This window comes from Hyaena hyaena, unplaced genomic scaffold (assembly GCF_003009895.1).
Source record: "Hyaena hyaena isolate Hyena2069 unplaced genomic scaffold, ASM300989v1 scaffold_4, whole genome shotgun sequence".
Taxonomy (NCBI): domain Eukaryota; kingdom Metazoa; phylum Chordata; class Mammalia; order Carnivora; family Hyaenidae; genus Hyaena; species Hyaena hyaena.
This window is the reverse complement of record NW_024080636.1, coordinates 3,153,804-3,224,059: the sequence shown is the minus strand read 5'-3', so window position 1 is coordinate 3,224,059 and position 70,256 is coordinate 3,153,804. Positions and strand designations below refer to the sequence as shown.

Sequence of the window (70,256 nt, the reverse complement as noted above, 5' to 3'; positions counted from 1 at the left end):
CTTCAGCTCAGGTCACCATCTTGCAGTTTGTGAGTTCGAGCCCTGCATCGGGGCTCAGATCCCAGAGCCTGCTTCAGATTCTGTATCTCCCTCTCTCTCTGACCCTCCCCTGCTCACACTGTGTCTCTCTCTCCTAAAAATAAATAATAAAACATTTCTTAAAAGGATTAAAAAAAAAGAACTAAGCCCTCCAGATGTCCCCACATGACAGGGCTCAGAGGTACATTAGTGACAGACCACCAGAAAGGACCGGGGGCTCAAAGTCAAGAAGTCATGTCCCAGGGGCCCAATGCCCAACAGCTCTCAACAGGGACATGCCGGTGTTGGGACAATTACTGAGAATCGTGGAGTCTCTGAGACCAGAGAAGGCTGCAGCTTGCCCCAAAGCATGATGGCGGGGGGGAGGGGGGAGCAGGGTGGAGAATCAGCCAGGGCACCAGGTGGCCAGGGGCCAAACAGTTGAGAGAGAAATGTCCCCAGGAAACTAGGGACTTTATCGGAGACCCAGGGGCTGCCCAACTCCTAACTTCTCCTGTCAATGAGGCTAGCAGGGAAAAGAGCAAGAGGCAGCCAGCTCTTGTGAGAACAAGCCCGCATTTCAGGGGTGTGGTGGGCGTGGCCCCTGGGCAGCACTGTGGCGGGCACTGAGGCGGCACCGTGGCGGGCACTGAGGTCGGCACTGCAGACTGGCCCTCGCCATCCGAACTCTCAGCCTGAGCTTCTTCCCACGGGACAGGCTTAGCCACGGCCCCAGCCGGGCACCGCCGGCTAGGTCCTCCAGGGTCTGGCAGGTGGAAGACAAATTCAGGGACAGAGAGGGCTTCCCAGAACTGGGAGGAGGGCACGCCGACTCATTCCATTCATTGTGCGAGGCTGGGAACTACAGAAGAGGCCTCACCCCGAGGCCTGCCTTCCGGGAGCCCAGGGAGGGCCCAAGCATCCAGGGCATGGGGTCAAAGACTCCGGTGAGACTGGTCCCAACAGAAACAATTGGCACAGTCCCTAGAGGTTCCCGGGGGACTGGGCTGCCAGGCCGGGCCCCTTCCTGCCACCGGACTTGCCCAGCCAGGCTGGGGGGAAAGCCTGGCCCCAGCTATTGGGGTGGGTCGGGGTGGCGTGGGCTGGGCCTCAGATCAGAGAAGTTTCCAGTTCCCGCAGGAACACTGCACACGATGGAGAGTCCCAAATTCCTGCGGGGTTGGGCATCTGGTGAAGAGAGAAGCCAGGTTCCTGTGGTCACCGTGGGGGGCGCTCAGCCTGACTTCAGTATTTGTGCAGCTGGTTTGCTGCTTACGGATGTGCAAAGAGGAGGGCCCCAGGGCGCCTGCGGGTCTCAGCTGATTGAGTGCCTGTCTCTTAGTTTTGGCTCAGGTCATGATCCCCCAGTAGTGGGATCGAGCCCTATGTCGGGCTCCGCACGACATGGAGCCTGCTTAGTTAGGATCTCTCTTTCTTTGCCCTTCTCCTCCTGTGGTGCACGTTCTCTCTCTCTTTCTCTCTAAGATAAAATTAATTTCATTTTTAAAAAATTTTTTTTAATGTTTTATTTATTTCTAGGAGAGAGAGAGATAGCGTGAGCAGGGGAGGGTCAGAGAGAGAGGGAGTCACAGACTGAAACAGGCTCCAGGCTCTGAGCCGGCAGTCAGCACAGAGCCCGACGCGGGGCTCGAACCCACGAACCGCGAGATCATGACCTAAGCGAAAGTCGGACGCTTAACCGACTAAGCCACCCAGGCGCCCCAAAATTAATTTAATTTTTAAAAGAGGAGGGTCTAGAGGTGGTGGGAGGAGAGCCTGGATATATGGGGGTGGGGGAGAGGGGCATCTGGAACAGACACGAACAGCAAACAGGAGACCCTGCACGGGAAGCATCTCACCTGGTAAAACCATTATTCGGCAAAGCTTGGGGGAGGAAGGTGACAGGTCCCGAGGGTGCCTGTGAGGTGGAGGTACCTGAGAACAGAGGCTGCCACGGGGGTTCTGGCAGACCCGATGGAGGGGCTGGGGAGCGAATGCGACACTGGCAGAAAACGGGATGCGCCGGGCCTCCGAGACGGCGGGAAGCAGGAGCGCCAGCACCGGCCTCGGCCTGGTTCCCTCGCTACAGACTGTCGCCCTCAGTGGCCTGAGCAGCACCAGCAGTCCTTGGACTTGACCTCCGGCCCCGCCTCGGCTGGGAGCCCCACCCACTCCAGGCAGGCTTAAACTCCCAAGAAAGGGCTCTGATTGGCTTTGCTCCAGTCAGGACCCGCCCCCCGACCAATCAGGAGTAGCCTGAGGGTGGTGTCCTATAAGGACCGGGGCACTGTGGAAACCGCGCAGTTGGGTGGGTAGGGGTGCTTTGAGAAGGGGCTGAGTTCGGGGCAGCAGATTGGTGGGTGCCCTTCTGAGGGAGGGGGCACATTTCCTGAGCGGTGGGAGACTTCAACCCCCATAAAATATTCTCACCCTCAACTCATAGGTGTAGAAGCCAAGACTTGCGGAGAGTATGGGGTGGCACAGTTCGTAAAAAGGGGGCTCACGGTCAGAGCCCCGGTCCCTGAGTGCCAAAGCCTGGGGGGCCCCGTGGCGCCCCTGCCTCATCTTTACAAACTCTCTTTTGCAGAGCCCCACGCCTTCTTGCGAGATCCTAAGGCCTTGAAGGCAGAGAGACCACACCAGATCTCTTCTCCCGTCCCCAGAGCAAGGCTTTTCTCCAACTTGAGTGCCCCGGGGAGTTTGCACCGTAGAGAAAAGTACAGCACACATTTCGTGACATAGATTTCACCCATGTGTGATGCAAGGTTGATCATGATGATTCGCAGAAATCTCCCCAGTGCTCTCTCTTTTTTTTAAATGTCTTTATTTTGAGAGACAGAGACAGAAAGGGGAGAGGGGCAGATAGGGGGAGACAGAATCCCAAGCAGGTTCCAGCTGTCAGCACAGAGCCCGGCTCGGCGCTCGAACCCACGGACTGTGAGATCATGACCTGAGCCGAAGTCGGCGCTTAACCGACTGAGCCGCCCAGGCGCCCCTCCCCGGTGCTCTTAATAATCATTGTCCTAAAGGCTGCAGGTGAGCGACAAGGACTGTCCCGGCCTGTTCACCTCAGCCTGATGTATTTGCATATTATTTGCCTGTTAGAGTTTACATGTGTCAAATTTGCATTTTCTTTATTACTATAGTATTGCATTATATCCCTCCAACTCAGAGCTGCAATCCGTGGCTCAAAGCTACTCGCTCCGGCATAAGCGTGGAGGTGCAATCAGACATATAAATTCTAGAACTCCAAATAACGTGATAAACATAAACGCAGGAGCAGAAGCGTGTGGCGCAGACAGTCACCGGTGTGTTCTGAGCAGCAAATCGCAAGTGCGATGTTTCCACAGAGCAGCTGGGAAAGGCAGGGGCTGATAGGTTGACAATGGGGAGTAGACACCGATTTTTTGGGGCCCATGGGTTCTGCCTCCCAGCACAGTGGCTGAAGCTTTGCCAGGAAGGGCAGCAGCTCGTTTTTGAAGAGGGGGCCGTGGCTTCTCCGCACACACCAATAGTGGCATTTCTGGAACAAGCAGAGAAGTCATTCTTTCCACTTCAGAACTGATCACTTTTGATGGCGAAAAGCAGACGAGATGTCCGAAGCATAGAGACGTCATTCAACGTTCCCTTCCTTCTAGCCAAGAAACGGGTCTGAGAAGTAGGGAAACCTTGGGGCTAAATTGTGACCCCCCCACCCAATTCATAAGTTGAAAGCCTCAGGATGTGATTGTATTTGGGGATAGGGTCTTCCAAGAGGTAATCACGTTAAAACAAGGTCATTGGGGGTGCGCCTTAATCCGATCTGACCCGGGATGTTATGAGAAGACGATAGGGCATGGACACTCACAGAGGTCAGGAAGACAGCCATCTATAGGCCAACGCCGTCAGGGGCGCCTGGGGGGCTCAGTCGGTTAGGCGTCCGACTTTCGCTTGGGTCATGATCTCCCAGTTCGTGGGTTCGAGCCCCGCGTCGGGCTCTGTGCTGACTGCCAGCTCAGAGCCTGGAGCCCGTTTCAGTCTGTGACTCCCTCTCTCTCTGACCCTCCCCTGCTCACGCTGTCTCTCTGTCTCTCTCTCCTAGAAATAAAAATATTAAAAAAAAAAATTTCTCTATAAGCCAACGCCGTCAGAAGAAACCTACCTTGAGGTCGGGCTTCCAGCCTCCAGAACTGGGAGAGCATACATTTCTGGTGCGTAAGTGTCCAGCCTGTGGGGTGCTGTGGTGGCCGCCCCAGGACACAAGCACACCACCCAAGACAGACCGTCAGATATTCCATCCAGAAAGTACAGCCTGGGCAGAATGCCTTAATCCAGACACACGGTTGGAGGTCACAGAATATCAATGACATACTGGGTGGAATGACAAAGAAGGCCACGCGAGGGGACTGGGAGACATTTTTGTCATTTGGACAAAACCACTGATGTCTCAACTCTCGGCCTTTCTCCGACAGTCTGTAGATGAGCGAGAAGTGCGTGGTGGCTGCTGTGTGTCCCTGAGAACCCAGGCTCAGGAAAAGAGATGGGGTGTGTGTGTGTGTGTGTGTGTGTGTGTGAACTGCCCCCTTTGTTTCAAAAGAGGAAAAGCCTCATTAACATCAGCTTTGAGGAAGCACCAAGCACATGCGGAATAAGAGGTTGTGCGCAAATGTCTTTCCAAGTTTCCGTTCCTCACAGAGACCTCTGGGGGCTCGACAGCGCCCTCCGGGCCTTGCTTCGGTGGGAGGGAGGTGGGGAAAGACAAAGAGACCGAACAGCGGCGGCAAAGCTGTGTCTTTTTAGCATGATGTGAGCCTCATTCTGGAAACTTGGGATGTGACCCCTTTTCTTCTGTTTTTTCCCAACAGTTAATTCCAATAAAAGCCATTTCCCTGATTGCAACTGATTTGAGAGCATGGTGTTCCTTGACAGTATTTTGTTTTGCATGGATTTGTTTTGTGGCCAAGGATCACAATTTTCATGTCAAGATAAGCAATGGGGACTTCTAGAAGATAGAAGGGTGGTTGGAACAAACGACTCTGTCACTGATGGTTTGGCTCTTGCGCAAATAATCTGTTAGAATCAAAGCAAAATCACGATGATTTTAGCTAGCGTTTCACAGAGACTCAATTTGTATGTGTCGTGCATTATTTTAAGCGCTTTATATTTTCAGACTCATGTGATCTTTAGAACGAGTGTTTGAGGTGGTGTTTTATCCGGGTTCCCAGGGGAGGTTGGTGACTTGCCCACAGTCACGCAGCTGTGAAGTCGGGATCCGGGCAGCACCCGGCCCTCTAGTTCCGCCACATGATGGCTACCCTTCGTTTTGTTTACCAGGCCGAGGATTACATCAACGACGCAAGTTATTAGCTGTATCTAAATACTGCGGCAGAGCTTGAAGAAACCCACCAGAGAGCCTTCGGAGTCTGCTGGCCCGAAACACCCATACGTCGGGACGGTGGCTTGTGGTCAATACAGCATCAGGGCCCCCACCGCAGGCAGTCTCCTGGGGAATCATCCTCAGCTTCTGAGCTCAGATGTGACCCGAGCCCCCAGAGGGCCCCATGTGAGTCAAGGTCTGGAATGCGTAGGGCAGGCCCCCAGGAAGGGCGAGCAGGAGCCCTGGTGGGCTGGTTTCTTCACCTCCAGGAACCTTACTTTGGCTCTTAAGATCTTTCCATTGATAGGATCAAGGGGGCGCCTGGGGGGCTCAGTCAGTTAAGCGTCCGACTTCGGCTCAGGTCATGATCTCACGGTTCGTGGGTTCGAGCCCCGCGTCGGGCTCTGTGCTGACAGCTCAGAGCCTGGAGCCTGTTTCAGATTCTGTGTCTCCCTCTCTCTGACCCTCCCCTGCTCACACTACCTCTCTCTGTCTTTCTCAGAAATAAATAGAACATTAAAAAAAGAATCCCCACGTCATCCAGGATAATCTCCTTTACAATCAGTCAGCTGATTGCTGGCGTTAATCATATCGACAAACTGCCTTCCCAGCAACAGGTACATTCATGTTTAATTGAATAACTGGGACTATGGTCCTGCTCCATTACATAAAACTGACCATCACAGGCCATAAGTCAACCTCAATGGCCTATGGGATTTTCCAAGTTAGTGGGAATGAAGATTTAGGGGATAATATGATCTAAGTAAGACCTAACATGCAGCCTAAGGATAACACAGAGGTGCTTAGGAGAAGACTTTCAACCCCATCAGCTCCCCTCCAACCCCTTCCCCATAGACTTGTTTTCCAAATGATTACTGTGACTTTTTTATCTTATTTATTTATTTTGAGAGAGACACAGAGAGAGTGCAAGTGAGGGAGGGGCAGAGAGAGAAGGGGACAAAGGATCTGAAGTGGGCCCTGTGCTGACGGCGCAGAGCCCGACGCAGGCCTCGAACTCATGAACTGTGAGCTCACGACCTGAGCCAAAGTCGGATGCTTAACTGACTGAGCCGCCCAGGCGTCCCCAGTGTTATGCTTTTGATTCTCATTTCCTCACCGACTAGCCCATTTGGGCACCTCTGCATTTGTTTGAAGACCACTTCCAGATTCTCCTTTGTGAAGTCATTGGCTCATCTCTTTCCTCTGTCATGTTGCTTTATAGGATTGTATATTCTAGATACAGACCTTTGCCATAAATTTCTACTGCAGATCTTTTCCCACTCTGCAGGTGACCTTTTTCTCTCTCTTTATGAACAGAAATTCTCGAATGTAGTGTCACTAATTCATCAGTCCTTTCCTTTACGTTAATGCTTTTTGTGTCCTTTTAACACAACTTTGCATAACCCAATTGATGAAGATAATTCACTATGCTTTCTCTAGAAGGTTTATTGTTTCGCCTTTCTTTTTTTTAATGCTTTTTATTTCTGAGGCAGAGAGAGACAGAGAGCGAGTGGGGGAAGAGCAGAAAGAGAGGGGGACATAGAATCCGAAGCAGGCTCCAGGTTCCGAGCTGTCAGCACAGAGCCAGACGTGGGGCTTGAACCCATGAACTGTAAGATCACGACCTGAGCTGAAGTCAGACCCTTAACCTACTGAGCCACCCAGGTGCCCCCACCTTTCTCATTTTTTTGATTCTCGATTCCCTAGGAATTAATTTCTATGTATGGTGTGGGGACTAGTGTCGAAATTCACTTCTGTTCCTATGGCTATCCTGTTGACTCAACACCGTTTATTAAAGGTATGTGTTATTGTTGTTATTGTTTGTTTTTGAACTCTTGCATTTTACTTCTTCATCTCAATAATTGTGAGTCTTCTTAAAGATGTACTTAAAACTGGGGCGCCTGGGTGACTCTGTCAGTTGAGCGTGCTGCTCTTGATTTTGGCTCAGGTCATGATCCCAGGGTCCTGAGATTGAGCCCAGTGTTGGGCTCCCCGCTGAGTGTGGAGCCTGGCCCTCTCTCCCTCACTGTCCCTCTGCCCCTGACCCCCTCTCCCCTGTGGATACATGTACTCTCTCTCTCTTTCTCTCTCTCTGTCAAAAAAATGTTGCTTACCACTGAAGGGCCACAGTGCCCGGACTGACGAGCAGGGCAGCTGACACGGCTGAGACCAGCCCTCTGCTGAGCCCGTGTGTGTGTGTGTGTGTGTGTGTGTGTGTGTGCACGCGCGCCTTCCTGCTAACAGCTCCCCCTGCCTACTGGCCGTTGCCATCCCCATTCCGCAGGGGGGGAGACTGAGCCTCAGAACTCAGGTGACTTGCTCCAGGCGCACAGCTCGTACTTCTGCGATAGAATGACGGTGATGAGCCTGTGCATTTGTGGGGAGGTTATAGTTCTCGGAGCACTCGGCTTCCAGAAAGGGCCCTGTGACTAATGCGCTGGCCCCAGCTGGCCCGGGGTTAAGAAGATGGGGCTCAGGGCCCAAAGCGGGAGACAGACCCACCAGAGTAGGGGACTTGCTCCCGGTGGTTGAAGCTGTGACATCCCGGGGTGGTTTCCTGGAGGAGGCGTGGACAGGCCTTGTGGGGTGAGTCTTCCTGGAACGCCGTCACCCAGAACACTGAAGGCGTTTTGGAAGTGGCATTTCGTGATCTCACTTAGAAAAACCCCACCTCGGGCCAGGAAAACCCAGACAGGGGTCACGAGGACATAATTGGTATTTAATCTGCTTGTCTCATCCATTTGGAGAGGGCGGAGCAGCAAGGGAATCTGCCAGAACTGACTGGAGCCAGATGCCCAGATAATTTGGTTACAGGGCCGTGCAGACAGACAGCCTGACAGGTGTCCTGCGAGGGCTGGGGGAGGGGACCAGGGGCTATGGAACTACAAGTCCCCATGGCTGACGGGTCACCCTGTCCCCCTCCATGATGCCCCCCTGGACTGGCCCCCGGGTAACCAGGGCTGCACGCTGAGCCTGCGAAGGCAGGATGGACGTCTTTCCTGCCTCTCGGATGAGGAAACGGAGGCTGTGAATGGCCCACTGGGTCCCTGAGGCTGGATGGCCGTGTGGTACCACAGCAGGCACACCCGAGGCGAGGAAGACCATGCGGTGGGGAGTCTGCTGTGCCCTCCAGCCCCTTCCCCCCACTCCTCCAGCCTAGAGGCACTGAAGGGCCCTGGCGCTTCTGCCCTTCCCGTCTCTCCCTGCCCCCCAGGGGGAGACCCAGGGACAGATTCAAGTCCAGGGAGCCGGCCTCTCAATGCAGCGGGACAGCACATGGGAGGCGCCGGCCACCCCCTCCCACGCATGTCCATGACTCAGGGAACAATTTGGTTCCCAAATGATTGATGCACCCTGGGCAGGGTTGTCCTTTGTCCTGCTTTCCTGGGGAGCAGTTTTTAAGTTGATTAGGGGACATTCCTATCTCCTGATTGTTTTGTTTTGTTTCAAATAAAAGGTCAAAGCGGCTTGGACTCGGGCCTGCAGCGCAGCCCTGCGGAGGCCTCCCACGGAGAGACGGTGGGGCTCCCACTCTCCACTCACCCCGTCCTTCGCCATTGTTTTGGGGTGGCCGGGGGGCCTCTTTCCTGGGAGGAATTTCCCAAGGTAGAATGTTGGCCATGGAGGGGAGGGGGGAGGGGGGCCCTTGCTCCTTCCTGCTGGGTCCGGGCCACCTGCACAAACCCAGGGTTGAGAAGAGAAGCCTGGCCCTTGGCTTTCTCACTGAGCCCTGGGGTCCTGGCACCCGGTCCCTCTTTGGCGGCAGCCTGGGTCTCCGTCCCCCATCTGTGAAAGACAAGGTCATCCGCCCCAGCTTGCAAGGCCGTGACAAGGGTCAAAGGGACCTGGATGCCATGGTCCCTCCCCATGTGTGTTCATGGTTCCCCCTCCTGGAGACTCATCCGTCTGATGAGCAGATGCTCAGAAGGCACTGGAGCCAAGCCAGCCCCCCACGGACGCTCCTGGCCCGGAGCCATAAACGAACGGCAAGAGCCCGAGCTCTGGCCGACGGGGGAGCAGCACTCATGACATTAGACTTTATGGTGCTGATGGACGGGCTCTCCGGGCGCCAGGCTGAGGCCATCGGTCATCAGCTGGCTGAATGCTTCCACCCGCAGGAGGCCGGGCTGGGTCTGTGCCCAGCCTTCGACAGAGGCAGCCAGGCACCTGGGGAGACCACCCAGAGTGACAGGACATGCTGGGGGACACATGTCATTCCAAAGAGAGAGGGGAGGCTGGAGGGTGCGCGGGCAGGAGCGGTGGTGCCCAGGACACTGGATGCTCTCGGGCCCTCACCCGCCAGTGACCGGCACCCCCACGCGCTCTACGGCCCTGCACCTGAGCCTTACAAGGAGCTCCCATCTGATCCGAAGAGTGGCCCTCAGAGGCCCAGGAGGCCCTACTGTGGGGAAGCCGGGCGCCGGGCTCACCTGGCACTGAGCCCCTGCCCGGCCCAGAGGCCTCCCGCACACGGAATGTGCGATGTGGCGGCCACTGAATGTATTTCTGCTCCAGAGGTGAAGTGATGGCCGAGGTCCCGCAGCTGAGGGCCGGGCCCCATGGGAAGAGACACGGTTGAACATTCCTCTCCCTGTGCCGCCCCAGCTGACCTGAGCCCCCGGGGCTGGAAGGACTCGTTTTAAACTCCAAGGGAGGGCTCGGGGTCAGCGCTCTGAGCGCCTCCCTCCTCCTCCACCAAAGACTCCGAACCTCCCTCTGGGCTGGGCGGACCCCACAGCTGCCCCAGGTTCATTGTCCCCACAGCCCTCTTCCATCCTCAAGAGGAGAAAGCAAAGGTCCAGAGAGGGTAATGGGCTTGGCCAGGGCCACACAGGATCAGCAGCAGGACTTGGACCCGAGCCCCCTGTGGCTGAGGACAGAGTGGGCCCAGCAGGCCATGGGGCCGGATGGTGATGTAAAGGGGACCCTACCTGGTGCAGCAGGTGGTAAGAGCCAGACACTGGGCTCACGGGGCTGGGAGGTTGCATGGGCAGGTCTCAGGAGAGGGCAGGGCTTGGGGTGACCCCTGCAGGCCCCTGTCCCTGCATGCTGCCAGGCTCTGAAGCCACAGGAGGTGGCCGTGACCAAGCCACAGGAGCTGCATGTGTGCGCACGGGGCCACGGGAGCCCAGAGCAGGGCTCTGCCCCTCACGGCTTTGTGGAAACATACCCAGGTTTAGATCATTCTTAGTTACTCTGCTCAATATATGTTGTGAATCCTGTATTTGTAGATTCATGACTTGCACCATTTCTAGAAAATTCTTAGCCATTATCTCCTCATTTGCCACCCCTCCTCCAACCCCGCCTTCTGGGACTCAGGTTAGCCTCTGCTACACCTTCTTCTCTCGGTGTCTCAGCCTCCTTCCCTCATTCCACCTCCTTGTCCCCATGTTTGTTAGTCTCTGACTTCCAGACCTTTCTTCATCACGTTCCAGTGGCCGCGGAGACCCTCTCCACTGAGAATTTTATTTTTAAAACTATATTTTTAATACCTACCATATCTATTTGGTTTAATTTAATATAATTTTAATTTTTTAATGTTTGTTTTTGAGAGAGAGAGACAGAGCGTGAGTGGGGGAGGAGCAGAGACAGAGGGAGACACAGAATCCAAAGCAGGCTCCAGGCTCTGACCTGTCAGCACAGAGCCCGACGCAGGGCTCGAACCCACAAACCGTGAGATCATGACCTGAGCCTGAGTCAGACGCTTAACCGACTGAGCTACCCAGGCGCTCGTATTTGGTTTAATTTGAAATCACCCTGACCACTGTGGATGGTCCCTTGGTCCCTGATCACTATTTTATTTCATCTTTTGTTTCTAAATATCTGGAACTTGGTTTTATATTCTGTATCTGATGTCGGCTCTCTGCTGTCGTTGGTGGGGGCGGGGAGTTATATCTAAACTCCCAGCGTGTTTTACTTCCACTGACTCATTCGTAATGCCTTACTTCTGTGTGCATGCGTGTGCGTGTGTGTGTGCGTGTGTGCGTGTGTGTGTTTTGTAAACTCTTACATTGCTGAACTTATCTGGGAATCCAGAGGGGCCCAAACCAGGCTTGCTTTCCCCCAGAGGGAGTTTGCTCTTGTTTCCGCCAGGGTCCTTACCAACCTGGGAGTCTAGAGCCCTCCAGAGATCTGAGCTTCCCGTGGGGGATGGGGTCTCCTTGCTTCTTTCACACCCTGTGGTTCAAGGCCCAAGGCTTCTCCAGGGTGTTGTCCAGTCCCCTCGGCACTCACTCCCCACTGTATCCTGTTCCGTGCCTGGCTCTGGCCTTGGCTCCTCTCCTAACTGGAGAATTTCAACCAGCAATTGTTTCCCGCACATACTTTGCTGTTTCCCGCCTCTGGGCCCTTGCTCGGGCTGTGTTTTCAGCCCGTAACACATTTCCCAGCCACTTTTCCTCTTCTTTCTCGCCAGAAAGCCTTCCCCAGCATGCCTTGCTGGATCAGACATCTCCTCTGGTCTCCTGTGTCCCCGGGACACACCACGCCGCCCCTGTCTGTTGACTGGCCTGTCCCCCTCACCAAACAGCGAGCCTCTGATATGCCAGGTCCCCAAGAGGCGGGACGGAGCCTGCTTGGAGGATTTGCTGAATGAATGAGTGAGTCTGCAAATGAGAATCCCTGGGCTGCTGACCGAGAATCCCGCGGCCCCACCCGTCCTCTCGGCAGCTCCTGAGCGTCCGGTCACACTGAGGGAGCCCGGAGCCAGCAGCCAATGCCCGGGAGTGGTGCGGTCATGGCCCACGTGGGGCGCGGCCTGGCTCCGTCCAGTAACCCGTGTGTTCCCATCAGCTGGCACCGCCCTGGGAGAATGGCTCCCACACGTGTCGGTCCCAGGAGGCCTCAGGCCCCAGTCGGTCTCACGTCCCTTCCTTCTGGGCTCTGGGGGCCAGGAGAGGCACCCAGGGGTCTTCGGTGTCTGGCCCACACAGCGGAAGTCCTCAGCCTGCTCTCCCCTGGGGATAGCCGAGGGGGCAGTGTCCGTCTCTGGGGCCCCCTCCCCCCTGGGCCTGGCATCTGACCCTTTCCCTGTGCGCCTCTGCTCTCTGCCCGTCTCTGGGCTTCTTCCCACAACGTCTCTCTCGCACTTTGTCTCTCACGCTGTGCCTCCCCTTGTCCCCTTACTGGCTTCCAGACCCACCCAGCCTCCAGGGATGCTCCCAGAGCACACCCCCCCCCCCGCCCCAGGCGTATGTGGATCCTAGGAAACTGGGGGGCAAACAGAGGCCAAACAATGGAAAGAACAGAGGTCCCAAGAGGAGGAGGCCGAGCAGGCCCCCTGCCAGGGCGTCCCCAGGGCTGAGCCTGAGCCTGGCTCCAAACGCCTGGCCCCCTCCCACCAACGGGGGCTTCCTGCCCCAAGCCCCAGGGAGTAAGTATGTCCATGGGGGCCCAGATGCCCTCTCTGGTCTCCGGGGGCCCCATGAGAGTCAGCCGGGAAGCCCCCGTCCCCCAGTCTGAGTGTCCCTCGCCCCAGACCCTCCCAGATGGCCATCATCCTGCCACACCAGGTGGCCACGCCTGGGCCTGCAGCGCCTTCCCGGCGGGGGAGGAGGAGCTCTGAGCAGCCCCCCGAGAGTGTCCGGGTCAGGGGTGTGCTGGCCCAGGGGTGCTGAAGGGGACCCGGACTCAGGGCCCCGCAAAGCACCCTGGGCCCACAGGGACGCATCTCAGCTGTAGGCCGATGGGAGCCCAGACGCAGGGCCTTGCAGATGGAGGTGGGGACAAGATTTTCGTCTTTCCTGGGGGTGGAAGGTGTCCCAGGCGGAACCTGGAAGCCTCTGGAGGTGTCTTTCTGGCCGCACAGGAGAAGCTGGACCCACGAGAGATAATGTCACCCAGTGAGAAAAGACCTGGAACTTTCTTTTATCCTGACCGGGGTGGCAGTGGGGGGCAGTTGAGGCCCCACACTTGCGGTGTGTCCGCCTGCCCCAGGATTTGGTTTTGAAGGAGTTCAGAAACGCTTGATTCTTCTGAGCTGAAGATGTGGCCGGGGCGGAGTGCCATGAAAGCGCCTGGCTCTGGGGTCCCCAACAGCCCAGGTTCAGCCGCTGTTGCTGACAAAATCCAAACGGTGGGAAAACAAGAAAGGGGTTTTTTTCAGGGAGGCCGCCCGGGGAAGACAGAGGGCTGTCATCCTGAAGCCTGGCTCCAAAGAGCTGAAAATGCTTCCAGGTTTATAGAGGGAGAGTGTGGGACAGAGGCGGGTGGGTGCATGCCGCTGGGCCGTAAAGGTCAGGTCTGTCACTGCCATGGGGTCAGTCACATGCTGGCTCAGGCAGTCCCTCCTGCTTGAGGGGATACTTCCGTTTTGTCACCGGATGCTTTGCCCGCCACTCTTTGCCCGAGTTAAGAGAGATGCACTGGAAAGAACTTAATCAACTAGAAAGTTTGAGGTCAAAACGGAGGTGGGTGAAGCCTTCTTTCTTTCCTCTTTTTTTTTTAGGATTTTTAGATTTTTAAAAAAATTTTAGATAGATAGCATGGGGCGGGGCAGAGGAGGGGCAGAGAGAGAGAGGGAGAGAGAGAGAATCCCAATCAGGCTCCAAGGTATCAGCACAGAGCCCAACGCAGGGCTCGATCCCACGACCCTGAGATCATGACCTGAGCCAAAATCAATACGCTCTGGGACCTAAGGGCCTCTTAGAACCTTCTTTTTCTTCTGAAGACTCCTGTATACACACTGATGTCCAAGTTCACAGGCGCCCCCGCCCCCCGCCCCCTGTCGTCCCTCAGAGAAGTCACACCTCAGATGCAACAGGACAAAACTGAACTCACTGTCTTTCTCAGAGCAGCCACTCCTGCCTCTATGCCTTTGCACAGGCTGTCCCCTCTGCCAGCGACGCCCTTCTACACCGACCTGCTGTGGACAAGAGGCCTTCGGTGCTTCAGGGCTCAACTCCAGAGCAGAGAGGGTCACTGTCCCCCTTGTAGATCAGACTTCAGCATCGCTGACCTCCGTCACCTCCGTCGAGGCCGGAAGTCCAGGTGCCCAGAGGGAGGCCTGAGCGGGTCGCTTCAGCCCCCAGTGCCCGTGTCCTCATTTGTAGAATGGGGACAGCAGCCCCCAGCTCCCCTGCCTCCCCTGGAGGTTGCCATTTCAAGTGGGGGCTGCGATTAGTGTCGTCTTCCCGAGGTACCAGCAAAGGGGTTGAAACCAAACCACTTACAGATAGAAAGGCACATTGAGCTGACTTTTTGGGAAAAGCTTCACTTCATTCATTCATTCATTCATTCAACACTGCCAGGTATCCAGTATCTTCCAGGCCCTGCGCTTGAATGGAGCCCAGGCCCTCCCTCCTGAAGCCCTTGGCCAGCGGGACCGAGAGAGGAGAAAGCAGCCCACGTCTCTGCTGAGTCGCCAGGGCCGGAGTGGGGGCAGGGAGAGGTGAGGCAGGGCCGGCCCGGAGGCTGACCCGTGCTGTCCCCACACCGGGACGCAGAACTGGAACACGGCCCGAGTTTCCTCTCAGACCTGCCACGTCTGGGCAGGGGCTTCCCTGGAATAGCCCGCAGCTGCCACTCCCCTCCCGGGGCCAGGACTGGGTGTTAGGGCAGAATAGGACTTCGTTTCTCAGAGTGGGGTTCCTGGATGAGCAGCAGCAGCCCTTGGAAACTGCTGGAAATGAGGCGGCTCAAAGTCCCTCCCCGGAGACCACTGAATCAGAAACTGCAGGGGTGGGGCCCAGCCGCCTGCGGGCTCTGGGGTGCTCTCCCGGTGCAAAAGCCACGGTGCTAGAGTCCCGATGCCCATCACGGGGACGCTAACAGATGTCGGGTATGGGCTGGGTGCTCCGCCTGTTCTCTCCGACAGGTGTTCCAATGATCGTGCGTCCGGCATTAGCCTCCGAGGAGGGACAGCGTCCCAGACTGTGGGCGGGGCCCAGGAGCATATTCAGCCCTGCTTAGGGCGCAAAGGCCCTTCCTCCTCCTGCTGCTTCTGTTCCGTGTTTCTTCTCCAAGTGCTCCAGGCCAGAAAGCAGCTCTCTGTGCTGCTGGATTGGTTCGACCAGTGAGGCACAGCCAGAGAGGCTGCCGAGGGGACTAGAACAAAGGAGGATGGCAGGGGCGCCTGGGGGGCTCAGTCGGTTAAGCGTCCGACTTCGGCTCAGGTCATGATCTCATGGTTTGTGGGTTCGAGCCCCGCGTCGGGCTCTGTGCTGACAGCTGGGAGCCTGGAGCTGCTTCAGATTCTGTGTCTCCCTCTCTCTCTGACCCTCCCCCACTTGTGCTCTGTCTTTCTGTCTTTCAAAAATAAATAAATATTAAAAAAAAAAAATTCCTTAAAAAGAAAGGAGGAAGGCAGACAGATTTGGGGCCACATCCCACATCTGGCGCAGTGACCTTGGGCGGGTCAGGGGACCCCTCCCGGGTTCGGTTTCTTTATCTGTAAACCGGGATGGTCATTTCCCCCCACAGAAGCTGCCAGTGAGATTGAGATCATAAGTAGAAGAGCCACTTCCACTTTCTTCCAAAACTTACCCAAAGTGACACAAAAACAGTGCTTTTAAAGGCACGACACCTCGGGGTGTGCCTGGGGGGCTCAGCCAGTTAAGCAGCTCACTTCGGCTCGGGTCGTGATCTCACGGTCCGTGGGCTCGGGCCCCGTGACGGGCTTGCAGCAGTCAGCATGGAACCTGCTTCAGGTCCTCTGTCCCCCTCGCTCTCAGCCCCTCCCCTGCTCGTATTCTCTGTCACTGTCTCACTCTCTGTGTCAAAAAATAAACATTAAGCTGAAAAAAGGCACAACACCTCCAGCACAGAACTAACAGGGAAGGAGATGGTGGTTACACTTTGGAAGCTGGAAGGCAGAGAAGAAGACTAACTCATCTAACAGACCCAAAAGCAGTGAACGCCAGGCTGATGTGGGCCAAGCCCAGGAGCTTCAAATCCAGCCAGGCTCTGCTCAGAAAGCAGGGGTGATGGTGCTTGGAAAGAGGGTCGATCAGGACCTCTGCTTCTAACTCTGTTGGAGAAGTTTGCATCGGAGTGATGGCCCGCTGAGATCTGGGAAAGCCAGTGCAGTGTGCAGAAGCCCCAAACCAAAAACACAAAAGCATCTGGTTGCCTGGGCAGGAAGCTGGGGTAGCGGCCCAGGCAGAGGCTGTGTAGAGAAGGCAGCAGAGCTTTTGACCATCTGGGAAGCTCAAAAGCAAAATGTAGAGCCTGGACAGTCAGGATCCCAGAGAGAAGGGAAGTTGAGGACAGAGCCCAATGTCCTCCCTCTTTCCCCCAGAGATTTGCAGATTTCTGAAGCCATACATACGGGACAGTAAGGGAAGAAAGACAGGCAGAAGCCTCTGGGGAGCTGAGCAGGGGTGGGGAAGGCAGGGAAGGGGAGGTTGGGCCTCTACATTGTCCGCCATATTGGGTAACGAAGGAGCTCAGCCCTTTGTCAAAGCAAGGACCCTTGTCCCTCCCGTCCAGCAGGGGCCGGCTAGGGATCCTTGTCCACTCCTCATTCCCTTTCCCTCGGAATGAGGGTCTTCTTCACTTCATACTCGTGTGCACTGGAAGTTCTGAGGTCAGATGCATGTCTCTTAGGCTTTGGACTAATCGCTTCCCGTGGCAGGTCCAGTAGTAAAATAAGAAATAAAAATAATGAGTAACAATATGGAAGACAGGAATGACATAATCAAGAAGGCAGATGTAAATAAGATTATTGAGGGGTGCCTGGCTGGCTCCATCAGAAGAATGTATGACTCTTGGTTCAGGGTGGTGAGTTTGAGCCCCCCACCGGGTGTAGAGATTACCTAAATAAATAAGCTTTAAAAAGATTGAGATGATTAAATCTTGTGCTCTGAAAACAGAACACACTTCCTTTTAGGCACCAGTGGGACAGTTGCAAAAATCTACTATGCACACTAACAGATCACAAAGGAAGACTTGATAAATGCCCTCACTCCAGGCTCTGAGGTGTCAGCACAGAGCCCAGTGTGGGGCTTGAACTCACGAACCGCGAGATCATGACCTGAGCTGAAGCCAGGTACTTAACCGACTGACTGAGCCACCCAGGTGCCCTGTCTCTATCTGTTTATATAAAGACACCTATCAGTTGGATTAGGGCCTGCCCATATGACTCTATAAAGGCCCTGCCCCCAAATACAGTCACATTCGGAGGGCCTGGGGGTTAGGACTTCAACCCATGAATTTTGAGGGGGACACAATTTAGCCCAGACTATAAACAACTCCGCCTCCCAGCAAAGGTCCTACCATCCAGAAAATGTTAAAGCCTCTTAAATAATACTTGGGTGGTAGTGTGTGTGTGTGCGTGTGTGTGTGTGTGTGTGTGTGTGTGTGTGTGGTGGGGGGGGGAATCAAATCCAAACTGCAGAACATTTAGAAAAAGACTGTAATAAAAGCACAGGCCAGAGCCTTTAGGATAAGGAGTAGAGCAGTGCCCTAGATGTATTAAAGGACAGGACCCATTTATGTTAACAAACCAGAAAGAAAGAATGAAAATCCATCATGGCACAGAGAGGTTAGGGAACATGCCCAAGAACAGAGATGTCTAAACTGCAGCGCCGTTTGTAATGGCCACCCCTTTCTTGCAAAAAAAGAAAAGGAGAGGGAGAGAGGGGAAGAAAGAAAGAAAGAAAGAAAGAAAGAAAGAAAGAAAGAAAGAAAGAAAGAAAGAAAGAAAGAAAGAAAGAAAGAAACAAGGAAGGAAAGAAGGAAGGAAGGAAGGAAGGAAGGAAGGAAGGAAGGAAGGAAGGAAGGAAGAAAGGGAGGGAGGGAGGGAGGGAGGAAGAGGGAGGGAGAACGGAGAGTAACAGGAAACCACCTGCATAACCATAAAATAGTAAAAGCAGGAGCCACCTATAGGAGTGAACAGGGAGCCACCTTGCCCAGTTCTAGAGAACTAAAGCCATGAATTAGCTTTTCTCCCATGCACCTAGGAAGGTACCAGCTGTGTCCCCTCACTGGGTCAGTTGAGAAAACAGAGCTCCAGACCCGTTATGTTTTTAGGAGAAAAAGCAAGATGCAGAACCGTGCACCAAAAATAACACACACACACACACAGAATATTATTTTGTGTGTGTATGTTTTAAGGATAGATATGGCTCCATCAGTTAAGCATCCTTTGGCTCCATCATGATCTTACAGTTCACGGTTTCGAGCCCCGCGTCAGGCTCTGTGCTGACAGCTCAGAGCCTGGAGCCTTCTTCGGATTCTGTGTCTCCTTCTCTCTCTGCCCCTCCCCTGTTTGCAGTCCATCTCCCTCTCTCTCAAAAATAAACATTAAAAAAATTTTTTAAAGGATATATATGCTTGTATGTGCGAAGAATATCTCTAAAAGAGTACAGAGAATCTGCTAATAGCAGCTGCCTCTGCAAAGGGAAATTTGGTAGCTGGGGATTGGGGTCAGAGGGGACTCACTTTCTCCTCCACACATTTTGAAGTCTGTTGCATATACAAGTATTACTTACCCTGATAAATCATTATATATATAGAGATAGATCGATAGATAGATAGATAGATGATAGATAGATATCGTTTTTATACTATTTTTTTTAAAGATTCTTAAAAAAATTTAAGTGATCTCTATACTCAGTGTGGGGCCCAAACCAACAACCCCAAGATCAAGAGTCACATGTTCCACCAACTGAGCCAGCCAGGTGTCCCTTGTTTTTTACAGTACTTTTTAAATTAACAGACTTTATGTTTTAGGGCAGTTTAAATTTGCAGAAAGTCTGGGCAGATGGTAGATATTCTTTTTTTTTTAATGTTTTATTTATTTCTAGGAGAGAGAGAGACAGCGTGAGCAGGGGAGGGTCAGAGAGAGAAGGAGTCACAGACTGAAACAGGCTCTGGGCTCTGAGCTGGCAGTCAGCACAGAGCCCGACGCGGGGCTCAAACCCGCGAACCGCGAGATCATGACCTAAGTGAAAGTCGGACGCTTAACCGACTAAGCCACCCAGGCACCCCAGATGGTAGATATTCTTAATCAAGTTGAGGACGTTCCATGCTAGGCTAGTTTGCTGAGGAGGGGTTGGGTTTTGTCAAATGCTTTCTCTGCAACTATTGATATGGGCATATGATTTTTTTCTTTAGCCTATTGATGTAATGGATTACATTAATCGATTCTTGAATGTTGGACCAGCCTTGTATACCTGCTGGTCAATGTATACAATACGTTCCACTCGGTCCTGGTGTATAATTCTTTTCATGCATTGTTGTGTTGAATTTGCCAATATTCTGCTGAGGACTTTTGCATGTATGTTCATGAGAGATATCGATCTGTTGTTTCCCTTTCTTGTAATGTCTTTGTCTGGTTTTGATATTAGGGAAATGCTGGCCTCCTAGAATGTTAGGAAGTCGTTTCCTTTGCTTCGATTCTCTAGAAAGGATTATAGATCATTGGTGTCACTTTTTCAAATGTTTGGTAGAAGTCACCAGTGAAACCATTCGGGCCTGGTGCTTTCTGTTTGGGAAGGTTGTGAGGAGACGTTTCTATAATCTTATAATTAAATCTTCATGAGTTGGGTTGTTTTGGGCAGGTCAGTGTCCTGTCCTTGGGCTATGACTTTCAGAAGAGTTTTTTAGTCTTTCTTTTTCTTTCTTCTCATATATGAGACCGGAAGGTCAGAGGACGTGGAGTTGGCTAATTTCCCTCTTCCAGGTGGGATAAGGTTCTGGTAAAGTCCTATCCTTTAAGGGCGGGCTTTACTACTAAAAGAGTTCAAATCACCCCCCTCCTTCCTACCAAATATACTCCCTTAGCACGTTGATTATGTTGAATTCAAAGCACTTGAAAAACAATGCATATGAACAGGGTACACTGTGACCTTCCCTTTTCCTTTTTTTATTTCCAGGAGATAAAATGCCCGTGTGAAAGATGCCTTCTCTGTACCAGGAGGAAGAAACATTCTTATCGTAAGACAGGAAGTTAAGACCAAGACAAATTTGCACAAAAATACATTGTTAGAATAACTTTTACCTTCCTTTAGTCTCCCCAAATATTTTAGTTACCTTTCCACAGTCACTGCTCCGTCTTCAACCTCGTATCTAAGCCCTTGGGCCTCATCATTCTTGGGGTCTTCATTTGTCTTGTGAGAGTCCCCGAGGACACATAAACACAATATGCTTTTCTGCTGCTAATCTGTTTTACGTCAGTCCCAGCTGGAAACCCTAAGAGAGCAGAGGAAATTTTTTCCTACCCGTGCACTACAGAAAGAACAGAATTCTTGTGATATATTTCAAAATACGGTAAAACCTGGGTTGGTGAGCACAATTTGTTCCGGAAACACGCTCATAATCCAAAGCACTTGTATAGCTAAGTGAATTTCCCCGTAAGAAACAATGGAAACTCCGATGATTCATTCCACAGCCCAAATCTTTTCTATTAAAATGATTACAAAACTGTAATATAATATAGTATTAATAAACTTTTGTCATAGACTACATTTAATATAACTGGCCATAAGACAGAGGGAAGGGTCTAGATCTGCAGGCAGCCTGACCTAGAGTGAAGCAAAGCATTTCTAAGCTGATTCTTGGGTGGAAAAGCAAAGGACTGTCCATAGGTGCTTGGAAGTGACAGTGCCATTTATGGGCACCTTCCAATGTTCTGAAAAAACACTGATTTCTGCCAAATACCACGGCCTGAGACCTAGCATCTGAGCGTGAGAGACCATCACCCAGAGAGAGAAGAGCCAAAGGCTCAGTTGTGACCATGTGACATTTGGCGTCACATACCACTCGTATTGCAAGACGTCACTCGTTTATCAAGTTAAAACTTATCAGAGACGTTTGCTCGTCCTGCGGAACCCTCGCAGAACAAGTTACTCGCAATCCAAGGTTTTACCTTGGGGGGGTTTACCCCTTTCCCTGCCCAAAGCTCTGCATGACAGTGTGGGGTCTCCTGAAGTTTTTATCTCTCGAGCTTGTCTACTCTGAGCTCTGGCAGGCGCCAACCGCGGTGGAGTCTTCCTGCAGCCCCAGCTCCGGCTGCGGGCTTTCGCTCCGAGGCAGCCCTGATCTGTATCTGCCTTTCTCCCCAGTCTTTGGGCCCCGGGTTTGCCCCGTGACCCCAGTCCTCGAACGGATCTGGGAAAGGTTGTTGATTTTCACTTTGCTCACCTTTTTCTTGCTGTGACATTGGAAGTGATGATCTCTATGCTCTATGTGCTGCTCTGGAAATTGAACATTCTCATTTTCTTTAAGAGGGAGAAAAAAAAATCCCAGCGCTCTTAAGGTGGATATTTGGCAACTCTCCTGTGTCCTTGGAACCCTGGGGCCGCTCAAGGCTCTGTCCAGGCATCCATCCCTACACTCCGACTGTGTGTCTCCAGCCCAGAGCTCCGGCTCCAACGTCCATCCGCCTTTGGCTTCCCACCTGGATGTCACCAGTGCCTCAGTGCATCTCAGACACACCCCCTACTTGAGCGTATCCTGAGTCCCCCCCAAAACCAGCCACAGCCCAGACTTCCTATCTCAAATGACAGGCATCCAGGGGCCCAAACGTCCTTCTAGCTGCTTGCCTCCCCTTGCTCCATACCGCCTGTCAGCCCCCCGGGGTCCCGTGGAATCTGCAGCTAGACAGTTCGCCCTCCGCCCCCTGCCCCCCCAGCACCCGGGGGGGGTGCCTTAGAGCCATCTCGGCACCTCTCCTCTGCGTTGCCTCATGGCCTCCTTATCAGCCCGTCAGCACCCCCCATGCTTCCCACTGCTGACAGAGAGAGCTGCCCCCACAACACTCGCCGTGTCCCACCGTCCAGGCCTCCAGGCCCCCAGGTGTGTGCAGGATAAACTCTACACTGTTTCTCCTACGTCACAGCACTAGTTTCGATGGCCTGGTAGATGCCCTGTCTGCCGCCTAGAATCCCCTCCCTGTTCCCAGCATCCACCTCTTCTTTATAAAAAAAAAATTTTTTTTTAGTGTTTGTTTATTTTTGAGAAGAGAGAGTGTGTGCAAGCAGGGGAGGGGCAGAGAGAGAGGGAGACACAGAATCCAAAGCAGCTCCAGGGTCCGAGCTGTCAGCACAGAGCCCGACGCGGGACTCGAACTCCCAAATGTGAGATCATGACCTGAGCCTCAGTCAGACACTCAACCAGCCAAACCCCCAGGCGCCCCAGCATCCTCCTCTTCAGAAGCTGCCTGCTTCCTTTCCTGAGCAGACCGTGTGCCCTTGCTCGCGCCCGTGTCAGACCCCAGCAGGCAGGTGAAGGCAACATCTGCCCATCCGTCTGCCCCCCGCCCATCCTGCCAGGCCCAGCTCCGATCTACTCCCCTCCAGGTGGACTTCCCTGCCCTCCAGACCTGAGTGAGCATCAGTGCCAGCAAACTGACCACTCGCTCCCCTGATTATGGTGTTTGCCAGTATCCAGGGTGCAATTACTCCCGTCAAGGCCAATGTCACGTTACTAGCGTGACCTCCATGAACACGGGTTGGGAACGGAGGCCCCCATTGGCTCCAGCCCACATCTGGTGGACGAGCCTCTCTGGACCTGCATCACACCTCTGTCCCCCTCCGTCCAAGGACTGGTCACAAGGTAATGCTAAAATCAAACCAACTTCGGGTGGCCCGGCAGAAGGACAGAGTAGCTCTGCCCCCGAGCTGATGCTGTCCCGGCTGTGTGACCTGAGCTAAGTGACCCAGCCTCCCTAAGCCTCTGATTGGCCATCTATAATTTTACTTATTAATGAATTAATTAATTGATTCATTAATTTAAAGTGTTAGAGGGAGAGAGAGAGCACATGCAGGGGAGAGATGCAGGGAGAGAAAGAAAGAGAATCTTAAGCAGTCTCCACACTTAGCTTGAAGCCTGACTTGGGGCTTGATCCCACGATCCTGGGATCATGACCTGAGCTGAAATGGAGTCAGACACTCAACGACTGAGCCACCCAGGTGCCCCTGATTTGTCATCTATAAAATGGTGGAAATCACATGTTCTCCCTAAGCTTGCATAGAAATTAAATAGATGTAAACACTGTAAAGTCCTGTTAAGAAGCTCAGGGGTCACACAAGGGTGGGGGAGGCCATTCTAAGGCTGAGGACAAGCAAGGGCAAAGGGAGAAGCGGGAGGGAAAGGAGGAGCCCCTTGGTTGGAGGAGCCTGTAAATCCAGGGCTCGGAGGCAGACGGGAGCGCCAGGAAGGTGGGCTTTGGAGGCCAGTCTAACAGGGCTGAACCTCATCCTCAGTCCCAGGAGCTTTGGGAAGTTCAGAAGGAAAAATTGCACCAGATTTCCTAGAAGCAGGAGACCCGTCAGGGGCTGCTGGGAGTGGGCGCGGAGCTGGCCGGGAAAACCCCTTTCAGAGTCTGGGGCTGGATGAAATGACAGAGGAGGGGGGTGGAGGCAGGAGTGTTTATTTTTTTCCCCAGAGACGGGTTGACAGCCTTGGGTATCTTGGTTATCGAGCTAGGAGGCGAGAGGCTCATTAAGCATCTGGGAGATTTCCTGATGCAGCCAAGAGTGGGGGAGAGCTAACCTGGGGAAGAGGCTTTGATGAAAGAAGCCAAGGTTGGGGCGCCTCGGTGGCTCAGTCGGTTAAGCGTCTGACTTCGGCTCAGGTCATAATCTCACAGTTCATGGGTTCGAGCCCCGCATCAGACCCTATGCTGACAGCTCAGAGCCTGGAGCTGCTTCAGATTCTGTGTCTCCCTCTCTCTCTGCCCCTCCCCTGCTCCTGCTCCGTCTCTCTCTGTCTAAAAAAATAAATAAATAAAAGTAAAAAATAAAAAAAGAAAGAAAGAAGCCAATGTCTATTGCACTTGCCCAGGGGAAAGCCTTAACTTCAGTTTAATCAAAGGACTTCCTCTGAGCCCGCAATCACTGTCTGCTAATCCTTTTTGGCAAGACTCACAACCCTGTGTAATCCGGGGCCTCGATACTCAAAGAGCAGACCTGGGAGCCCCTTAGAAATGCAGACTCATGGGCTCAAGCCCAGACCTGCTGCGTGAGAGTCTTCGTCGTAACCCGTCTCCCGGGCAGGGTCCGCACGGTGGGGCTGGCGCAGCGCTGCCTTAAGTCTCACGTGGCAGCTCCTTGTCCATCTTGTCTTTTCTAGAACCTCAAACACTGTGGGTGCTCAGAAGGGGAGGTTGGGCCTCTGGCTGGCTGAGGGCCGCTGTATGGGGCAGAAGGGGCAAGCGTGTCTGAGAGACAGAGTGGGGGGTGGAGGGGAAGACAGTCCAGACTTGGTGCCCAAGGGGGTGATGGGGGCGGGAGATGGGGGCCCAACTGGTTGGAAAACTGCCGTTTCCAGAGGTTGGACAGATAGATGGTGGCTCTGGGAGCTTCTGCGTGGGCTGGACGGGGGCTCCGCTTTGGAAGGAGGCCGGGGTACCACGGAGGCCAGGCCACGTGCCCAGGAGATGTCTGAGGGGGCCTGGAAAAGGGCCAGGGACCCCAGAACGGATGGGATGGGTGGAGAATGAGAGTCCACCACAGGATGACCAGTCAGAGGTCAGGAGGCTAAGAAGCACAGAGAATTTATGGTTGACAGCCAGATGCCACCAGCAAGTTGGAAAGGCAGCCTGCAAACCGCCCACTGAGTTTTGCTGATGGAACGGACGAGAGACCTGAGTCCCCGGAGGGGACAGCGGACTTCCTTCCCTAAAGTTCTCAGATGTCATAAGCGAGACTCAGAAATCCAAGTCTTCTGGAGTATTCCAACCTCGCTTACAGACTCGATTAAGTAAGTCCTTGTCAGCAATTTGAACGGTAATTACAGATTTCTCAAGGCGAGGTCCAAGAGCAGCTCTGTCATAACGTTTATACTTAAAAACTCTTCTGAAATGTCAAGGCCACAGGCATCATTTCCATCCTTGCTTTTTTGTTTCTTCTTAGGGTTTTTTTTTTTTTAATGTTTTTTTATTTATTTCTAGGAGAGAGAGAGAGACAGCGTGAGCAGGGGAGGGTCAGAGAGAGAGGGAGTCACAGACTGAAACAGGTTCCAGGCTCTGAGCTGGCAGTCAGCACAGAGCCCGACGCGGGGCTCGAACCCACGAACCGCGAGATCATGACCTAAGTGAAAGTTGGACGCTTAACCGACTAAGCCACCCAGGTGCCCCTCTTCTTAGGGGTTTTGCTATACTTGTTTTGCTTTCTCCCTGGGGCTTTGGTGATGACATTGGATACCGTCTCCTGTTTGTGACCATCTCCCAGGACAAGCTGGGGTCACTGGATCTGGATGTTTAACTGCAGTGCTCAGCGGGGACATGGCCTTAGCTGCCCCTCCTGCTATAAGACTTGGCTAAGTGACCACTGTGGACATTCTCTGTGACGCCCCTTCTCTCGGACAAATGATGGTGGCCCCATGCGGTGCAGCTGAAGGAGCCTCTAACAGCCCAGTGGTTCTGTGTGGTTTTGGGACTCCCCAGAGCCAGAAAGTTTATATTTTTTTAAGTTTATTTCTTTATTTTGAGAGAGAGAGAGACAGAGAACACACATGCATGCACACATGAGAAGAGCAGAGAGAGAGGGAGAGAGAGAGTCCCAAGCAGACTCCACGCTGTCAGTGCAGAGCCCGACGTGGCGCCTGCGCTCTTTCAAACTATGAGATCCTGACATGAGCTGAAATCAAGTCGCTTAACCAACTGAGCCACCAAGGCGCCCCGTTTTTCCTTTCCTGATGACACAGATAAAGTCCACACCTCTCTCTAGTTTGTTAACAACAACAATAAAACAAAACAAAACAGAAACAAGACCAACACGTCCCAAGTTACGAAGCTCAATAAAAAATTCAAACAAGTCGCAGGGCAGCCATCTTTCCAATTCTCTTGGAAAGCTTTATCTTGATCTTTCTCTTCTGGGTATCGTTACAGCCCTGACCTTCCACAGAGTGAATGTATTCACGTTGACTAAAATTATTTCAATTAATAATTTTTGAAGGTCATATTATTACAGCTTGGCTCGCATTGGGGGAGACTTAATCCTCTGCTCCCCGAAAACTTCTGCGGGGAGGGACGTTCTTTCCTGGTCACAACAGAGCATCCTGGACCATTCTTGTTTTATTTTCATGTTCCCGAAGTCCTGGTTTCCTTTCGTGGAGAAGGTCTTCGAGGGCCAAGTCTGGGCACTGAGGTGTCCTTGAGATGTGGCGGTGGTAGTCAGAGACTCCTGTGGCTTTCAGGACATCCTGATCAGAAACGGAGTCGGAAATACTTCTCCCTCTCCTCTCTTCTTTTTTTTAATGCTTATTTATTTTTGAGACAGAGAGACAGAGAGCAAGCTGAGGAGGGGCAGAGAGAGAGGGAGACACAGAATCCGAAGCAGGAGCCAGGCTCTGAGCTGTCAGCACAGAGCCCGACGCGGGATTCAAACCCACGAACCGTGAGATCGTGCCCTGAGCTGAAGTCAGATGCTCAACCGACCGAGCCCCCCGGGTGCCCCGATATTTCTGTATTTTTAAGATCGTAAGTTTACAGTAAATTCTTTCAGTCTGTGGTTTTGTTAACAAAAGTTAACAGTACTATTGTTGACCCTGTAGGGACAAGTCACTGTGACACCGGCAAGCGCCCCCCCACCCCCACCCCCACGAAGGGGACAGGAAGCAGGTGAGAACAGGCACGGGAGACCAGCAAGGGAAGGGTCACAACAGGGTGGAGATGAGTCTTTTGAGAAACCAGGCGGAAGGTAGGAGAGAACTGAGGTCACGTGGTAAAGGCAGGGGGTGCTTTGCTTTTTGATTTCTCGTCCTTTCTGTGAAGGTGGGGGCGGCTCCTGATCGCTTACCGGTGGAGCAGAGGTGTCCACAGCGAGAGCTGAACCACCTCGGATCCGTCTGCGTCAAAGGAATAAAGAATCCAGCTGATCTGATTAAACCAAACTGTTAACGGGGAAGCCTGAGGGCCAAGCAGTTCAGGCCAGGGGACCAGAAGCTCCAGTGATTCCCTCGTTCTCCCTGGGGGCTCTGTACAGATGGGTAAACTGAGGCCAGAGCAGGGCTCACATATGGGCTCTTCCATCCCCCCACCCCGACTTCCTCCATGCCCTGGCCTCAGTTTCCCTAACAGCCAGGCTAGGGCAGACGAGAGGGGTTTGACCTCAGAGTCTGCCCAGGGCTTGGGGTGAGGCAAACTCAAGTCCCAACCTCTGTCCACCTTGACGCGCTCTGTGAGCTGGGTGAGTTCCAATTCGGCCTCAGTTTCCTCATCTGTAAAATGGGGCTGGTGACTGCATGATCTCAGAGGGCTGTGAGGTCAAGCCAGCCGCTAGGAGGGGATGGCTCGTCTCTCCTGGGACAGCGAGGAAGAGCTTGTGGGGCTGGGGGCAGCCTGAGAAGGGGCTCCGGTAACAATGGCATTTCCTCTCATCCTTCTGCTCAGGTCCAGAGGCAAGTCTTTTCCAGGTGCTGGCCTGTCTTTGATACCTCTCTACACCTGTGAATCTCACTTTCTAATAAGGGGGGGGGGGCCAGCCCCTAGCCAGGCAGTGGGGTCCTCAGAGCCTTAGAACATTGTTTTATTATCATTTTTACTGTTGCTTTCTAGTCTGGGTTAGAAATAGTGGTGTCCTAACTAGGGCAGTAATACAAAGTTTCCTTTTCAAATACATTTATTGAAAGGGCGCCTGGGTGGCTCAGTCCGTTAAGCGTCTGACTTCTGCTCAGGTCATGATCTCGCAGTTCTTAGGTTTGAGCCTCACAAGGGGCTGGGCTGACAGCTCAGAGCCCGGAGCCTGCTTCAGATTCTGTGTCTCCCTCTCTCACTGCCCTTCCCCCACTCATACTCTGTCTCTCTCTCAAAAATAAATAAAACATTTAATCGTTTTTTTTTTTAATATTTTTATTTATTTCTAGGAGAGAGAGAGACAGCGTGAGCAGGGGAGGGTCAGAGAGAGAGGGAGTCACAGATTCTGAAATAGGCTCCAGGCTCTGAGCTTGCTGTCAGCACAGAGCCTGATGCGGGGCTCTAACCCACGAACCGCGAGATCATGACCTAAGCGAAAGTCGGACGTTTAACCGACTAAGCCACGCAGGGGCCCCTAAATAAAACATTTAAAATAAAAAGATACACTTATTGAAATGAAAAGGGCAATATGAAGAATAAGGACTGTGGGGCGCCTCGGTGGCTTAGTCGGCTGAATGTCTGACTCAATTTTGGCTCAGGTCATGATCTCTAGGTTTGTGGGTTCAAGCCCCACATCGGACTCTGCTAACAGTGCGGAACCTGCTTGGGATTCTCTCTCTCCCTCTCTGTCTGCTCCTCCCCTGCTCGTGCTCTGTCTCTCTCTCTCTCTCTCAAAATAAATAAACAACCATGAAAAAAAAATTAAAAAAGAAAGAAAAAGGACTGTATCACCAGTGGTGAAATCATACAGGTTCATTCATTCTACATGTTTGCTGAGTTACTCTGTTCCAGACACTGTTCGGGGAGGAAGACAGAGCAGTGAACACGTCGGCCGGACCCCCTGCTGTGTGGAACTCGCATTCCAGAGCAGAGGACCGGCATTAAGATAAATGCATAAGTGGGGCGCCTGGGGGGCTCAGTCGGTGAGCGTCTGACTTCTACTCAGGTCATGATCTCTTGGTTCGTGAGTCCAAGCCCCGCGTCAGGCTCACTGCTCTCAGTGCAGAGCCTGCTTCGGACACTCTGTCCCCTTCTTTCTATACCCCCTCTGCTCATCTTCTTTCTCTTTCTCTCTCAAAAATAAATTAAAAACATTTAAAAAAAATTTTTTAATGCAAAAGTGAAACATGAAGCGTGTCACATGGTGGTAAGTGTGGGGGGGGGCGGGAATCAAGGAGGGAAGGGCGTGGGAGTGCAAGATGCTCGGGTCTGGCTTGAGACAGGGAGGTCAGGGAAGCCTCACTGAGAAGCTGACATTGAACCTGAAGCAGGTGGGGGAGAGACAGAGCCTCGGAAACACCTGGGCAAGGCTGCTCCGAGCAGAGTAGCTGTGAGAGCAAAGGCCCTGGAGAGGGTGAGTGCCAGCAAGGAGGCCGGCGGGGCCGGCCAGGGTCCTCGTGGAAGCGGTGAGCCCAAGGTGAGGCAAGGGCAGGGGCTTTTCCTCTGAGTTTTGGGGCCTCTGGAGGGGCTGGGGCCGTGGAGGGATGTGGTGTGACCTCCTTGTACCATCGTCCCTCAGGCTGCTCTGGAGGGGGTGGAGGGGGGGAGAGGGGGAGAGGGGGGGACAGGCCAGCGGAGGAGATCCCTGGGAGAGGCTCATGACTTGGACAGGGTGGGGGTGGGGTGAGAGGTGTCCAGATTCTGGACATATTTTCAAGGCGGATCAGATAGAATTTGCTGTTGGAGTGAGTGTGGGGAAGGTGAGTGGTGGGCACGGAGGAGTCAAGGTTTGGGGCCCAAGTACCCGGGAAAGGGACCTTCCTTAGCTGACGTGGGGAAGTCGGGGGACCGCGTGGGCAGAGATCAGGCCACTGTCCCACTGTCCGGGGCCTTGTGAGGGAGCAGCGAGCAGAGTGTGTTGGGGAGAGCTCTGGGCTGCGGCCTCGTTTGGGCGTCATCAGCAGATAGATGCGACAGCATCAAGGTAAAGAGTGGGGAAAGGAGCAGAAGATCAAGAGCCCGTGGAAACTTCTGGAGGCTGGGGAGAAAGGGGAGCCTGAGAAGGCGGGGACCCAGCCAAGTGCGGGTCTGGGAGGCCAAAGAGGAAAGTGCTGCAGAGGACAGGGAGCTGCTGGGGCAGGACCGGGGACCAGGACCAGCCTCCGTGTGGCTCCAGTAACACACGATGCCCGATGCCCGCGGCGCTGGGGACCCAGAGGGACCGCGTTGGTGGGCTAGTGGGGGACGGGTGTAAGGGATAGAGGAGCGGAGAGGCTGGAGACCGCGAGGAGGGAGAACTTTTTCTAGAAAGGGAAACACAAAGGTGAGGCAGCAGCGGGGGCGGCGGGCTTCGGGGGCCTGGAAGGGGCTCCCATGTTTGGGCTTTAAGACAGACTGATGGACGGATGGGGAGGGTCAGCCCCGGGAGAGACGCAGGGTCGTCAGTGTGCGCTTGAAGCGGGAGCTTGTGGGCAAGGGGGGGGGGGGGGGGGGGGGGGGGGGGGGGGGGGGGGGGGGGGGGGGGGGGGGGGGGGGGGGGGGGGGGGGGGGGCAGTCACTGGCTGAGGGCCAGGCTGGGCCCAGAGGACCCGCGACGACACACCGAGTGGGCGGTGGGTCCCCGGGAGAGTGGGAGGGGCCAGGGCGCAGCGGCGGCGGCAGCATCGGGGACCCGCGGAAGTTGTGAAGGTTCAAGCACGTAACTGAGATTCGGTAAAACGCCGGGCAGGGCCGGCACCGCCTTTAGCTCGGGTCACAGGAGGGAGGTGGGGTGGGGAGGTTAATGCATATATTCTAGGCCCGGTTCCGGTCCTGGCGCTGCCCCTTCTCAGCTGCATGACCTTCAAGTGACAACCGTCTGAGCCTCAGCTTTCTCATCTGTGCAATGGGGCAATCGGATTACAAACCCCTAGGGTAGGCGGCCGGGAGGTCCGCACCTGCGGTCCAGCCACGGCGCCGGGAGCGGCGGGGACGCGAGGGCCGGGGAGCCGGGACCCAGCAGGGGCGGCGGGCGGGGCGGCGCTGACCACGCCCGGGCCGGAGGGGCGGTGCTCCGGCCGCCGGACTCGGGGCTCTGCCTCCCGCCGCCGCCCCGCGGGGCCAGCTCGTCCGCCGCCGCCGCTGCGGGAGCCGGAGGTACCGGGGACCGCGCGCAGGGGCTCCGGGGTGCGGCCCCGGGCGCGGGGGCGCAGGGGGGCCTCGGGGTGGGCCGCGGAGGGGCGGGGAGGGCTCGGCCGCCGCCCGGGCCACCTGTTCGGGAGGGAGAGCAGCGTGCGCACCGACCGGGCGCGGCGGGGTCCCCAGCCAACTGCGCCCCGAAGTTGAGCGCGGCGGCCGGCCCGGGAGCGGGGCCCGCGAGCGGAGGGCGCGCGGCGCCCGGGGGCCCTCGGAGCAGCCCCCTCCCGGGCCCGGCTCCTGCGCCCGCCGAGGGGGCCGAGGGGGCGGGAAGCCAGGGGCCGAGTCCCCCTGCGCGGCGACCTGGGGCTGGGGCGCGGCATCGCCGCGGGAGGCCTCGCCCCTGGCCCCGGAGGGGGTGCGGCTGGGAGAGGGGCGGGAGCGGCGGGCTGGAGGGGATACTGCCGGGAGTGGGGGGACGGGAGGGCGGCGGCGGCGATGGTGGTGCTGAGGCTTCGGAAGCGCCCAGGTGGGGGAAGGGCCCTGCGGGTGGCGCTTCGCCCCCTCCCTCTTCTGATGGGAAACCCTGAGTGGTACTTGCGCTGTGCCGGGGAGAGGCTCTGGCAGGGAGATCCAGGCTCCGAGCCCACTGCCCTTGTCTGCTCGGGGAGCCCCCTTGCCTCGGTTTCCTCATCTGACACCCTGGAATAGAAGTTCCCACCTCCTTGACAGACTCAGCTGAGCCCCCGGCACTGAGAGGGTTAAAAGCCATCTCCCCTCACCCACCCCTTCTCAGGAGGACACCGTTTCTGGGATCCTGAATGATTGCCTGCTCCACGCCGGCCACTTGGGGGGGTCACCCAAAGCGGACCCACATTGGCCAGGGCTGCACCCTCCATACCTAGGCCGCTGGCGTGTTCCTACACCCTAGGGGGTGTCCCCCAGTCAGGCCCAAATACAAAAGGGAAGAAAAGGAGGAGCCAGGTGGAATCTTCTCCGGGTTCATCTTCCTCCCAAACTTGTTCCCAGTGTGTCACGTGCACGTCCCTGCTTGTCTGCCCAGCTCCACAACAGAAATTCTTAAAAATGCGTCTCTTTTCCTTGTACCCATGGAAGCCCTTTTAGCTGCCTAAAGGTCTAGGTTAAAGGGTCCAAATTGGGACGAGGGCAGAGTAAGACGCAGTGGCTGCCAGGGACGTTTGAAAAAAGACAGGAAGATGGGCAGATGAGAAAGGGAAGCTTGAAATGTGGAAACAGCTCTTCCCTTCTCTCTCTCTCTCTCCCTCTCTCCCCCCCCCCCCCACCCACTGGCTGCTGCCCCTCCTGGCTCTCCCTCCTGGCAGGGGGGCAGGGGGGAGGGGTGGGAGCTCACAGCTCCTGCTAAGTGCCCCTCATTGTTCCACTCCTCTTCCAAATTGGAAACTTCTGGAAAGAAGGAACCTTGCCCAGCCCGGCACGTAGTAGGTGCTCACTAAATGCTGCTTGAATGAATGAACTGTAAGAAATAGGGAGAAGATTCCATATTTGCATCACCTAGAGCTACCTACTCTTCACATTCGCCATTTTGCCAAACTTTTAAAAAATACTGTTGAACGTATTTGAATATATCTTGTCTGTATGAAAATTTCAAATTCCTCACCTCTTTCAAACATTTTTTTAAAAAATATTTTTCAACACTTGCATATGTTACATCATATTAGTTAATGGATCGCATTTGAAATTTAGGTGCTTTTCAGTGTTTGGCTCTTTGGGATGATGTTACGTTGAACTTTTGCATTTATACATTGCCGGCTTTTTCCTGGAAAGAGAATTACCTGATAGTCACCTCATCTGATGTATAGGAAGGGCTCTACCTAGGGCCCAGTTGGCTCTGCACAGGGCCTGGACCATTCATACTTTCTCAGGCTGTGAGTTTGCATTTCTTGTTATTTCCTAGAGGTGAAATTACTCCGAGTCAAAGAGTGTGAATGTCCAGAATCTTTGTGTGCTCCCCCCAACCCCAGTTTTTAAAAAAGAAAAATTTTTAATGTCTGTTTATTTCTGAGGGACATGAGAGAGAGAGAAAGTGCAAGCAGGGGAGGGAGAGAGAGACACAGAATCCAAAACAGGCCCCAGGCTCCAAGCTGTCAGCACAGAGCCCGATGCAGGGCTCGAACTCAGGAATGGAGAGATCGTGACTGAGCCAAAGTCTGACGCTCAGCCAGCTGAGCCATCCAGGCACCCCCCACCCCCCAGTTTTATTGAAATATAAATGACACACAGCACTGTGTACGTTGAAGGTGTAGGGCAGGATCTGGCATTCATCAGTTGTGAAATGGTTACCACAGTATGTGTTTCTTATTCATTTGTTTGAGCTCATCAGTGAGGTGTTTGTCCCTTATTTAGTCTCTTAGGGGCAGAGACCTCCTCCCAGGTTATCATTTGGCTTTTATTTTTGCTGTGGCTGGTGTGTGTTCTTGAAGGGCACATTTCTTACTTTTATTTTACTTTATCTGTTTGTGTGCTTTTCGATAAAGGAGACTTGGCTGCACTTATGAGCTGATGGGAAGGAGCCAGAAGTCGGAGTGGCTGAGTCCCGGAGGAGAGGCAGGTCCATACATGGAGGTCTCAGAGGATGCGGGAGGTAGGGGTGTCGAGGGACCTTCTGAGCTGGTGAGGGGAAGGGCTGGACCGACACCTTATGAACTGGCTTTGGTCTTCATGTAGAGCCAGGTGGAAAAGCTCAGGGGAGAGAAAAGATTCTGGTCCTGAGGCCCCCAGCTCCCCAGGCTATTTGCCAGCCTCATCCACCGGAGTCCTCCCTGCTTCTCTGGGAGGAAGCAGGTGTTCTCACCTCACTCCAGTTACAGACTGGGGGGAGGGAAGGTGCCTTGTTCAGGTTCAGTCAGCTGAGGAGTGGCAGGGATGGGTTCAAAGTGGACTCTCCCAGCCTTAACTGCATGCCCTTGAGAATCGCTCTGCCCTTCGCGCCTCCATTCCTGGTAGATATCAGGAAGCTGTACCATCTTGCTCCGGGAGTGAGTGTCCTTTCCTCTCTCGTCTGCCTCTGTGTTCCCTCTGGGCAGATCCCAGGGGAAGCTGCGCTGGCCACGGGACTAGAAGAGCCCCTCCCCTTCTGGTTAGTGCCCGCACACTCTCCCCTGTGCCCACGCTCTCACCCACCGGAGGCCGACTCCAGCAGGACACGTAGCGCGTTCTGGAAATCACACCAGTGAGAAGTCTGAATGGGCCAGTGGGGGCGCTGGGCACCCGAGGCACACGAGAGGGAAGCAGAAGTGACCTGCTTCACATTCGCCCAACAGACTTGATTCGAAAGAACAGAATCCGTTGTCCCAGGTGTAGACACAGAGCCCAGAAAGGCCCCCACCCCGACTCTCCAGTTGTCTGTGGTCTTCATTTGCACCTTCCACTGGGTCTCCAAGGTAACCTCCTGATGCTGGCGGACAGGCGTCCATGGACCGAGCCCTTACTAGGTGCCAGGCACTTTGTTACCTGATCTTTTCTAACCCCCTCAGTCATCCTGTGCTGTTCTTCCCATTTTACAGATGAAGAAACTAAGACTCAGGGTTAAGCGCCTTTCCTTTATTACAGGGAATTTGAGCCTCCAGCGCCAAAGCTCTCCCAGGTGAGCGTGGCTGGGCCACAGGCAGACCCCTTTCACCTGGCGAAGGGGGTTTGAACCCCAGCGATGCCTCAGTTCCCTCAACTCTTAAAACTGTAGTGGATGGTAAAAGCACGAGCCACACAGGTCTATCCGGGGGATTAAATGAGTTACCATATGAAAGTCACTGTGACTTGTGGCTGCGCACAGAGTCCTCAGGAAATGGACACTATTGTTATTACTAACCACATAGCTCACGCCCGTCACAAGAGAGCGGGTCAGAAATGTCAACACAAGGGCGCTCACCCCTCCCTGTGCCGAGGGGCCGGCAAGGTGGGCAAAGCCACGACACCGGAGAGAATGTGGACCTTGTAAAATGTTTCTGGAGACCCGTCAGCGATCTGCATCTGCACCTGTAAATTACATTTCCTTTGACCCCAGAGGCTCGTTTCTAGGAATTCATCCTCCAGAAGTAATTAAGGATGTGCTCAAAGATGGGAGCGCTCAGATATTCTCCACGGTGCTGTCCGCAAAAGCAGAAAGATGGAAACCACGTTCCCAGCAGCCGGGACAGGAAGTCGGTGGAATGAACGATGAAGCCATCATGGGGGTGCAGCCGCATACGTCCTGACCCCGGGAAGTTAGGCTTCCGAGCTGCGTTTATGGGCGTGAGAGGGCAGCATGTGGGCTTTCGAGTGTCTCTCTTCCGGAACCGTTTGCATGCCCTTGCACACACCCAGCTCGATGAGTCTTAGGAGATGTGTCCCGTTGCATATCCGGGTTGAAAATACAGGTATTTTCTCAGTGAGAAACACACCAAAGTGTAGATCTCCTTCTGTGTGTCCGCGGCTCTGTGCAAACACTGCTCTCTGCCTGCGAGGGCCCTGTGGACGGCGGGTCCACGGAAAGAGCGCCCCAGAACGCTGACGTGGGCCCTCGGGGTGCCAAGGTCACTGGAAGGCTGACTATGTCCCGTGCCTTCGCCTCAGGTCTTTGCGGAGGTTGCGCTACTGTCTTCAGGAGAGAGCAGAGCAGGAGGTACCTGGCTGGGTGATGACTGTCCACGTCCCCTTCCCCCCCCCACCCCGGGACACGTAGAGACAGCACCCAGGGGCGTGAAGACACAGCTCAGGTTTAACGTCGCCCATCACCCTTGCAGCCGGCATTTGGGTGGACTCTTAGCAAACAGTGGCTCTTCTTACCTATTGTGGTTCGGAGCTTGCTGGGCAGGGGTGGGGGTGGAGGGACCTTCTGGGAAGCCGGAAGCACATTTTACAGAAACTTGGCATTCCCGGAGCCTGGCGGGTGTGAGCAACAGAGTTGATTTTCCTTTCAGGTTTTTCCCGTCATTGTCCAGGGCTCCTGGAGCATCAGGATGGCTTTCCTTGATCCCTCCGCCATCACACATCCATGGTACACCTGCTATGTGCCAGGCCCGCCCCTCCCTAAGTTACTCACTGTCATCTACAGACTTGGGAAAGCGGGCGGCATCTGGCTCAGCGCCCGCCTGCCCCTGCTCCCCGGATACTCTGAGGCCGAATTCACCCTGGCCATTCCCAGCAGGACTCCCCCGGGGCCCTGAGGGTCTGCCCGCCATCGAGGCTGCGGGCGAGCCCAGGGTTTGGGGTGAGGGCTGCTCACATGAGTGCCCACTGTGCGCCAGCGTGCGCAGCACTGAGACCCCAGCCCACGGCCCACGGTGGGAGTGGTGCCAAAATCCAGGCAGCTTCCTGGAGGCGGCCTGCTCTGCTGGTCTAGGTCCGGAGAGACTCACTGGAGGAAGGGCTGTCTGAGAATTTGGGGCAAACGTAGCTGGGTGCAAATCCTCCCTCCCACGCTTACCAGCCCCCCGGCACTGGGAAGGTCACCTTTCCTCTCTGTCTCTTCATTTTCTCATATGTAAAATGGGGCCGTAGTGGTAGACACGAAGACGCAGGAAAGAGTGAATGGGAGGGGGGCGGGGGGGCCGCCTGGGGGGCTCAGTCGGTTGAGCGTCCAGCTTTGGCTCAGGTCACGATCTCGCAGTTGAGTTCGAGCCCCACGTCGGGCTCTGTGCTGACAGCTCAGAGCCTGGACCTGCTTCCGATTCTGTGTCTCCCTCTCTCTCTGACTCTGCCCCGTGCATGCTCTGTCTCTCTCTGTCTAAAAAATCAATATTAAACATTAAAAAAAAATTTAGAAAACAAGTGATCGGCGCTTGGCAGGATGCCTGACGCGTGGCACGTTCCTGGCAAACGGCAGCTCTTCCCACGTATTACGGTTGAGAGGTTGCCGGACAGGGGAGGGCGGAGGGACGTTTTGGGGAAAGGAAAGAGCATATTGCAGAAGACAGGAATTCCCAGAGCCTGATGGGTTGAGCAATGTGGCAGAGGTCAGCTGGGCTGGGCTGGAAGTTGTGGGTCTGGAGACGGGGCAGGGGCTGCGGAGGGGAAGTGCCCGCAAGGCACGGGCGTGGGGTGGGGAGTGGGGGTCCAAGGTGGAGGACAGAGTCCTGAGCTGGGCTGTGGTCACAGGGCCGACAAGGGCAGGAGAGATGTGTCAGAAAGGCGTCCTAAAATCGGCAATCCCCCTGCGTCCCAGCCGTATGCCTCCCTCGCCTCTGGATTATCCCCAAGAGCCTCGTAATTGCTTTCTTGGTGCCACATGTCTCCCTTGGTTTCATCTCAAAAAGCATCCAGATCCTAAAGATCTCTTTAAGGTGTAAGGCGCTTGGTAGCCCCTTCCTCCTCAAAATCTCCCAATGGCAGCGATCCCAGTCACAGAGACCGATCCTTCCGGTGGCCTTCAAGACCCCCATGACCCCCTCTCCTCATGATCTCTCTGACTTCCTGTCCTTCCTCGCACCTTGCTTACTCTGCTATTCCATCAATACCTCAAGCACACGTGCCCCAGGGCCTTTGCACTCACTTGATTTCCCTCCCTGGACACTCTCCCCTCCCAGATAGCCCTAAGGCTTGCCCCCTCACTTCCTCCAGGTCTCAGCACAAATGTGGGCTTTTCAGAGAGCCCAGACCCCGCTGGTCTGTGTAAAGTAGCACCCCTGCCCCGGTCCTCAGTCCAGTCTTCCTGCTGAATTTTTCAACAGAGCACACGTTATCACTCGATGTATTTCTTTCTCTGTTAATTTTCTCCCACTAGAATTTCAGCTCCATGAAGCCAAAGATCATCTGCTTTGTTCACTGCTGTCTGTATTTCCAGACCCTGGAGTGGGGGCGGGCACATAGTGGGTGTTCAAGCATTTGTTGAATGCAGGATCAGGGTACTGTGTGTGATGCCAAGGGCTGGAAGGGTTTCTTTCCCCGAAGACCTTTCGTATCAACTTGGGCAGGAGCTCTCTTATCTGTGAACTATCCACCCTGTGGCCTTATTATCCGCCCTTGCTCTTGGCCTGACACCAAGGGGCAGGTGGCCCTGGAACGCTGTGTCTAGAGAGGTCAGTGGTGGCTCTGGGCAGGACCGGTGCTGGAGAAACCAGATTTGGAAGGTCTTTCTAGAAGGATCCATAGAGATTGTCTTTTGCAAGCTCTTTTTCTCACAGATGAAGGAATTGAGGCTCAGAAATAGTAGGGGAGGTCATGCTTCCAGAACACAGAGCAAGTGCGGAGAAGATGGAAGCCAGGTCCCTTGCACAGGTAACGTGCTATCAGCACAGACTGTTAAGGATACCCAGTATGGGCAATGCTGTGATGTGCGCACTGCCTGGGGCAGGGCTTGACTGTTCTTCGCTGCCAATTATTTTTCATCTTTAATACAGTAAAAAAGGAAAAAGTGAAGCAATGTGGAAACTTGCTTCCAAGGAGAGTGAACTCTAGACTCTTAATTCAGGACAGCGTTTCTTTCTTTCTTTTTTTTTTCTTTGTAAGTTTACTTATTTACTCTGAGAGACAGTATGTACGAGTAAGAGAGGAGCAGAGAGGGAGGGAGAGAGAATCCCAAGCACACCCTGCGCTGGCAGCACAGAGCCTGATGTGGGGCTCGATCCCACAAACTGTGACGTCGTGACCTGAGCCGACATTGAGAGCCAGATGCTTAACTGACTGAGTGACCCAGGCGTGCCCAGGCCAGAATTTCTAAATGCCTTTTCCGTGGGCATTTCCTTTGCAGGCATGATTTTATTTTTCATGGATTGGAAGATTTGATCTTGTTAAGATAACACTTCTCCCCCAATTGGCGTACGCATTCAGTGCAATCCCGATCCGAATGCCAGCAGCTTTTGGTAGAAATTGATCAGCTGGTTCTAAAATGGACACAGAAGGGCCCCTGGGTGGCTCAGTCGGTTGAGCGTCCGACTTTGGCTCAGGTCATGATCTCGCGGTTCGTGGGCTCAAGCCCTGCGTCGGGCTCTGTACTGACAGCTCAGAGCATGGAGCCTGCTTCGGATTCTGTGTCTCCCTCTCTCTCTCTGACCCTTCCCTGCACACACTGCCTCTCTCTCTCTCTCTCTCAGAAATAAATAAAACATTAAAAACTTTTTTTAATGGACACAGAAATACCAAGGACCTATAGTAGCCAAAACAATTTCAAAAGAGGACAAAGTGTACGAGGAATACGTGATGTCAAGACTTAACGATAAAGCTGCGGTTATGAAGTCCGTGTGGTCCTCGCCTAAGGGTAGACCTGTCGTTCAATTACAGAATACGAAGTCCAGAATCAGACTCGCACTTAAACAGTGGATTGACTTTTGCCAAGAGTGCCAACGTAATTCAGTGTGGGAGCAGACATTTCCAGACGACTAACCGTCCCTACGGAAAACTATGAACTTCGATCTTCCCTGACACCACACACAAAAATTAACAGAATGTATCGTAGACCTCAGTGCTAAAGGCACCAGTTTGGCTCAAAGCCAGGCATGATTTTATCTGCTGAAGAGTTTTCTGCTACTTGTACCTCTGTGATCTCTGGGCATAACAAGTGACCAGTGCAGAGAGCTCATGCACCCCCTGCCCCCGGGCACTGAAGGGGGGGGTCTTTGTAAGTGCGTGTGTGGACATGCCCAGACAGCAAAGGCAAAGGAATCCAGATTCGTGCTGATTTATGCTGCCTTTGAACTGAGCAGAAAGCCCAGGGAGGGTGACTTCACGCTGCTCCGGAGAAGCCAAGCCCAGGCAGCTCAATCTTCAGTCCAGCCTCCAGTGCAGAGCGGAGGTGACCCTGGCAGGGAGGGGTGGCCTCGGGAGGAGAGGAGAGGCCTAAGACTTGGGGGCAGATCTACCTACGTTCACAACCTGTCTCCCAGGCTTCCAAGCCCTGCAGCTTTGGGGAAGGTCACCTTTCCTCTCTTGGGACCCGTGAACACTCAGGTACTTTAATGTTGTGCACTGCACAACTTATTTTTTTTTTTATTTTTTAAATGTTTTTATTTATTTCTGAGAGAGAAAGAGAGAGAGCGTGAGCAGGGGAGGGGCAGAGAGAGAGGGAGACACAGAATCTGAAACAGGCTTCAGGCTCTGAGCTGTCAGCACAGAGCCCAACGCGGGGCTCGAACCCACGAACCGTGAGATCATGACCTGAGCCGAAGTCGGTCACTCAACCGACTGAGCCACTCAGGCGCTCCTCAGGTACTATAAATGAAAAGTCAAAGGCATGCGACCTTAATTTGTAGCCACAGACGGTGAGGCAGGGTGTGTCCAGTAACACTTTCCACCAGCTGTAATCTGCATCCACACATGGCTTACGCTTTGCAAAAGCCATTTCCCTGGATTAGTTTCCATATCTTATCTTGGCTTTGTGGGCAGGTTAGGGATCATTTACTCATTCGTTCAGAACATACCTGTATATTGAGCCCCCCTACTCTGTGCTGGGGTCCGCGCTGGCCACGAGGGATGCAACGATGAGTCAGAGGCCTTGATCCCTGCGCTGTGGGAGGCTGACATTGTTTCACGTGGTATCGATGTGTAATCAGTGCCTTCAAGAAAGACCTTGGGTTGTTTTTCCTCGTTTGCAATCGAAAACAAATCTGTGACCTGAACAAACTGCACTTATCTGCAGATAAATTCACAGACCGGGATTGCGGGGTGAAAGGGTTCTGATAGATTCGGTTGCCCTCCACCACCGGACTGGTACCGTTCCACACGCCTCCCTGGTTCCTCGCAGCCTGGCCAGAGGAACGTGGTGTGGACGTTTTGGATGTTTGCCAATCTGACAGGTGAGAGATGCTATCTGAGTGTTTCGATTTGCATTTCTCTTACTTACAGAAAGATCCTCGCTCTTGCTGACAGATCAGGGGTCATGTTTTGCATGTTCATGAACTGCCCTTGCTCAGCCTCTTTTCTTCTGTGTTGATGGTCGTTTTTCTCCTTGATTTCTGGGAGCTCTTTAGAGGTTAGGAAAATTGGACCTTTGGGATCCGAGGGGCACAAAATTATCCCACATTGTTACTTCTACTTTGACTTTCCTGATGGTATTTTGGGGGAGGACCCGGATCAGTTGGCATTTTCAAGGAGTCAAGTTTATTCATCTTTTCTTTTATGGCTTCCGGATGGATTTCCTACAGAATTAAGAAAACTTTCCCAACTCTGAAGTTATAAAGGAATTCACCCATGTTTTGTTCTCCATGTTTATGGCGTTTATTATTTTACGTTTGGAGTTTATCCTGAGGCATGTTGTGAGATGTGAAACGGGCTTCCACCTGCCCAGCACCTTAGAAGACCCATTTTGCTTTACTGATGGAAGCTACTGCCTTTACTGGATGTGGGGACACTTCATTATTGCTGTGATAGATTTTGTTTCATTGCCCTGTTTGTTCGTATGCTAAGACTGCATTGTTTTTGTTTTCTGGTGTGCGTGTGTGTGTGTGTGTGTGTGTGTGTTCAAGACTGCATTGTTTTAGGGATGCCTGGATGGCTCAGTCTGTTGAGCATCTGACCCTTAGTTTCGGCTCAGGTCATGATCTCATGTTCGTGAGTTCGAGCCCCGCAAAGGGCTCTGTGCTGACGGTGTGGTGTCTGCTTGGGATTCTCTCTCTCTCTCTCTCTCTCTCTCAAAATAAATAAGTAAACTTAAAAAATGTTTTTAAAAGACTGCATTGTTTTAATTACTGAAACTTTATAGGAGCATGTGGGTGGCTCAGTCACATCTGACTCTTGATTCGGCTCAGGTCATGATCTCATGGTTCATGAAATCAGCACAGAGCCTGCTTAGGACTCTCTCTTCCTCTCTCTCTGCCCCTCCCCAGTTCGCACATGCACACTTGCACTCGCTCTCTCGCTCTCTCTCTCTCTCTGTCTCAAAATAACATGGGGGAAAAAAGAAACTTTATAGTATGTTTTAATAATCTAAAGAACTTCCAGTCCTTCCTCATTTTTCCCTCCTTCTCAGAGTTTTCCTCTAGGTCTTTGCTTGTTTATTTTGGTATATGAACTTCAGACTCAATTGTAAATTCCAGAATCACATATGCATCTTTGTTTTTCTTTCCGTTGCTTGAGGAGACGTATCCAGAGAAAGGTTTCAACAGCTGAGGTCAAAGAAATTACTGCCTGTGCTCTCTTCTAGGAAGTTTACGGTCTTCCCTCTCGGTCTTTCCTACATTTCAAGTTTATTTGTGTGTTTGAAGAAAGCGATCCAGGGGCGCCTGGGTGGCTTAGTCAGTTAAGTGTCTGACTTTCGCTTAGGTCATGATCTCGCGGTTCGTGGGTTCGAGCCCCGCGTCGGGCTCTGTGCTGACTGCCAGCTCAGAGCCTGGAGCCTGTTTCAGTCTGTGACTCCCTCTCTCTCTGACCCTCCCCTGCTCACGCTGTCTCTCTCTCTCTCCTAGAAATAAATAAAACATTAAAAAAAAATTAAAAAAAAAAAAGAAAGTGGTTCAGTTTCATTCTTTTGCATGTGGCTGTCCAGTTTTCTCAACATCGTTTATTGAAGAGACCGTCTCTTCCCCATTCTTTCTTCCTTTGTCGAAGATTCATTGGACATAGAAGCACGAGTTTATTTCTGGGCTCACTGTTCTGTTGCATTGATGTGTGCGTCTGTTTTCTGTGCCGGAGCGCGATACTGTTTTGATGACGACAGCTTTGTAGTATATCTTGAAATCTGGGATTGGGATCCTGCCACCTTCGTTCTTCTTTCTCACGATCGCTTTGGCCACTCAGGGTCTTTGGTGGTTCCATATGAATCTTAGCATTATTTGTTCTAGTTCTGTGAAAAATGCTGTTGGTATTTTGATAAGAATTGCATTAAATATATAAAGTGCCGTGGGTAGTACAGACATTTAACAATATTGGTTCTTTTGATCCACAAGCATACAATACTTTTCCATTTGTTTGTGTCATCTTTCTTTTTTTTCATCAGTACTTTATAGTTCTCAGAGTACCAGTCTTTCACCTCCTTGGTCAAGTTTATTGCTAGGTATTTTATTACTTCTTTAAAAAAATTTTTTTTATGTTTATTTTATTTTTGTGCGAGAGAGAGAGACACAGCATGAGCAGGGGAGGAGAAGAGGGAGAGACAGACGCACCAAATGTGAAACAGGCTCCAGGCTCTGAGCTGTCAGCACAGAGCCCAATGCGGGGCTTGAACTCATGAACCGTGAGATCATGCCCTGAGCTGAAGTCAGACGCTTACCCGACTGAGCCACCCAGGCGCCCCCCTTTGGTACAATTGTAAATGGGATTGATTTCTTAACTTCACCACTTGCCGCTACTCCATTATTTGTACATAGAAATGCAACAGAGATTTCTGTATATTAATTTCTGTGTGTCTTATCGCTTTACTGAATTCATTTATCAGTTCTCATAGTTATTTGTGGGTTTTTTTTTTTTTTGAAATCTTTAGGTTTTCTCTATATAGTATCGTGTCATCTGCAAATACTGAGAGTGTTTCTTCCTCCTTACCAATTTGGGTGCCTTTTATATTTTTTTCTTGTCTGGTTGCTGTGGCCGGAACTTCCAGTCCCATGTTGAATAAAAGTGGTGAGAGTGGACATTCTTGTTACTGATCTGAGGAGAAAAGCTGTCAGGTTTCCACCGCTGACTATGATGTTAGCTGTGGGTTTTTCATAGATGGCCTTTATTATGTTGAAATATGTTCCCTCCAAACCTACTTTATTGAAGGTTTTTTTTTTTTTTTATCATGAATGGATGTTGTACTTTGTCAAGTGCTTTTTCTGCATTTGTTGAAATGATCCTATAGGTTTCATGGTTTCCTTTGTTAATACGATGTATCGTATTGATTGATTTTTTAATATTGAACCACCCTTGCATCCTGGGAACAAATTCCACTTGATTGTGCTGAATGCTTTCCCCCCTACCCCTCCCAAAGATTTTTTTAAATATATTGTTGGATTCAGTTCGGTAATATTTTGTGGAGAATTTTTGCATCTATGTTCATCAGAAATATTGCCTATAGTTTTCTTTTTTCATAGCATCTTTATCTGATTTTGGTATGAGGGTAAGGCTGGCCTCATAAAATGAATTTGGAAACTTTCCTTCCTCTTCTGTTTTTTGGAATAGTTTAAGAAGAATAGGTATTAGAGGCGCCTGGGTGGCTTAGTCGGTTAAGCGTCCAACTTTCGCTTAGGTCATGATCTCGCGGTTTGTGGGTTCGGGCCCCGCGTCGGGCTCTGTGCTGACTGCCAGCTCAGAGCCTGGAGCCTGTTTCAGAGTCTGTGACTCCCTCTCTCTCTGACCCTCCTCTGCTCACTCTGTCTCTCTCTCCTAGAAATAAATAAAAAACATTAAAAAAAAAAAAGAAGAATAGGTATTAACTCTTTCTTAGACGTTTGGTAGACTTCACCTGTGAAGCCATCCTGTCCTAGACTTGTGTTTGTTGGGGGTTTTCTTGGTTGCTGATTCCATTTCATTGCTGGTAATCGAGTCTTTTCAGATTTTCTCTTCCTGATTCAGTTTTGGAAGGTGATACGTTTTTAGGAATTCATCCACTTCTTCCAGGTTGTCCAATGTTGGCATATCATTTTCCATAGTACTCTCGCATAATCCTCTGTATTTAGTGGTGTTGGTTGTTATTTCTTCTCTTTCATTTCTGATTTTATTTGAGTCCTCTCTCTTTTTTTCTTGATGAATCTAGTTAAAGGTTTGTTCATTTTGTTTTCAGATTTTATGAACGCTTCATCAGCTCTAGAAAAGAGAGTATGCTATTATTAAGATAGAGAGTTTGATATCATGTAGAACCTTGCTGATTATTTTATTTACATCTTCTGAATTCTTATTTGTATTTGATCTTTTTATTACTTGGGTTAAGAGTGGCAAGTTAAAATCTCTTATTTGCGGGGCACCTGGGTGGCTCAGTCAGTTAAGCACCCAACTTCAGCTCAGGTCATGATCTCACAGTTTGTGAGTTCAAGTCCCATGTCAGGCTCTGTGCTGACAGCTCAGAGCCTGGAGCCTGCTTCGGATTCTGGGTCTCCCTCTCTCTGCCCCTCCCCTGCTTGCTCTCTCACTCTCTCTCTCTCTCTCCCCCTCCCTCAAAAATAATAAACATTTAAAAAAATTTCAATCTCCTATTAGTGTGTTTCAGTCTATTTATCATAGCATTCTATAATTTCTAATTCCTGAAAACTGCTGCAGTGTTATTTGGTATGTTGTGAATTAGACCTTTTAGCATTATAAATGATCCTTCTTTGGCTCACTTAGTAATGGCTGGCTTGAATTCTCAGTCTGATATTAAGATTATGGCCCCAGCTTTCTTTTTGTTTATATTTGTTTTTATACTTTTGCTCTTTCTTTTACTTTAAACCATTTTATTTTTTTAATGTTTTATTTTATATTTGAGGGAGACAGCATGAGCAGAAGAGGGGCAGAGAGAGAGGGAGACCCAGAATCCAAAGCAGGCTCCAGGCTCTGAGCTGTCAGCACAGAGCCTGACGCGGGGCTCGAACTCACAAACCACAAGATCATGACCTGAGCCGAAGTCAGACGCTCAACTGACTGAGCCACCCAGGCGCCCCTACTTGAAACCATTTTAAAGTGTCTATCTCTTAAATACAGGATGGAGTTGGGTTTTGCTTGGGATCTAAATAAAAACTATTTTTCCTGCTAAAGATAAGTGAGGTAAACTTATTTATATATACTGATGTGACAGGTGGTTTCTTTTCTTTCTGTGTATTATGTGTATATCTTTGTCATGTGGGAGGTCTATATTCTTTATTCTTTCACTGTGTTTAAAAAAAAAAATCCTTCTAGGGACGCCTGGGTGGCTTAGTCGGTTAAGCGTCCGACTTTCGCTTAGGTCATGATCTCGCGGTTTGTGGGTTCGGGCCCCGCGTCGGGCTCTGTGCTGACTGCCAGCTCAGAGCCTGGAGCCTGTTTCAGTCTGTGACTCCCTCTCTCTTGACCCTCCCCTGCTCACGCTGTCTCTCTCTCTCTCTCCTAGAAATAAATAAAACATTAAAAAAAATCCTTCTATATTCAGGAAAGCTTGTATTTTTGTTCCAGTGGCTACATTTATATTGACACCTTTATATAACACTCTTAGTTTCTTTTTTTGTTAAATAGTATCTATTGTTTCTCTTCTATGAACAACAATAAACTTAACTCGTTTCCTCTTTCTTGTTCCCCTTTCTCTTGTTACTGTGCCATTTCAGCTGATACTGTACTGAGTGATTAAGGCATATCTTCTCTCAGTTCTAAAGCCTCTGGAGGGGCGCCTGGGTGGGTCAGTCAGCTAAGCGTCCAACTCTTGATCCCAGCTCAGGTCATGATCCCAAGTTTCATGGGTTCGAGCCCTGTGTCCGGCTCTGTACTGATCGCACGGAGCCTGCTTGGGATTCTGTCTCTCCCTCTCTCTCTGCCCCTCCCCTGCTCGCGCGCTCTCTCTCAAAATTAGGTAGATAAACTTAAAAATAATAATAAATAAATAAAGCCTCTGGAAACTCTTGGTCCGGTGGTGGTCATGACAGGGTCATTGCCTAGTCAGGCAAGGACATAAAAACCCAAACTTGGACGAAAATTCTGGAGACAGCAGGGAAGTGCTCTTAAGAAATGCTGCATGGCCCCCTTGATGACACAAGAGATGGGACTGTGGGGGAGGGGGGAACATGGGCACCGGTGTCTCTGACTTGCGGTCATTCACAAGAATCAGGTTTTAACTGCAATGAAGTTTCAGGGGCACCTTACCCAAGTTATGTCACTTATTTTCCTTCTTATGTATGCACGGGGCGTGATGGGTGATTTTAAAACCTGACTGAACCATTTTTTCAAGATAAAATTCTACATGATTAAAAAGGCAAAGTGACATTGTTTCATTGGCAACAGTTTAATGTTTTTAGCCGTACGTAACATAATGATGCATCTTATTAGATGCGATAAAATAGGGTAATGTCATCGTTATTTTCACCTTTGTACTTTAAATGGCTTAAAGTTTTACGGTTTGATTTTTTAGCTCTCACCCCCTAAACATGAGGCAACCCCAGGGCCTCTTCCACTTTCGACCCTCTCTCCCCCTTGCCTACCAGGGTTTTGGTAGTTGTATCGTTTCTACGTTGTCACGCTGGATAACACTTCCATTTAATCTGTCCTCTCTATCTCTACCCTTTCCTAGGGGAGAAGGGGTTCTGCAGTTAAATATGTCCAGTCTTCTTCTTTCTTTTTTAATTTTTTTTAATGTTTATTTCTTTTTGAAAGAGAAAGAGAAACAGAGAGAGACAGAGCATGAGTGGGGGAGGGGCAGAGAGAGAGGGAGACACAGAATCCGAAGCAGCTCCAGGCCCCGAGCTGTCAGCACAGAGCCCGATGCGGGGCTCGAACCCACGAACCTTCAGATCATGACCTGAGCCAAAGGCGGATGCTTAAGCGATGGAGCCCCCCAGGTGCCTCCAGGCCTCTCACTTCTGTTCTTCCAATCACCATTTGGTAGGCTGAAGTTTGTTCCTGGGTTTTCCACAGAGGAAAAATATCGCCCAAGTCCTTATGCTTCAAAACTATGGGTATGTAATCTTTCTATTTAAAGAACAGCGTGGCTCTGTGTTCATCGTTGGCTCCAACATTCTTTCCTGGCTGATGCCATAGGCGCCGCTCCACTCTATTCCGTCATTCAGTATCGCTGCAGAGCAGCCTGATGCCAGCCCGGGGCTCTTCTCTTCTAGATGGCTTGATCTCTGTGTGCAGCTACCCACAGATTGATCTCTGTATCTTTATTATTTTTTCTTTTAGTGTTTTAATGTTTATTTATTTTTGGCAGGGGATGGAGGGGGGACAGACAGAGCATGAGCAGGGAAGGGGCAGAGACAGAAGGAGACACAGAATCCACAGCGGGCTCTAGGCTCTGAGCTGTCAGCACAGAGCCCAACGCGGGGCTTGAACTCATGAACTGTGAGATCATGACCTGAGCTGGAGTCGGACATTTAGCCGACTGAGCCACCCAGGTACCCCGTTCTCTGTACCTTTAAAGTCCAGAGATTTTACTGCTATATGTCTCCGGATTCACCATTTGGGGTCACTGCTGTCTAATGCACGGTGTGCCTTTTCCATTCATGGGATCAAGTCTCCCCCTATTTCGGGTAAGTTTTCCTGAATTATAGTTGCAAATATTTTTTCTGTTTCTCCCGCAGGAGCCCTGGTCACACATTTGCTGGCTTTCCTCTACCGTCCGTTCCATCTTGTTTCTTCAGTTCTTCCATCTCCTTGACAATTTCTGTTGGATTTGGTTGACTTTTTCTCATTTTACTCTTCGTATCTCTTAGATACTTTGTATGGAGTCCACGTTCCCGTGTATCTCTTGCCGTTTGGTTTTCATTTCCGAAATGTTTTTGTATTGCCTTCTAATTCTTTCCTGACTCTGTAGTCCTCGCACGTCATCCTAATGTCTTGCTGTCACTTTGCCTAATCATTTCTTCTCCAATTCTTGTACTTTCTGCTCTTTGGTCTGTCTTCATGGCTGGAATTACTACTTAAAGTTGTTGTTGTTGTTGTTTTAAATTCATGCTGTAATTTTGTACTGGAATTTTTATTTGTTTGTGGTGATTTTTTAAAAATGTTTCTTTATTTTCAAGGGAGAGCAAGCAGGGGAGAGGCAGAGAGAGAGAGAGGGAGACACAGAATCCAAAGCAGGCTCCAGGCTCTGAGCTGTCAGTACAGAGCCTAACGGAGGGCTCGAACTCACAAACTGTGAGATCATGACCTGAGCAGAAGTTCGACACTTAACCGATGGAGCCATCTGGGCGCCCCTACTATACTGAATTTTGTTTTTTATTTTATTTTAAAAATTTTAATGTTTTATTTGTTTCTGAGAGAGAGAGAGAGAGAGAGAGAGAGAGAGAGAGAGAGCATGAGTGAGGGAGAGTCAGAGAGAGAGGGAGACACAGAATCCGAAACAGGCTCCAGGCTCTGAGCTGTCAGCACAGAGCCCGACACAGGGCTCGAACCCATGAACCGCGAGATCATGACCTGAGCCGAAGTCAGATGCCCAACCGACTGAGTCACCCAGGCGGCCCTATAGTGTATTTTTAAACTATAGTGAATAGTTTCTCTACATAAGAGAACATTAGTGTTCCTTTCCCCTTTCATTCTTGTAGAATCCTTATATGGACACCGTGTTTATTCCTTTAGCCGTTGTTTTTTATATTTAAATTGGTTGAATTTTCCTGGATCAGCATTTAACAGGAGGTTTTGGTAGAAATTGGGAGAGAGGCCAGACTAGTTCTCTAAGTTTCTCTGTTCAAAGTCTCCCTCCTCTGTTTTGATGGAAATGGATTGTTCCTGTAAAATGCAACCCTTCTCTGGATCCACCACTCTTTCGCCTCACAGAACCCAACCGGGTTCAAGGGGACACCTGCCTCCAACCTTGAACTCTCCTGCTTCATTCAGGCTACAGCTTCTCTCTTCTAACTTATTTGTCCTCCTTTTAGAAGTGGCGATTTCTACGATCTTCCACTCCTGGGCCCCCCTACGCCCCGTTCCTCCCCACCCCACTGCTGTATCTGCCCAACTCAGTTCCAGCTTTGTGAGTTGGAGTTCATGGGTTTTTCATGCCCTGGTTTTGCTAACACTATAGCTTGTGGTTTATTTTCTCTTTTCCCTGTTGCTCTGTATGACATCAGCAAAGGGGGAAAGAATCTGCCTTATTCCTATTGGAAAAAGAAGTCTCTACCTCCCTAATTTTTATGTCTAATATTCCCCAAAGAGCAAGCCATTACTCACTTGATTTCTGGCTTTAGAACATCTTATAGGCTCTGAAGGAGGAACATTTTATAACCTCCACTCTGAAAACAGCCATTTTTACAAGGATCACTTTCTAATAACTGTAACTCCTACTTCTTCAGTAGAAATACTTATTTATTGGGGCGCCTGGGCTGCTCAGTTGGTTAAGCATCTGGCTTCGGCTCAGGTCATGATCTCATGGTTCGTGGGTTCAAGCCCCATGTCAGGCCCTATGCTGACAGCTTAGAGCCTAGAGCCTGTTTCAGATTCTGTGTCTCCCTCTCTCTGCCCCTCCCCTGCTCGTGCTCTATCTCTCTCAAAACTAAACATTAAAAAAAATTTTTTAAGAGAAATATTTATGCCCTGAAAGATGGGGGCAGGGAGGCGGAGGTGCAGGGACAGGATAGGGGACCCTTCAAGCAGGGTTTCTGAGCTGTAGGTATTGATTTTTCCCACCAAAGAGGGTCTGAGTTCCTGATCCTGTCCCTTCTCCAGAAGTGTCCCTGCTTTCAGTTTGGCAGGCTCTTCCCTCACCCCCCTCCCTCCCTCCCTCTCCCTTCCTCTGTGTCCATGTGTGTGTATATATATTGGTCGGCATGACTAAGAAGTGCAGGATGTACCAGCTTCAAAAGCAGGATCCGATGTAAAGATGACCTCATCATTCAACTCTCACTCTCCATCGCTTGGCTCCGCTTGCCTCTGGGCCAGCTTCATCCTGACACCGACTCTCCCTCCAGCTCCTCCCTCCCATCTCAGAGACCCCATTGGAAGGCTCCTGGGTTAGGTTACATGCCCTGCCCCCCAGCTACTCACTGTGGCCGGGAGACCATGACAGTCCTTAGATCTGAATCGTGTGCCAGCCCCCAAGAGCTCGAGAGCTGGGGGGGGGGGGGGGCTGTCTGTGGGTGAGAGGTGGTCCCTCAAAGGAAATCAGGGTACCGTTATCAGAAGAGGGGTGATGGGTGCTGGGCAGGCAAAGCCAGCAGACGGCTGCCTCATCTCCACTGGGACTCCCCGGGGCAGGTGACATCTAACGCCTTTGCCCTGTCATGCAGGGAGGCCCTCCTAGGCACACTCTCGGGCTGCCATTTCAATGACATGCCAGGCAGTGTGTGACCTGAGAGTGGCTCTGAGACTCCAGGACAGAGAGACATGGAAAGGGGGCAGCGAGATGAATAGTGGCCTCGAAGAAGGTACGTCACGTCCTAACCCTGCAACGTGTGAATGTGACCTCCTTTGGAAGAAGGGTTTTTGCAGGTGTTACTAAGTTAAAGATCTTGAGATGAGGAGGTGATCCTGGATTAGCGAGGTGGGCCATACATACAATGACAGGTGTCCTTACAAGAGACAGAGCAGAAGACACACATATAGGAGAAGACGTGTGAGGACAGAAGCAGAGGTAGGAGGAAGTGGCCGAAGCCCAGGAATGCCTGGAGCCGCCAGGAACTGGAATGTGCAAGGAACGGTTCTCCCCCAGAGCCCGCGAGGGGGCGTGGTCCCCCTGACACCATGGACTTGGACTTCCACTCTGCAGAACTGTGAGAAAATACGTGTCTGCGCTAGGGCCCAAAGTTGTGGTCGTCGGTTTCAGCAGTCACTGACACGAGATGCTGATCAGGGTCTGGTTCCTCGTATGTCTCCTTGGTTTTGTGGTTTGAGGCTCCTGCTGGGCTGTCAGCCTCCTGAAGCATCTCGAGGAAGGCGAGGGGAGGGGATGTTTCTTGCAGAGGGATAGGAAGAGCTCGCTAAGGGTTCCGGTTCCAACCTCTGATGCCGTGAGACCCTAGCCGAATCCCTTTCCCTCTCTGGGCCTCTGTGTCCCACTTGGGATATCAGAATCTCCAGGGGCCTCGCTCCGGAGCCCCGGGGGCAGTGAGCACCCATCCCGACAGGTCCAGTGAGGACTGTGTCTGACCATCACTGTGACCCTGTTCTGCCTGGGTCATGGTCAGCCACCCCTGGGCTGAGCTAGGCTGGACATGGGAGCCGAGGGAAGGTCAGAGGGGAGATGTCCCTATTGTAGGCCACGAAAGAATGACAATCTTCAGGTAGCAGAACCATTCCTAGGCACTTGGGTCTGGTCCCTGATGCCGATGCTCTTGATGTGGGGCCCCGGAAACTAAGGCCAAGGGCCAATGCAGAGGGTGGTCAGGCCTTTGGCCCTCTGGCCCACCAGCTGTGTGCTTCTCATCCCCACATCCTGCCTGAGATGGATCATGGCGGGGTGGGGGGGTCCCTAATGATGGAGAACCATGGAAAGGCCCAGGGCAGGGAAGTGGCCACAGTTAACAAGCTAACTGGAAGCCTGTCCCTGGTGCAGGGCTGGAGGCGGGAGGAGGCAGCAGCTGTGTGTCAGGCTTTCCTGACAGGGTCAGGACTTGAGCCAGAGCTGCGAGGCCTAGCTGGGGGGTGGGGGGGTTGGGGGGGAGCATGCCTCGGGCCTGAGGTCACACGGGTATTTGGCTGTGGCCAACCTGGCCCATGCATGGTTTCTATTCCTGGGTCTTGGGCTCCAGGACCAAATACGGCTCTGCTCGGCGTTGGTACTGCCCTCTGTGGTAGGCGCGGGCTCCGCTGGCAAATCCTGCCTCCCCAGCAGGCCCAGACCCCCCCCGCCAAGCCCATGGAAGATCCACGTCACCCCAGCACCTCTGGGCCCCTGGGCAGCCAGGACCTTGCTCGATCCAACTGTCTGTCCACTCCTCGGTGTGGTTCACACTGGGTTAAAAATACTCAGGACCAAAATAGCCTCTCCCCACAGGGGAAAACCGGGCAGGGGGCGGGAGGGGGGGCAAGGTTCTTGATTTGTATGGGCCCTGCCACTCCTGACCAAGCAGGGGGGCGGGGGGGGGGTGTCCCAGGCTGCTCATCTGACCGCAGACCAGTTTCCTCACACACACGCTCACTGCTTCATCGGGTCACGTGCTGATTTGCTGACTCACTGACTTGCCCACTCATTCATTCATGCATTCATTCATTCACTTGCTGACCATTCATGGATCTGCTCCTTTGTTCACTCACTTGCACCTCCATTTATTCACCCACCCGCTGAGTCGCGGTGGTGTGATATTTAGGAACTTGATATTTAGGAACTACGTACCAAGGGCCATTTATTCTAGATGCTGAACAAGCAGCAAAAAATACCTGTCTTTGTGTTGTGCCTCAAGTAAATAACCCAAGGGGCGCCTGGGTGGATCAGTTGGTTAAGCGTCCGACTTCAGCTCAGGTCATGATCTCACGGTTTGTGGGTTCGAGCCCCACGTCAGGCTCTGTGCTGACAGCTCAGAGCCTGGAGCCTATCTTCAGATTCTGTGTCTCCCTTTCTCTCTGACCCTCCCCTGCTCATGCCGTCTCTCCCTCTCTCTCTCAGAAATAAGTAAAAACATTTTTTTAAAAAATAAATAAATAAATAACCCAAACAGTGAGTACAAAATATTCAGGATGCTCGATCACAGGGGACCATGAAAACGACAAGGGAGTTGGACATAAGGGCTGGAGAGGTGTGAATTTTGAGGACGAGAGGGAGGTGAGGGAAGGAGCCAGGTGAACACCTACGGGAAGAGCATTCCAAGCCGAGGGAACAGCAAGGGCTCAGGCCCTGAGATGGCGGCACGTGGGTGGGGGTGGGGTTGAAAAAGAGTGAGGAGGCCAGGTGTGGCTGGGGCATGGCAGGTGGGGTGAGAGGTCAGGGATGGGGGTACCTGGTTGAGGGGGCCTGCTCTGTCACCGAGGTTCTGTACAGAGGAATGACGTGGTCTGGCTTGTGTTTTTGAAGCGTCCCTCTAGCTACCAGGGGAGAGAGTCAGTGAGTGAGCAGATTGATGAAAGGGTGAATCAATTTTTATGTCCCTACTATGTGCCAAGGACTGAGCTGGGCTCCGGGGAGGGAAGGTGTGGGCCCCCGGTGCTACGGAGGCCCGTCCGGCTGCGGCCCCTCCATCAGGGTCACCTCTCCGGAAGCCACTTTCCCTGGCCCTGCCAGACCCTTTGCCCCTTTCAACTGTCACTCGCGCATTGTTCTCGCTTCCAGATGATCTCCCCACTCCCGAGAGCTTCTCCAGGGCACAGCCACACCCCAGCTCCTCCTTTCCCTCTGGGGCGAAGACAGTCCACACATCAATGAACATCCCCCTGCGCGGCTGGGGGCCGACTCTGCCGCCCTCCTCACTCCGTGTCTCTCTGTGTCTTACAGATGGATTTGTGGACGCGCAGAGCTTGTGGAAGGGCCGAGTTCCTGTTGGCAGAGAAGGGTCGCAACTGAGCCAGGCCGTGTCTCCGGGGGGGCTGCCAGGCTGCCCGGGTCCCCGCCTCGCCGCCATGGGCCGCCCAGGCTGGTCAGTTACCAGCCAGTGACGTCATCGCGGTTCCTGGCCCCCCACCAGGAGGGCTGGCCAGTTGCTCAGTCTCACTCTCAGGCCGAGAGATCGTCTGTCCTGGGGAAGGGTGGACTCCGGCTCCCCTTAGCCTGCAGCCTCCACCCCTCTGTGTCCAAGTTTCCTGGCCTCTAAAGGAGAAGGGATACATCTACCCCTGGGGTTACGGAGAGCCAAAGTGGGTGTGCTTGGGGCACCAGGAATTTAGAAGGCACTGACTAAATGGTGGCCAGCATCCTGTGAATAGTGAGAACAGCCCAGGTGAATGTGCAGTCTCCAAAGTGCCAAGCACACTCCCACATCCCCTTGGCCGGTTTTCTCCCAGGCAGGAATGGACAGGAGAGGACAACCCCCCTATGCCCTTATCCCTCCAGACCTGCATCTATAAGCACAGCCCAGGGAAGGGGCTGGGGAAGCCAGGTGCCCAGGAGCCCCACAGTGTCTGAGGCAAGGGCTTTAGGACCCAGCACGCATCCCCATGTGCCTGGAGCCCACCTGTCCTGCAAACTTGCAAGCCAGCCCCTTAGCAGCCAGCGCCCAGGCCCCTGAGCCCCGGGCTTTTCTGCTGAAAGTCCCCAAGGCTGCTTGGCCATCTGCCTCCTTGGAGCAGTTCCAGCCGGTCTGTGCAACTGAATGGGGCTGAGGGGTAAAGCGTGAGGCTTTGAATCACAGGCTGCCGGCAACCCGAGGGGGACCGGCCTCACCAGGCAGAGGCCTGTGTGTCACACCTCTGACAACCCCTGCCTGAGCCCGTGGTGGCCACGTGTCGTAGGTAGCACTGGCTCAGTCCTTGGGAAGCTCACAGGCGTGTCACAGAGAGCAAAAGGGGCTCTGCCCAGACCTCGGCCCATGGCCCACGGTGCCAGCCTCCCAGGTGAGGAAGGAGATGGCGCTCTGAGACCAGCGGGCCCCCCACGGGCCCCCTAGCTGGGCTTTGGAAGCTCCGGCTGGTGGTGGAGGGAGGTAGTTTTCCGAGCTAGGGACGTGGCAGCGTGCCCTGATGCGATGCGCATCTCTTGCAGACCGGCCACTTCCTGCTGGAGTCTCCTGGTGTCATCTGGGGAGAACATGTCCAGGGCCCCTGACCGCCTGCTGCGGCTGCTCCGGGGAGCCCCAAGGCAGCGGGTCTGCACCCTGTTTATCATCAGCTTCAAGTTCACGTTTTTCGTCTCCGTCATGATCTACTGGCACATTGCAGGAGAGCCTGGCGGCCAAAGGGAATTCTCTAACCTGCCTGCCGACGTCCCCTGCCCCCACTTGGTGGCCCCTACGCTGATCCCCAGCGCCCCGCCTCTGGGCAACATCTTCTTCCTGGAGACCTCGGACCGGACCAACCCCAACTTCCTATTCATGTGCTCAGTGGAGTCGGCGGCCAGGGCGCACCCCGAGTCCCGGGTGGCGGTCCTGATGAAGGGGCTGCCTGGCGGGAACGCCTCCCTGCCCCGGCACCTGGGGCTCTCGCTCCTGGGCTGCTTCCCCAACGTCCACATGCTCCCGCTGGACCTGGAGGAGCTGTTCCGGAACACGCCGCTGGAGGCCTGGTACGTGGCCCGGCGGCGCCGCTGGGAGCCCTACCTGCTGCCCGTGCTCTCCGACGCCTCCAGGATCGCGCTCATGTGGAAGTTCGGGGGCATCTACCTGGACACGGACTTCATCGTCCTCAGGAACCTGCGGAATCTGACCAACACGCTGGGCGCTCAGTCCCGCTACGTCCTCAATGGGGCCTTCCTGGCCTTTGAGCGTCACCACGAGTTCATGGCGCTGTGCATGCGTGACTTCGTGGCCCACTACAACGGCTGGATCTGGGGCCACCAGGGCCCGCAGCTGCTCACGCGGGTCTTCAAGAAGTGGTGCTCCATCCGCAGCCTGGGCGACAGCCGCGCCTGCCGCGGGGTCACCACGCTGCCCCCTGAGGCCTTCTACCCCATCCCCTGGCAGAACTGGAAGAAGTACTTCGAGGACATCAGCCCCCAGGAGCTGCGCCGGCTGCTCAGTGGCACCTACGCTGTGCACGTGTGGAACAAGAAGAGCCAGGGCACGCGCTTCGAGGCCACGTCCAGGGCGCTGCTGGCCCAGCTCCACGCCCGCTACTGCCCCACGACACACGAGGCCATGAAGATGTACTTGTGAGCGCCCTGTCGGGCCGCCCCCACCCCCTGCACCCCAAAGGGTATCCTGATGGAGAAGGGTCATCTTTCCCGGGGAGGCTAGACAGGAATGCCTGGGAGACAGGGGCTCATGTTGCTGCAGCCCCAGATTCGGATTCAGGGCGGGCTGGGGGGAGGGCGGAGAGCTGTTGGCTGGAGAGGTGTTCTTGGAGGACACGCCACAGGCCCCCGGATACACTCCCTTTAGTGCGAGGCTGGTGGGACACCCCCAGGCCAGGGTGCTAGCTCAGGCTGAAGGCAGCCAGCGCAGGGCGGGGAGGGGCCCAGCCAGAATCAGCTGGAGCGGGCTGGGTGAGCACCCCCCCACCCCCGGGTCTTCTAGACAACACACCAGAGCCGTTGTGAACACCAGAGCATCTTCCGGGGCACCACAGGGAAGCCAGGCTGGCGGGGCCAAGATAAACCCAAGCAAAGGGGACAGGAAGGCGAGGAGCGCCCCTGAGGAGCCGGGGGCGGGGGGGGGCGGGCAGCCTGTAGGAGAGCAGGGGGCGCGAACCCTCGTGAACCCAGGTAGGTGCCTTGCTCTTTTCTGCTTTTGGTTTCTTTTTCAGAGGCTCTGAGACCAGCAGAGCTGGCCCAGGAGGCCTTTGGGGGAGGCCTGCGTGCCCACCCCACTCTTTCTTCCTTCCGGAGATGTTGCAAGGGTGACATGTGCCAGTGGCCACTCCAGGGCATGGGGGCGTGGAGTTCTTTGGGCTCAGGAAAAGCATTTTAAGGAAAACACCCCCCAACCCTGCCCACGATCAACACATGATAATAATAAATATAATAAAAGTGATGCCCTGACACCCAGCGTTTGGTGGTTGGTAAAACAAATCTGCTCACACAGCCCACATTAACCCCATTCTGCAGATGGGGGAGCCTCTGGGGCTGGAGAGGGTCGTGACATGCTTGAGGTCACTCAGCCAGCTGCCCAGAGAGCAGAGTCCAGGGACCCAGCACCCAGGAAGCTGACAGCTGGGGATGGGGGTGGGGTGGGGAGCCTGTGTTCCCATCCCTGCCGGGCAGGGCATAACCTAAATGGGGCAGATGAGACACCCCAGGAGCCCATGACCAGAGCAGGGCCATGCTGCCCCTGGGCCTGGGGGTCCCTCCTGCCTCCCCTTGGATGCCTGGCCAAGATCCCCAGAGAGACCAGAGGTACCCTGCTGGCAGCCCCAGGGCTGGGTCGGAGGAAAATGCTCTCTGCCAGGCGAGGCCCCAGCTGGTTGGTGTTGAGGAAGCATCTCAGAGCTGGGCATTCTGGCCAGGCTGGAGAAGCACTCCCCCCACGGGACCACGACACTGCCAGGGACTCTGGGGCTCAGTAGGCTGCACGCTGGCAGCCAAGGGGGAGGTGTCTAGAAACCCCTGGATTCTGCCTGCAGAGCCTCTTGGGCAGCCTTGTTAAGAAGTGAGCTCCCTGGCTCTAGGGGTATTCAAGAACAAGTGATATTTTGATGAGAACAATGGATTATACGTAAGTTATTTCTCGAACCACAACATCATTCTCCTATCTTTTAAATTTTTTCTGGAACAAGCAGTTTTTACTTCAATCGTATAAATATTCTATGTAGCTCTACTTAGGCAGGTAAGATGCCCTCCTAGGATCAAGCATCGGTTAATCAGTCATTTAGCTGTCGTGAGTGCTAGGTCCCAGCACACAGAGGTGAACAGAGGACGTCACTTGCTCACCCTAAGCGTTGTCTGTGGAACGAAGCCTAACTCAGGCCCAGCATTGCCCATCGCCACTGTCCTGCCTCCCTCTGCAGCCTGGAGCAAGGCCCCTCCACTCCGGCTACACTGCAAATGCTTGACTCCCCTCCCTCTGTCATGGCTACTCTATGCCTGTAATGCCCTTCCCAACCGTCTTCACCAACAGACTCTTCGTGTTCCTTCCCATAAGGCTGATGTCCCCTCCAGGAAGCCTTCCCTGACTGCCCTTCCTGCCCCACAGCTTCCAGGCACCTTTGACTACTATTGGATTCTTGGCCCGTCCCCAAAGATCTTGAAGGGCAGAGGTGCGTCCGAGCCCCCTCAGGGCTATTGCTGGGTTTGGGCTCAGGCTCCCAGTGAGGCACATCCATGTAACTTTGGGATGGGGAGCGGGGGTGGGGAAGCCTCAAGAAGTTCCCAGAAGTCCACGCAGAGCTGAGGGAGCAGCTCTGGATCCCGTCTCCCCGGGCAGGGAGCATCAGTAAGATCGCGGGGCCTTGGGCACCCGTGCCACCTTCGAACCCAGAGGTCAGGCCAGGCCGGAGCAGCGAGCGGAAGCCCGTTTTGCAGGAGCGCAGCCTGGCCAAATGTTTACAGACCTAAGAGCACCCCATTCTGGAAATGGGGCCCAGGAGGCAGCCTTGGCTTCCGGACTCTCTTCACATCATGCCAGGCGGGGCCGAGAACGGGAGAAGTCTCAGATGCTCCTGGCATCCTTCCTCCGAGAAAGTGGGCAGGGGGAGGCGGAGGGGGGCACTGAGGTGAGTTCTCCTCTTCCACGTTCCGCAAAGGACCCTCCCTCCCTCAACCCGACAGTTGGGGGACTGTACCTCGCTGAGCCCCACGCCCAGCCTCTTGATGCAGCAGATACAAACCGGGTCAGGATCCAGCTGGCCAGAAATAACAGCCGCGGCCTGGAGAAAAGAGGCCGAGAGGATGGGTGTGTGCAGGCAGAGAAGGGGAAGCGGCTGATTCATCCCCTGGCTGTGAGGCCGGAAGGTGCCACCCTCACCACCCAGTCTGGAGGACCCCAGCCTCCCCCACCCACCTCGTGCTCCATTCTTGCACGGTTGTGACCTTCAAATGGGCCAGCGGGGCTCCTGGCATGGGGTACATTTATATGTTACATTTATATGTTAAATGCTCCCTGGGGAAACTGAGGCTTAGCAAGTAGGCAGCAATACCGAGATTTGAACCCAGCCCCAGGCTGGCCTGAAGCCTGAGCTCTGAGCAGGCAGGAGGCAGGCTGGGGGAGCTAGAGAGGGCCTTTCCTTTTTCTTTTTTTGTTTTGGAGAGGGCTCTTCCTGACCTCCCTGTGCAACTCTCACGGAACAGAGCACCCACCCCCTCCTGGCTCCTCTGCCTCCACCTGATTTCCCCCAGAGACCCTGTGCCCCATCCCAAGCTCGCAGCCTTGGGCGGCCCCTCCCCTCCCTTCCCCCCACTTCGTAGTAGCAGCTGGAACATTTGCCGGGCAACCGAGTTCTCCAGTTCTCGGAAAGGGGAAGGGAGGGGCGGGCTCCCAGGGAAGCCTGCCCTGGGGACCGTAATCAGATGCTTGGAGCGCTGCGGTTTGTTTGGTTTGTTTCTGGCTGTGTGTTTGCAGATGTTTTTCTTGTTGGGGAAGGAGATGGGGACCCAGCCCTTTACTGGGGGTGTGGGGGTTGACGGGGGGCCCAGCAGGGTCTGAGGCAGGTGTCTGGTCAATAATTTAATGAACCCTCCCGGCTGGCCAAGGCCAGGCCAGAGAGACAGGAGCTTTCCCAGCAGCGCGGGGCTACGGGAACATTCCCCCTGGCCTCGGTATCAATATTCAACTTCTTGTCTAAATATTAAATTGGAACGTCCTCCATCCGAGTGCCTAATTCCCAGAAGTCTGGTTTCAGGGTTCACTTATTCCTAAGCCTCCGCTCATCCTGACATGGGCCAGCCCAGCGCAAGGCACGCTGGGAATTCCGCTCTGAGGTCGGAGCTTGAGACCCGACATGGCTTCAGGACGGCCGTGGACTCAGGGGTGATCTGGGCTGTGGCAGAAGGGGAGCCCGCTTTCCTGGGCAAGGGGCCACAGCAGGGGGAAACCAAGGTGGTGGGTGAGACTCAACTGTGGGGCGAGGTCCCCAAACAGGAAGACGTTCGTCACAGCCGTGGTCCCACACACGCACACGGAGCGGAACCCAGCCCCAATCCCCACCATCTTCCAAGGAGAGAGAGAAGATCAGAGACTCATCAACTTAAGGTGCCTCCGTGACATCACGGGTAAGGTACTCAGGAAGCTGCCGTAATGAAGACTCCAAAGCAGAGTTGCCTAAATAAGGCAAGAAGCTCTTCCTCTCTCACATCATGGCGGACTGAGCCATGGAAGTTGAGCGCTCCAAGGCCCGTGGGGCGTCCTGCCTTCCCCAAGATGCCGCATCCAAGAGGCTCCAGCTGCTCCCATTTTCTAGCCAGCGGGAAGGGGGGAAGAGAGTGCCCAAGGCAAACGTCTTTATTTATTTAAGTTCATTTATTTATTTTGAGAGAGAACAGGCCTGCGAGCCGGGGAGGGGCAGAGAGAGAGGGAGAGGGGGGGAATCCCAAGCAGGCTCCCGGCTGTCGCTGCAGAGCCCTACACCGGGCTTGATCTCACAAACCGTGAAATCCCAACCTGAGCCGAAATCAGGGATCAGATGCTTAACCCAGGCGACAGAGCCTCCCGGGTGCCCCCAAGGCACCTATCTTTAATCTAGAAGTTGGCCACATCGCCCCTCCCTGCTCACATCCCACTGGCCTGGACTTAATCATTTGGCCACACCCAGCTGCCAAGACCGTCTGGAGCTGGGGGAACCGATGGGCAGTTAAAACTCAGTGTGTTCTAGGCAAGAAGAAGGGACAGAGGAGGACAGTTAACAGTGTCTGTCACACATAACAAGGATAGAGTGGCTCTAGGCTTGGTTAATTCAGTAACTCATCAACATCTTCATTATCTTCAAGGACCTTGTGAGTTGACTTTTGGTGTCAGGCTTGTCCCCTCATGGCTTCAACGTTGTTGCCACTGCTCCGAGCATCATACCCTTATGCCCTAATGCAAAGAGGCACAAAAGAGAATGCTCCTTCCTGTGTCTATGAAAACTTTCTTAGAAGCCCCCTTTTCCAGCTGACCTCCCCTAACTCCCATTGACCAAATAGCATCCTATGCCCTTTCCCACCCCAACTGCTAGCAAAGGGAGTAGAATGTTAAAGACTGGCTTAGACCAATCAAGATTCAACCCCAGGGCCTGGGAAGGGGAGCCCACTTCACTTCCAGCACAAGACCACCTGAGGGCAGGATAAAATCAAGAAAGAAGGGGAAGTATGGGTGTGGGTAAGGAGCCTCCATGGGAAGTGGCACTTCCTGCCCACCTGCTCTGCCCCAAGGCCAGCGGGAGACGCTTTCCTGCACGCAGGACTCCATTCGCACCAGGCCACCCCAAAGCACCCGGTGGGGCTGCAGTTTCAGATCAGGTATGTCTAACTCAGGAGCCAGCTCCTTCCCCCTGGGGGATGCCTCTAACAGAAGTCCGATGACAGGACCCTCTTCGTTCTATGACCAGCAAAATCAGATCTGAGGCAGTATTTCATGATGACGTGCATGGCGGAGTATTTCCTCAGAGACGTGGGTTTTATTCCACGCCGAAATGGAATGCACGTTTTATAGTATCCTAAGGCTCTTTGCAAAATCGTTTTTTGGGGGGTACCTGTTTTCGTTGGATGCAGCGCACAGTTTTACTCCTTTTTGGCCTCTCACTCATCCACGACTGGCTGGTGTTGAGGCCTTTCGAGGCTTCGTTATTCATCAATGCAGTGAATCTGGCAGGATTCGTCTCAACTGTGAGTGGCAACGACAAAGTAAGAGTGGCTTCAACAAGTTAGGGGTTACTTTCTCACAGGGCGCCTGGTGGCTCAGTCAGTTGGGCCTCCCACTTTGGCTCGGGGTCATGATCTCATGGGTCGTGAGTTCGGGCCTCCCATGGGGCTCTGCACTGATGGTGCGGAGCCTGCTTGGGATTCTGCATTTTCTCTCTCTCTCAAAATAAATAAACAAACTTAAAAAGAATTTTTTAAAAAAAGAAAGAAATTACTTTCTTCACTTGCAAAGAAGCCCAAGGTGGTCAGCCCAGGGCTGGTGGCCACACTGTCAGTGAGCCAGGTTCCCATCAGCTGGAGGGGTGCACCACCCTCAGCACACAGCTTCCGCCTTACAGCCCAAGATGGCTGCTCAAGCTCCAGCATCACGTATGCATTCCAGCCGGAAGGAATAAGGAGGGATTGAAGCACGGCACTCTGCCCATTAGAGGGAGTCCCCCAAAGTGGCATGTGATATTTACACCTCGTATCACTTGCAAGAACTTAGCCATAGGACGACTTAGCTGCAGAGGAGGAGTTGAGCTGTGGTGCGATCCCTTGAGAGCCCCAGCACCCACGGGGCTGGACGGCCCTCCAGGATTGTCGAGAGTCAGGGCAATGGGCTGGGTCGTACAGCCCGTGCTGATTGGTCACTGGGGGCAGGTTGTCCCTAGAAGATGTGACGGTGGGCAAGGCAGCCTTTTTTAGCCCCAAAAGGGCCAAGAACTGAAGACCATGTTCCAGCCGCTCTCCCAGAAGCAAGTTCTTCATCCCAGGAGGGGAACCACTGGGCAGCTCCTCACGGCGTCCACCCCAATACTATAAGATTCTACCCACGTGCTGCTCAAAGACAAGGAAAATAATCCATGGTGTTAGACGTGAGGATCGCGGTCGCCCTTGAAGGGGGCATGGGGCTCTGGGTACCGTTTCTCGGCCTGGTGCCGGCCCTTGGTGAAAACCCGCTGACCTTACATTTATGGATTATGTGCTTCACTGAAATAACAGGACAGAGGCTCCGAGGGTGGATGGAGAGGGCCGGGGAGGGGGGGGCTGCTCTGCAGACGTGAGGGCCTGGGGTATGGCCTGCCTGCCGGCCTGGTAACGGGAGCGCAAGCAGACCAGAAACTCAGACGAGACTTGAACGTGAGCGGCCTCTGGAGATGGGGCTCTGGCTCCACAACAGCCCAGACTGAGCTGACCCAAGGCCATGGCCAGTGATGGCTTAGAAAGGATGGGCCGGCCCCAGGCAAGGGTGCCAAATAACGACCTGGAGGCCAGAGACCTGTTTTAGGGGGGTGCCTACCCCCGCCCCCCCGGGAAAGTGGGTCCCGGAGAAGCGACTGGATGAGGGGGAGAGAGGACCAGAAGTCAGCAGCGTCCCAGAAGTGCGCCGCGGTGGGGAAGGGGGCGTCCTTCTGGAGCTCAGAGAGGCCCTGGTGCTAACTGCTGGGGGCGCCCCCTGAGCCCCCAAGCCCGCAGTTCCAGGCCCTTCCCCTCCAGGCACGGGCCGTGAGCATTTATGAAAAGGGTTGTCAGCAACCAGGGAGGCCTTGCAGGGATCCCAGGGGGAGGAGGCCCTGGCGGGGCCGCTAGAGACTTGGCCCCGCTTTGCCAGCCCAGCCCATGCTCTCGGAGCGGAAGACGGGCAGGGGTCCAAAGCCGTCCCGGCCAGATGTGGCCCGGGCTGCACGGTAGGGAGGACAGAGCTGGGCTGGGATAGGACTCCAGCGTAGCCAGGAGGGGTAGGGACCCTGGAATCCGGGGCCTTGGGGATATTCAGCCCAAATATTACCTTCAGAAGTGGAAGGAGTTACTCAGGGGTGTGCAAATCATACATGATAAAGACCCCTTGGAAGGCTGCCTTGCAGGGTAGTGGGAAGAAATGGGGGCCCACAAACCTCCGGTGGGACTGAAGAAAGTCCCAGCCTCTCTGAGCCTCAGTTTCTTCATCTGCAAAGTGGGGACAGGGCACCGAGGAGCCTTAAACAGTTTCTGGCTCTAAAGTCCCCAAACAGGGCTACCTGGGTGGCTCAGTCGGTTAAGCATGGGACTTCAGCTCAGGTCATGATCTCACGGTTCATGAGTTCGAGTCCCACTTTGGGTGAGCACAAGCCCCGCTTCAGACGAATCCCACTTCTCTCTCTCTCTCTCTCTCTCTGCCCCTCGCTCACTTGTGCCCTCTCTCATAAACAAACAAACAAAATCCCCAAAGGGGTGAAAAACTCCCCGGGGGCGAGAGCTGGGATGTGGCCACAGAACCTTTGTGAGGTCTGGGTGGAGCAGGGGGCTCTGACCCAGCGGCCTGGGGGTGGCTGTAGCAGTGCCTGGGAGGAAGTTTCTGGATACAGCCTGCAGAGCCATTCTAGGGCATCCACGCCAGGAGATCACACACCTTGTCCCCAGCTCACAGGCAGGTGTCTACATGTCACCTCACCCACCTCCCTGGGGCAGGTATCATGACTGTCCTTTATCCAAAGACGAGATGGGTGTCACAGGCAGCCAGCTGGGTCCTGCCACCCGGAACAGAGCAATCTTGAGGACAGGGACACCCCCGCCTCCAGCCTGGCCCCACTGTCCCTCTGTGTCCCCTGTCCCCCCTCCCCCCGCCTCCTCTTCATGCAGGGAGCACTTTATCTCCCTTGCAGGCTCTGAGAGCCTCAAGGACAAGGACAAGGTCATAGCACAACCCTTTTCACAGGTGCAGGATTTTACGTTTCACCGAGTGCCCCGTCTTCCTGTGAGGCGAGTATTACCCCCACTTCACCGCCGAGACACCCGTGCCCGGAGAGGCCCGGGCCCAAAGTCCGCAGCTGGCGGGAGGCAGAGCCCGGACGGGACCCAGATCTGCCTGACCCCAAGCCCTGGAACTGTGCCGCTCGGCCGTCCTCTAGGGAAACCCAAGAAGGGTCCACTCGTTAATGGGGGGGGGGTGCGGGGGTGCCGAGAGGTCACAGGACCACCCTCCCTCCACGCTCAGTCCAGCCCACTGTCCACTCCATCCCGTCAGGTAAGCCACGGGCCTTTCTGAGCCAGGAGCCTGGCTCTCTAACGGGGGAATCGAGGCAGAACGAAGCTCCCTCCCCTACGGGCAGCCATTGCCCAGCCTCCCTGGCTCCTCCGAGGGGCGTCAGGCCTGGCTCTGCAGGTGCTCGAGCCTGCTGTGATGTCTGGGTCCCCTAAGCCTGCCGTGGGCTTGAACCTCACCAGCCCCCAGGGCAGTTACTGGAACCTAGAGGCTTGGAGGAGATGCCCGCGGTCCTGGAAGTCCACCTCAGAGGAGACACTGCTCACCTACAACTGCTGCCTCAGGAGCTTGGAGAACAGTCCCGCCCAGCCAGCCCCAGGCCTCTGAGGACGGGGCCCCGGTCAGCTGGTGCCAGAGTCTGAGGAGGCGGGACACGGCTGGTACTCAGAGTACGGAGAGACATTTGAAACGGGACTAAGTACCACTGTTGCCCAAAGAGGCCAGAAATAAACCCTTACAGTTTCGGTCAATGATTTAGTTTTTATTCTTTATGTTTTTTATTTTTCCTTTATTTTGAGAGAGTGAGCATGAGTGGGGGAGGGCCAGAGAGAGAGGGGGAGAGAGAGAGAATCCCAAGAAGGTTCTGAACTGTCAGCACAGAGCCAGACGTGGGGCTCGATCTCACGAACCATGAGATCGTGACCTGGGCCCAAATCGAGTCGGATGATCAACCAACTGAGCCACCAGGTGCCCCTGATTTTTTTTTACTAGTGTCCCGAGACAAGTCAGTGGGGGGGAAATGGTGCTGGAAAACCAGATATCCATTTGCAAACAAATGAAGCTGGATCCCTTCCTCACACCATCTACAAAGATCAGTTCAAAATAGATTAAGGAGGGGGCGCCTGGGTGGCTTAGTCGGTTAAGCGTCTGACTTTCGCTTAGGTCATGATCTCACGGTTCGTGGGTTCGAGCCCCGCGTCGGGCTCTGTGCTGACTGCCAGCTCGGAGCCTGGAGCCTGTTTCAGTCTGTGACTCCCTCTCTCTCTGACCCTCCCCTGCTCACGCTGTCTCTCTCTCTCCTAGAAATAAGTAAAACATTAAAAAAAAATTTTTTTCAAAATAGATTAAGGAGCTAAAACTATAAAACTCTTAGACAAAAACTTTAAGTATTGATCTTTATGATTTGGGATAAGGCAGCAGGGTCTTAAATATAACACCAAAAACACATATGTCAAAAGAAAAAATAGTCACATAGGATTTCATCAAAATTAGGATGTTGATGGGGGGCATCTGTGTGGCTCAGTTGGTTAAGTGTCTGACTTTGGCTCAGGTCATGATCTCACAGTTCATGACTTTGAGCTCCGTGTTGGACTCTATACTGACAGCTCAGAGCCTGGAGCCTGCTTTGGATTCTGTGTCTCCCTCTTTCTGCCTCTCCCCTGCTCAACACTCTGCCTCTCTCTCTCTCTCTCTGAAAATAAACATTTTAAAAAATCTTTTAAAAAATCAAAAAAATTGGGGCACCTGGGTGGCCCAGTTGGTTAAGCATCTGACTTTAGCTCAGGTCATGATCTCATGGTTCATTAGTTCAAGCCCCACATCAGGCTCTGACAGCTCAGAGCCTGGAGCTTGGTTTGGATTCTGTGTCTCCCTCTCTCTCTGCCCCTCCCATGCTCATGCTCTGTCTCTCTCTGTCTCTTAATAATAAATAAATGTTAAAAAATGAATAAAATTTAAACAATAAAATAAATTAAATTAAGATGTTGATGTTTCTTTTTTTTTTAAGAATTAACTTTTAAAAAAATGAACTGTTGGTACTTCATCAAAATAAAAAGCTTCTGTACAAGGAAGAAAACAATCGGCAAAACTAAAAGGCAACTAACAGAACGGGAGAAGATATTTGCAAATGACATATCAGATAAAGGGTTAGTATCCAAAATCTATAAAGAACTTATCAAACTCAATACCGAAAAAACAAATAATCTAATGAAGAAATGGGCAAAAGGCATAGACACTTCCCCAAAAAAGACATCCAGATGGCCAACAGATACATGAGAAAATGCTCAACATCACTCATCATCAGGGAAATACAAATCAAAACCACAATGAGATACCACCTCACACCCATCAGAATGGCTGACATTAACAATTCAGGCAACAACAGATGTTGGCGAGGATGCAGAGAGAGAAGAACACTTTTGCACTGCTGGTGGGAAGGCAAACTGGTGCAGCTGCTCTGGAAAACAGTATGGAGGTTCCTCAAAAAGTAATACAATTACCCTACCACCCAGCAATTGCACTACTAAGTATCTATTCCAGGGATACAGGTTTGCTGTTTCAAAGGGACACATGCAGCCCAATGTGTATAGCAGCACTATGGACAATAGGCCAAAGTATGGAAAGAGCCCAAATGTCCATTGACAGATGAATGGATAAAGAAGACGTGGTATATACGTACAAGGGAATATTACTCGGCAATAAAAAAGAATGAAATCTTACCATTTGCAACTACGTGGATGGAACTAGAGGGTGTTAGGCTAAGCGAAATTAGACAGAGAAAGACAAATATCATATGATTCACACAGATGAGGAATTTAAGATACCAAACAGATGAACGTAAGGGAAGGGAAGCAAAGAGAATATAAAAACAGGGAGGGGGACAGACCGTAAGAGACACTTAAATACGGAGAACAGAGGGTTGCTGGAGGGGGTGGGGGAGGGGGGATGGCCTAAAAGGGTGAGGGGCATTAAGGAATCTCCTCCTGAAATCATTGTTGCACCATATGCTAACTAACTTGGATATAAATTTTTAATTAATTGATTAATTTATTAAAAATTAATTGCTTGATTGATTAAAAATTAATTAATTAAAACAGGAATTTTACATTCATTTTTTAAGTTTATTTATTTTGACAGAGACAGAGAGACTGTGAGTAGGGGTGGGGCAGAGACAGAGACAGAGAGAGACAGAGACAGAGAATCCCAAGCAGGCTCTGTGCTGTCTGCGCAGGACAGGATGCAGGGCTCCAGCTCACGAAACTGCGACATCAGGACCTGAGCTGAAATCAAGAGTCTGACACTCAAACAACTGAGCCACCCAGGCACCCCCCCCCTTTTAAAGATTTTAAGTAATCTCTACACCCAAGGTGGGGCTCCAACTCACAGCCCCGAGATCAAGAGTCGCACGCTCCACCGACGAAGCCAGTGAGGCGCCCCTAGAATGTTGATGTTTCAAAGGACACCCAGTTGGGAAAGCGAAAAGATGACCCACAGAAGGGGAAAAAATATTTGCATATCTGGAATACATAAAGAACTGTTACAACTCAAAAATAAAAGACAACCCAATTAAAAAATGGGCAATGGATTTGAAGGCATTTCTCCAAAGAACGTATGCAAATGGCCAATAAGCACATGAAAAGATGCTCAACGGGGGCGCCTGGGTGGCTCAGTCTGTTAAGCATCCCACTTTGGCTCAGGTCACCGTCTCCGGGTTCATCAGTTTGAGCCCTGAGTCGGGCTCCCCTCTAACCGTGCAGAGCCTGCTTGAGATTCGCTCTCCCCCCCTCTCTCTGTCCCTTCTCCCCTCAAAATAAATAAATAAACATTTTTTGAAAATCAATAGGAGATGGGAAGTATGCAATGAGATCAGGAAGCACCAGGGCAAAGCCTTGAACTTGAAACCCATCCAACAGATATGTGTCAGTGCTGACTGTGCTTAAGAGACAAAAACCCCAAACTAAAATTCCTCAAATCTCAGAGAAACTGAAGTTGCTTTCTTATTTGCCTTTAGCCACCCACTGCTTTAATAGCAACATGAAACTTGCTTATGACAAAGCCTTTCTTGGTCATGAAAGGCCACAGCTGACTCCAGCGAATATCTATTTAAAAGGGGAAATGATGATGACGGCCACAGCAGTGATGATGGTGGTGGCAGCGGCCACTGACAGTTTTTGAGCCCTAGCTCTCAGCCAGTGGTTTCATGTGTTAACTCACTTACCCTCACACTCACCCTTTGAAGAAGGGGCAAGGGGCGCCTGGGTGGCTTAGTCAGTTAAGCATCCAACTTTCGCTTGGGTCATGATCTCGCAGTTGGTTCGTGGGTTCGAGCCCCGCGTCGGGCTCTGTGCTGACTGCCAGCTCGGAGCCTGGAGCCTGTTTCAGATTCTGTATCTCCCTCTTTCTCTGACCCTCCCCTGCTCACGCTGTCTGTCTCTCTCTCTCCTAGAAATAAATTTTTTAAAAATTAAAAATTTAAAAAAATTTAAAAAAATGAAGAATGGGCAATATTGACTCCACTTTGTAAGATCTCGAAGCATCTTCTAAGCTAGGATGACCCATTTGTGGCCAATGTCATTTTGAGGTTGGCCTTTCACCAATTGCTACGTCTCCCATGCTCGGCCAGTCTGACTCCTGACGCCTCTGGCTGGACATACCAGGCACGTCCCCTGGGACAGGAGCACCCCTTTCTAAGAGGGGCGCAGGGCATGGGGGGCTGTGGCCCTGGAACCAGCCACCCGGCTTCCTGATCAGACCGCTGTCGTCACCAGTGCTGCCCTGATACTCTCTCCTTCGTCCGCGTGTGTGCCTGAGCCTTGCTGTGACTGCGGCTCGGCCCTATCCCCCGGCAACCCCTCCCCTGCTCAATTCTGCTTTGGTCTCCCCCAACCCCTGCACCTCCTCTTCCTGCTCCCTGTCCCAGGAAAGTCCCCACATGCCCACAGAGGCCAAATCAACTGAATATCTCTTCACCACAAACCTCCATAGCCCAGCTGTGATAGGGAAACAAAATTAAAAAAAAAAAAATCAGAGTAAAAGAGAAAATAAAAGTCCCAAATGACTCCATGATGTTTTCATAGAGCAAACACACACACACACACACACACACACAGCATTTAACAAAGTAAATTTCAAGGGGCGCCTGGGTGGCTCAGTTGGTTGAGCATCCGACTTCGGCTCAGGTCACGATCTCACAGTTGGTGGGTTCGAGCCCCGTGTCAGGCTCTGTGCCGACAGCTCAGAGCCTGGAGCCTGCTTTGAATTCTGTGCCTCTCTCTCTCTCTCTCTCTCTCTCTGTCCCTTCCTTCTCACTCATGTTCTGTCTCTGTCTCTGTCTCTCTCAAAAACTAATAAACATGAAAGAAATTAAAAAACAAAAACAAAGTAGATTTCAGGCCGTTGCAAAATGATCATAAATTGTCCCAACTTCCCAAAGAGCCTGAAAGGAAAATTTATCTCAAACAGCTCTTTACTTTCCACTGGGCTTCAAAGGTAGTCCGACACCCCTCCCCTCCACGCCCCCATTTGATTGCAAAGGCCAAAGTCAGGTTTCAGGAAAATAGTTCATGTGAAGAAAGGAAGAGAGAGATCAGCATCTAGTCCAGAGCGTAGAAACTACTGGAAGTCCTCAACCCAAGCCAACCCTTTCCCATCACAAAGCCACAGGATTCCGGGACTGTGAGGGATCACAGACCCACAGGCCCAGCGGCAACATCCCTGGACAAACACTTGCCCTTCCATTTGAAGATAGTCTGTACGTTTTGATACAATTCCAAATGTAGAA

General features: G+C 52.9%; 1 protein-coding gene across 1 annotated transcript; it reads left to right on the top strand.

The window, feature by feature from the left end:
• The first annotated feature begins 30,949 nt into the window (after positions 1-30,949).
• A4GALT (alpha 1,4-galactosyltransferase (P blood group)) lies at positions 30,950-56,219 on the top strand. The gene is made up of 4 exons (XM_039237270.1): positions 30,950-30,968; positions 40,537-40,693; positions 53,827-53,968; positions 55,030-56,219. Exon 4 carries the CDS (start codon positions 55,076-55,078, stop codon positions 56,135-56,137), a length of 1,062 nt encoding a protein of 353 aa, XP_039093201.1. The 5' UTR covers positions 30,950-30,968; positions 40,537-40,693; positions 53,827-53,968; positions 55,030-55,075; the 3' UTR covers positions 56,138-56,219.
• Positions 56,220-70,256: the final 14,037 nt, after the last annotated feature.

Bases quoted from the DNA above. Each gene is read 5' to 3' on its own strand.
- A4GALT (XM_039237270.1), top strand. From the start codon at position 55,076: ATGTCCAGGGCCCCTGACCGCCTGCTGCGGCTGCTCCGGGGAGCCCCA.